The sequence below is a fragment of the Eptesicus fuscus genome, chromosome 9 (genome assembly GCF_027574615.1).
Source record: "Eptesicus fuscus isolate TK198812 chromosome 9, DD_ASM_mEF_20220401, whole genome shotgun sequence".
Lineage (NCBI taxonomy): Eukaryota > Metazoa > Chordata > Mammalia > Chiroptera > Vespertilionidae > Eptesicus > Eptesicus fuscus.
Window position 1 is genome coordinate 93819035 of NC_072481.1, and position 72089 is coordinate 93891123.

Below are 72089 nucleotides of genomic sequence, written 5' to 3' on the forward strand. Positions count from 1 at the left end.
CTCCATTTCTCCTCCCTTCTTTCTTTTCCTCCTCTCTCCCTTTTTCCACCACTCCCTTTTCCTTTTTCTCTTTCCTTACTTTCTTTCAATTTTCAGATCACTTCACAAGGTGAATTGAGCATTCTTTTCTTTTTTGGAAGTTTACATTTATTTTTATTGAACTTATTGGGTTACATCTTACCTAATAATACAAACATGTAAATTGACCGTACCTCCGCTACGCCACCAGCCAATCAGGAGTGATATGCAAATTAACCCAACAAAGATGGCGGTTAATTTGCATACTCAGCTGCCGAGTGACGGGGGCAGGATGCTTGCGTCATCGCCATGGTGATGACACAGGCATTCTGCCCCACCCCACCCCCGGTCTCTCAGGGCCTCTGGCAGGGTGGGAAGGAGGGGCTGGAGCAGAAAGAGGTAGCTCCGGGGCCTGAGTGGAAAGGGGCTGGGCCTGAGTGGAAAGGCAGTGCCGGCAACCAGGGAAAGGAAAGCCCATTCTAGCATGAATCTTCCTGCATCGGGCTTCTAGTTACTTAATAAAATTATATAAGTTTCAGGTGTACAATTCTATAATATATCATCTGTATATTGTATTGTGTATTTACCATGCAAAGCTTAGTCTCTTTCTGTTACCATTTATCCCCCATTTATCCTCTTCTACCAACCGCACCCTCTTTTCCCTTTGCTTATCACCGTACTGTTGTGTGTCTATGAGTTGTTGTTTTGTTTTTTTGCTTAATCCCTTTATCTATTTCACCCTGTCCCCCAGCTCCCACCCCCACCCCTCTGACAGCTGTCAGTCTATTCTCTGTATCTGTGAGTTTGTTTCTATTTTGTTTGTTTGTTTTGTTTGTTGCATTCCACATGTAAGTGAAATTATAGGGTATTTGTCTTTCTATGACTGGCCAATAGACATATGAAAAGATGCTCTAATCATCAAAAATATGCAAATTAAAACTACAATGAGCCCTGACCAGTGCAGTTCAGTTGCTTGAGTGTCTTCCCATGCACCTAAAGGTTGCTTGTTCAATTCCAGATCAGGGCACTTACCTGGGTTTCAGACTCAATCTGAGGTACAGGGTGTGTAGGAGGCAGCCAATCAATGTCTCAATCTCACATCGATGTTTCTATCTCTCTCTCTCTCCCTTTCTCTTTCTCTAAAATTAATAAAAACATATTTTTTAAAAACCACAATGAGATATCACCTCACACTTGTCAGAATGGCTATCATCAATAAAGACACAAATGACAGTGTTGGTGAGGATGTGGAGAAAGGAAACCCTCATGCACTGTTGGTGGGAATACAGATTGGTGCAGCCACTGTGGAAAACAGTATGGAGGTTCCTCAAAAAATTAAAAATGGAATCGCCTTATGACCCAGCAATTTCACTGCTGGGAATATATCCGAAGATACCCCAAACATTGATTCAAAAGAATATAAGGTGGAAAGGTGAAGGGATTATGAAAAATAAAACTCACAGACAACAGTATGGTGATTACCAGAAGGAAAGGGGATGGAGGTAGAAAAGAGTATAGTAAGGATAAATTGTGATGGAAGGAGAGTTGACATGGGATGGTGAACATGCAATACAATATACAGGTGATATAGAATTGTACACATGAAATCTACATAATTTTATTAACCAATGTCACTCCAATAAATTAAACAAAAAAAGTTAAAAGATTAAAAAAAAAATAGCCTTGCTGGTTTGGCTCAGTGGATAGAGCGTTGCCCTACAGACTGAAGGATTCTGGGTTTGATTCCGGTCAAGGGCATGTACCTCAGTTGCAGGCTTGATTCCTGGCCCCTGTCAGGGCGTGTGTGGGAGGCAACCAATCGATGTGTCTCTGTCACGTTGATATTTCTTTCTCTCCGTCTCTCCTCGTCCTTTCCACTCTGTCTAAAAAATCATTGATAGCCTTAGCCAGTTTGGCTCAGTGGATAGAGCATCGGGCTGCGGACCAAAGGGTCCCAGGTTTGATTCCAGTCAAGAGCACATACCTCGGTTGCAGGCTCTTCCCTGGCCCAGGACCGTGTGGAAGGCTCCTCCCTGGCCCGGGACCGTGTGGAAGGGAACCAATCAATATGTTTCTCTCACATCGATATTTCTCTCTGTCTTTCCCTCTCTCTAAAAATTAATGGAAAAAATCCTCAAGTGAGGATTAACAAGAATATATGCACCCCTATATTCATTGCAGCGCTATTTACAGTAGCTAAGATCTGGAAACAGCCCAAGTGCCTATCAGTAGATGAGTAAATTAAAAAGCTGTGGTATATTTACACAATGGAATTTTTTACTCATCCATTAAGAAATGAAATTTTACCTTTCCTGACAGCAAGGATGGACCTACAGGATATTATTCTAAGAGGAGCACTCTTTATAGAAAACCTGTAGTCTCACCGAATAACGCTACACAAAAAAGAGCAGGGCCCTCCCTCACATGGGCAAAGGCCTAACATTTCTCAAGAAGATCATGATGCAGGTGTGTGCTTACCACTCTGGGATAGTGGAGAGCACTTACTTCATGGGAGTGTGAGGCTGCACTGAGTTAGTACATGTATGATGCTTAGAGTAGTGGAACCACACATGGTGAATGTTCAATAAATATGAGCTTTTAGATAACACCCAATCAAAAAATGGGCAATGGATCTAAATAGATACTTTTCGAAAGAAGACATAAGGAAGGCCAAGAGACATATGAAAACATGCTCAAAGTCACTAATCATCTGAGAGATGCAAATCAAAATGACAATGCGGTACCATCTCACAATGCAGTACCTGTCAGAATGGCTATCATCAACAAATCAACTAACTAACGACACGTGCTGGTGAGGATGCAGAGAAAAAGGAACCCTCGTGCACTGCTGGTGGGAATGCAGACTGGTGCAGCCACTGTGGAGAACAGTATGGAGTTTCCTCAAAAAACTAAAAATGGAACTCCCATTTGACCCAGTGATCCCATTTCTAGGAATACATCCCAAGAAACTAGACACACCATCAGAAAGGATAGATACACCCGTATGTTCATAGCAGCACAATTTACCATAGCTAAGATTTGGAAACTGCCTAAGTGCCCATCAGCAGATGAGTGGATTAAAAAAATTGTGGTACATCTACACATGCTGTGGTTAAAAAAAAAAAAAAAAGGAATTCTTACCAATTGCAACAGCATAGTTGGAACTGGAAAGCATTATGCTAAGCAAAATAAGCCAGCCAGAGAAAGATAAATATCACATGATCTCACTCATTTATGGAAAATAATGAACAACATAAACTGATGAACAAAACCAGATCCAGAGACATAGAAGCATCTTTCAGACCATCAAAACTCAGAGGGAAGGTAGGGGAGGGTGGGGGTAAGGGGGAGAGATCAACCAACCAAAGGACTTGTATGCATGCATATGAGCCTAACCAATGAACATAGAAACAGAGGGGTGAAGGTATGAGTGGGGGATTTGGGGGGTAATGGGGAGATAAGGACACATATGTAATACCTTAATCAATAAAAATAAATAAATTATTTTTAAAATATGAGCTTTTATTATTACTATTATTATTATTATCATCATCATCATCATTTACTGAGGTTACAATGGGTTAGCCCTGAGTGAACTGCTTGGAAATGTTATCTGGGGTATATGTTTGAAACACTCTTCTTGGTGGCAAACATTTTTGAACCAAGAAGTGAACTGGCTGCTTTTATAGGTGGCTATTTTTGACATTTTTTAAAAGACCTCTCTCACAGTGGGTGGGCAGCTGTTTACAATTACCCATCTACGTGGTTCGCAGGTGAGCCAGGGTGGAGAAATCTGGCTTTTTTCTGTTTTCAAGTAAGTAACTTGCTGCCACATTGCACTTAGCAGGCGAACCACACCCAGTGGAAATGTGCTAAAACAGACAGGCCAGAGTCCCTGAGACACAGAAGTGACTCATGCTCAGAAAGGATCACCATGGTGATTCTTTAAACACACTGCCTTGTCTGGCAGAGGGGTGCGGGGGGCGGGGGTTCTCTGTGTTAGGGTCACCGAAGGAGGAACGCATGAAGCCAAAAGGGGTAAAGAATTACAAATTTATTAGGTCATCTAGACACCCAGATGGGCTGAGCCCCAAAATGGCGCCAGACCCCAAAGACAGGGAATGAGAGGTTTTTAAAGGACTCTAGGTGGGCTTTTTCTGGGAAGAGAATTCTCTGTGCAGGTGTGGATTCTGGGAAACTCCGGAGGGGAGAGATAATGGTCTTAGCAAGGGGAATGTGGTCTAAGCAAGTGCAATGTTCATTGTGAAGTGGCCTAAAGGTCAGTTCCCAGGGGAGGGGTATTAATTCAATTATATGATCAGAGCTAACACTCTGGAGGGCATTGCAATGAACTGGTTATTGGCCCGTTGTTGGGAATGTTGGTTTTCTCACTTGGGCTTCTTTATTCTTTCTTGGCATGGCCAGAAGACAAGTTGGTGCTGAACCAAAAGGCCTTCTCGGCTGGGTAGGGCAGAAAATCTCCTTTCTTGATTGCCACAAACTCAGACACAACTTGTGTCCAACTGCATGGGAGCAGCCATCAGCGAGAGTGTATATGGGGAGGAGGGGTATTTTGCTTAGTTTTAATCATGAGAAATTGAAGCCAAGCAAATTGTTAAATAAAAGATTTCTGGCAAATACATCTTCTTTTCATCATTTAAAAGCTGTCAAGCTTTAGAATATGGAAAAGGCAGTTTTATAAAACTGTTTGTTTGTAAAGAGCCTCCCACTAGTTAAATCCAGTAGCATTCATGCTGCCTGTGGCCTCCTGGCTGCATCTCTCCAGAGATCCCTGATTTTCCCCATCCAGCTGTGGGTATGTTCACACAAGTTCATGTTCATGTATGTGCTGTATGTACACATGTGTATATGGGAGGGGAGGGTGTTGGACTGTGTTGCATTGCATTGTATGTAGAGAGGATGTGTGTTGTGTGTGTATGCATTGCATGTATGTACAGGTATATAGTGTGTAGTAGGGTTGTGGGGTATGTCTTGTGATGTATTGGAGGTATATGGTGTGTGTTAGGTATGTGTGTATTTAGATATGTGGTGTGTAGTAGGTATGTGGTTGTGTCCATGTGTGTATACATGTGGTGTGTATGTGTGGTGTGTGTGTGTAATAAGGGACAGATGCTCCTGGCACAAACAGGAAAGATTTATACCGCAAACAAAAATCTGGTAGCTCATTTTATGCCATCTTCTATGATCAAAGGTTCATACTTACCACATGGCACAAAGAAAAGATAGCCATACAACCTATGTGCATACATCTGGGGAGAGTAAGAAAGTTTACAGATTGACTAAAAGTTGCCAACTAATTTTTCTGCATTTTATATTATGCTGGCTATGTCGGTGACTGTCAAATATTAAAATAGTACATCTTTTTTTTTTTTTACTATTTCTTTCTAATCTATCCATGTGTATTGCTTTGAAACAAAGGAGGAAAACTTTGAGAAGCAAGGAAAAGGAGGAAAGGAGATGGGATGGAAAGGGGGAAAAGAAGTATTTAAGGCAGAAGACTGGGAATGGGGCTAAGGAGACGCTTGTTGGCCAACACTGCCTACATGTGCCAAGGAGGGTCACACTCTCACCACCCGGAAACTCAGAACAATTGCCTTAGTGTACCTGAAGATAAATGAATTAATGGCATCAGCACTGTCGTCACCCCCTCACTAGCACGTTCTCACCTGTGGCATGTTGGCCAGCTGGGTTTGCAGGTTCAAAGCTGGTTTTGTGTGTCCATTCCCCGGTGAAATGTGTTGAAGTTCCCCCACATGCAAACTTTAACATAATTGCTGCATGTTCTCATGCTTAATGGGAGTAACATGATACTCATGTAAAAAGCCCCAGGTGGTCTGAACAGTGGTCTTGCAGATAAGATCTTTGGGGAGGGGAAGAAATTATGGGATGTAATCTGTTAGATACTACATCCAAATTCACAACCTTCCTTTAATCCCAATTTTCCTTGAAATGAACCCAAATCAAATTATTATTATTACCAAACAGTTGACTTAAATGACAGTAGCCAGCATTCAAGGGCTTTTGTAATTATGCTACTCTCTTCATAAAATGCTGTATTAAATAAAATTCCAACCTCCATTGCCATCTGTCCAGGGATTTGAAACACATTCCATAGATTCATTGACAGAATGTTGCACCAAGGAGGGACTTTAGTGATCATCTGGTACTAACACCTCATTTTTAGATGAAAAACTAAGGCCCAAATATATAAAATGACTTGCCCAAGGGACCTTAGCAGGTTTGCAGAAAACTACACTGGGAACTGAAAGCATGCTCTCTGCACTCAGCTTCCAAGTGCACTTTCCAGGATGAATGCACAGCGATGTAGAGCGAACGGGCTCAGGACAATCTTATCAAGGGAGAAGAACCTTATATACAGACTTCATTTAAAGAGGTGCTTTTATTTTTATTTTTTAATATATTTTTATTGATTCCAGAGAGGAAAGGAGAGGGAGAGAGAGATAGAAACATCAATGGTGAGAGAATCATCCATCAGCTGCCTCCTGCACGCCCCTTACTGGGGATCGAGCCCGCAACCCAGGCATGTGCCCTTGACCGGAATCGAACCCGACCCTTCAGTCTGCAAGCTGACACTCTATCTACTGAGCCAAACCAGCTAGGGCTAAGGAGGTGCTTTTAAAGAAACCCATTTGCAAATACCCATCCCTAGCCACCCAACTTCTTATGGCAGCTCCAGGAAAGAGATCGCATGTGATATGTCATGAGTAAAGATGTGCACAGATGTTAAACGGGGTCTGCCCAAACAGATCTCACTCATAATACGTTTCCTCTAAAAAAATTCTTGCAGAATAAAATAACTTTTCCACTCTCATTTGAGGGCATCTGTATCTAATTGATCTGAATTAGGAAAAGGGAAAATGTATAATTAAAGAGCATTCTTGAAATTAAGCATTTTTAAACTCCTATGAAACATGTGTATGCATTTGTCTTGCTCATAGAAAGAAATATGAGAGCAAAGTTTCCTTCTTTGGGGGAAGGAGAAATAGGCCAATATATTACAACTCAGAGTACAAGACAGTTTGGCAAATAACAGACTGGCCTGTCTGCTTTATTACTTTTGAGACTATGTGGAAACTATGTGGGTGGCAAAGGGTAACTTCCTTCTGTGCTGGCTAAAAAAAGTAGTGTAAGAGTTGAATGTCAGTATGCCTCAATGAGCAATGAACTATCAGAGAGACAACATTTAGATATTTTAATGTGGATCCCAGGCCAAAACAGAAAAAGGTAAAAGGCAGAGTTTGCAAGTATCTTAGTGATATATGATCAACATATCCATAGATATCTTTATTTTTTTCATTGCTCAAAAGTTTCCAATGAAAAATCATCCCAATGTTAAAAACTAGAATTTTCTACCTGTCCTCTTGGTTTATCTAACCCTACATATACTCAAGATCTTAGCTCAAATATGATTTCATCCAAGATGCCTTTCCTGCCCCATGATTTAACCTCGGTTCCCCCTATTGCAAGATCTCATGATGTTCAGGTGTATCTCCCCACACTTGCATAAAGCCATCTGCCCTACTAGACTGGAAGTTACCTAAGGGTAGGAAGCATGTGTTTCCCATTCACAATGGTCTCCAATACCTAGCAGAATACTTGGCACGTAGAAAACTCTCAGCACATATTTATTGAATGGAAAGATGGATACATACTCTCTCTAGTTTCAGAGCCTGTATTTAAAATACCTCTCTTCAAACTACAGAAGGAACCACCTATTTTCTCAAGCCCTCTTTTCTTTACCACTTTCCTCACTGCAGTAGTTTTCAATAGAAACACGGGAGTGTGGAAGATAAGGCAATCTGGTGCCACATGGGGAATTAGAGACATCTTGAATTCCAAATCTTGGAATAAACTGGACCTACAAATTCTAGCTCCACAAAACTTGGAGTCAAGAGCTATATCTGATCCATTTTTGGATCTCTAGTAGCTTTCCAATAAAAATTTATTAAATAATGTTCATTTTTCTCAGAGACCAAGAAAACAGCTTTATATAACATTAATGGGGAAATTAGATAAACCACAAATTAGCTTGTCTTAACCAATAAATGGTCCCCTCTAATTTTATATCAGTGCTAAACACCTAGCATCTGTAGTGTAAAGTCGTCTAAATTACTTCAGAAGCAATAGTCCATAATCTGTAAACACATTCCAAATCATCAAACGCCTCCCACAAATGAGCGCCTCATCTTAAAACAACACTCAGTTCTACACAGAGCAGTATGGAGACATTAGTGCCAAAAAGTATTACCTTAATTTAAATGAGCTCATAAAAGAACAGACTGATCATAGAAATGAGGGCCAGGCACACTGTTTCTGTAAAGGACCAGAGAGTGAGTATCTCAGGCTTTGCAGGGCTTTCAGTTTTTGTTGCATACACTCAGCTTGGTCAGTAGTATGAAAGCAGTCATAGACAATGCATAAATAAATGGGTGTGGCCGATTCCAGTGAAATTGTATTTACAAAAACAGACTGAAGGCTATAATGTGTCCATCCCTAAACTAAAGAATGAATTGATACAGGTGAAGCCCAGACAACATAACAGAGTGTTTCAGGGAAATTTTCCAGTAGTTTAAATAAAGAAATGATAGGAGAATAGATTCACTTTTCCAAAGATCATAAAATGGTTATACAGAATTAAAAATGGAAAAATAAACAACCTTAATTGTCAATACAATATTCACATTGAAAGGATTAATATGTAAATCATTATAAATATAAATTTATACTTATAATGTAAAATTATATAATGTACTCATGAAATTTATATGTAAAGTCCTGGCCCATGTGACTCAGTTGGTTGGGCATCCTCCTGTGCTCTGTAGGTTGCTGATTTGATTCCCAGTCAGGGCATATGCCTGGGTTGTGAATTTGATCTCTGGTAGGGGGCATACCAGAGGCAGCCGATTGATGTGTTGCTCTCATATCCATGCTTTTCTCTCTCTCCCTTCCTTTCTCTCTAAAAATCAATGTTAAAAATTTATAAGTGAGGGGAGTTTATGCACAGTTGTGTGATTGTATATATTTAAGTCTTACAACAATAAGTCATTTAAACTGGGGGATTCTGTGAGAAATTTCTTTTTTCTTTAAAATAATTTTTTTGGATATTTCTTAAGGTTGCAAACAACTGGCCTAGATGAAATTTTTGAGATTTTGATATTGAGGGTAAACTAGCTTCATAAGAAAGAGAAAGTGCAAACACTGAGTTGATTCATGCCAGTCTCTCTTCTGGGAACCAGGGAGAAAGGGATGAGTTCTTGCTTTTATAGTCTTAGCTTCTAGAGGAGGAATTCAATGATGAAATTTAATGTATAAACATTAAATGTCTTGATATAGGAGAACCAAGATGGCAGCGTAGGTAAATGCCAGTACTATTTGCCTCCCACAACCATGTCAAAATTACAACTAAAATACAAAACAACCATTATTCAGAACTGCCTGAAAGCTGGCTGAATGAAAGTCCTACAATTAGAGAAGTAAAGAAGAAAGTACACTGAGACAGGTAGGAATGGTAGAGGCGCGGAACAGGCTGGTTCAACACCCACATATTCCTTTTTTTTTTTTTTTTAATCGGGGGGGATATATCGGTTGCAGAGGACTCGCATAAGGAGCAAGGGGTCTCAGCCCCACACCAGACCCTTATCCCAAGGTTTCATTGCTGGGAAGAGAAGTCCCCATAACATTGGACTGTAAAAACTAGCTGGGATTGTGGCTGAGTGACACACAGACTATTGGAGCCCCAGGCAGTTCCTCTTAAAGGGCCAGCACATGAACTTACATTGACTCGATCACTTTGAGCTCCAGCACTGGGCTCCTTTGGGGGACCCAGGGACATACAGAGAGGAACTGCATTATCTGGCATCAGGGCAGGAACTCTACGATGGCTTTCTCCCAGATGGGGGTCTTCACAGGCATAATTGTTCCTGAGTTGGAACTCACCCATCACAGAGCTGACTGGCAGCCATATCTGAGTTTCCATCAGCCTGATTCACACTGTTTGCTCCACCCTGGTGATTCCGAGACTCCACCACATCCAATTTGCAGCACCACCAAAGCTGTTTGCAGCAGCTTTTTCATATGAATGGCCTGTCCCAGCTCAGGCTTCAGAATTTGCTAAAATACCTCAAAAAAAGCAGCAGCTGGCATCAGCATTCCTCAAACCTATCAATAAGAGGACCAAGACCTGGCAGTAGCATCAGCCTGCCTTGTTTCATAGCTTGGCCTCACCTGGGCACTTCTAAGCCCAATACAAGTCCAGCCATCTGCAAATCTCTCTGTAGCTCCTGCCAGGTGGCTGCAGGCAGTGGTTTGACTTTGCACCTCCAAAAAGGTTCCAAAGCCAGTGCACCTGGTGGACAGCTTCTATACCAGATTACAACTCTACACATCTACAAGTGACACACTCAAGAAGCAGACTCAGTGAGCATCAACTCCCCACTGAAGCAAGTCCTGCTCCATATGGGTGTCTCCTGCACAGCAGCTCTTCCACTGTAGTCGCAACTGGTCCTCACAACCAATTGGCCTGGAGTTCAATTCCTCCCAGTGGTGCCAACAATAATTAAAGCTAAACTACAAAAAGAATATGCAAACAGCCCACACAGTGGTGTACCTAAAGTGTCAAGTTCAGGTGACTGGGGAGGCTGAGCCACTGGACCCTACAGGACACCTACTACACAAGGTCACTCTACAAATTTCAGAAGACATAGCAGCTCTACATAATACATAGAAACAAATACAGGGAGGCAACCAAAATGCAGAAACAAAGAAACATGTCACAAATGAAAGAAATGGAAGAAAGCAAATTACTGGATACAGTGTTCAAAACAATGGTTATAAGGTTTCTCAAGGATTTTAATGAGAGCTTCAGACTTTGAAGGATCTTAGTGAGAATGTCAAAGACATGAAAATGGACCAGTCAGAAATTAAGTGCACACTAACTAAAATAAATAATTCAACAGTGGAGTAGAGGGTTCTGAGAATCAACTCAACAATTTAAACTATGAGGAAGCAAAAACCACTCAACCAGAAGAGCAAAAAGAAAAAAGAATCGAGATCCAACATGGCAGCTGACAGGACTGCTGGGAGGAAGAGAGTATAACAGAGTAAATAAGTGATAGGGGCATGTGTGGACATGTGTGGTATGTGTGTGGGTAATTGAGGGACAGATAGATATCTCAATAGTCCCAGGGGCTGGCAGAACTGGCTCTCCAAGGCAGGGAGCCCCTGCTACCGCCATGAGCACACCCCAGGCCAGCTCGGCTTTGGCACAGAACCCACACCATCTTGTAGAGGGGAGCAATGAAGGCCAGCAATGCTGCCACACCAATAAGCAGACAAACCTTGGACAGCACCCCCATATTTGTTCAGGGAGCCATTTGCCAGCCATAACTCACATGGAACCGCCACTGTGCTGCAGCAGTTAGCAGCAGCACGGTACCGCGACATGGGCCCCAGACATCTGCAGTGAGTGCGCACCAGACAGACCTCCCGAGCTGTGCCTCCGAGCTGGAGCCCAAACCCAGCATCCCAGAATCCCACACTTCAGGTCCCCACACTGTGAGTGCAAGCCACGGGTACCCCACTCCCCACTCCATCCTGATCCCGATACAGAATCGCAGCTGGGTGTATGCTACACCCCAACCCAGACAGAACCTTTGCCTGATGAGCACCCTGCCCCTGGTACAGACAGAGCACGCTACACCATCAGCACAGACAGACTCTTTGGTTGGTGCACACCCAAACCCCAGCACAGACAGTGCGCTCTGCCACCAGCACAGACAGAACCTTTGCTGGTGCGCACCCGGCCCCAGCACAGACAGAGCCACAGCCCAGTGTGTGCTACGCCCCTGAGAGACAGAGCCTTTAGTCTCTGAATGATTTGCACCCAGCATAGAGATAACTGTCACCCAGCATGTGCCCTACCCACAGACCAGGTCAGAGCTGCTGATGCAACCTGGTGTGCCCAGCCACAGGTCACAGGACTACACTGCAATTGCACTGCCAGAGGGACCTAGGGTACCATCCCGATGTAGGGCCTGGTGCCACACAGCAAATTGCATACCAGAGGGCTCTGGGCCCTCACAGAGAGTCACAGACCAGAGGAACTGTGCACCCAACCTTGCCAACCCTGAAAATGGATAACTGAGGGATCAAAATCGTGGGAGAAGGGGGTAAAATTCAGAGCAGAGACAATAAAGGTGTGAAACTCAAGAAAGGTGTCTCTTTCTGGCCCTGGGGCTAGTGAGTCCAGTACCATTGGACTGCTATGGGCTTCAACCCCTCGGAACCCAAGCAGGGAGCTCAGGGACAGAAAGAGACAGCAAAAATGGGGAGACAAAGAAGCAACCCCCCCAAAATAGAAAAGGAGGAATCACCAGAAAAGGAACTGAATGAAATGGAGGTATGAAATATGTCAGAAAAAGAATTCAGCGTAATGGTCATACAGTTCATAAACCAGATGGATGAGAAAATCAACAACTATGTAAGAATCAAGAGGAAATAAAAATGATATAGGTACAATAAAAAACATTGTAGAGTAGAAGAAGTGGAGGACCGAATTAGTGAGTTAGAAGATAGGGCAGATAAATACACCCAATCTGAATAGCAATTAGAGAAAAAAAAAATTACAAAGAGGGAGGAGAGCCTAAGGGAACTTTGGGGCAACATGTAATGAAGTAACATACGTATAGTAGGGGTGCCAGAACAAGAAGAGAAGCAAGGATTAAAAAACATATTTGAAGAAATAATGAAAGAAAACTTCCCTGATTTGGGGAAGAAAAAAGTCACACAAGCACAGAGAATCCCAAACAAGATGAACACAAAAAGACCCACACCAAGACATGTTGTAATTACAATGACAAAAATTAACAACAAAGATAGAATCTTAAAAGCTGCAAGAGAGAGACAGAGAGTTACTTAAAAGGGATCTCCCATTAGATTATCAAATGAATTCTCAACTGAAACACATCAGTCCAGAAGAGAATGAAATGAAGTACACAAAGTGATGCAAAGAAGGGTCTGAGTCCAAGAATACTCTATCCAGCAAGGCTATCATTGAAAATGGAAGGGGAAATCAGGAGCTTTGCAGATAAAAAAAAAAAAGGCTAAGGGAGTTTATCACTACCAAGCCAGCAATGCAAAAAATGCTAAAGGGAGTGTTGTAAAGAGAAGAAATAGAAAGGGAATAAGGACCATAGAAATAAAGACTAAAAATGGTTACAAACAAGTAACTATTAATAATAACCTTAAACATAAATGGACTAAATGCTCCTATCAAAAGACATAGAGTGGCTGAATGGACGAGAAAATATGACCCATATATATGCTGTCTACAAGAGACCCACCTCAAAACAAGGGATTCACACAGACTGAAAGTGAAATGATGGAAAAATATCTTCAAGGCAAATGGAAATGAAAAAAAAAAAAAAAAAGCTGGGGTAGCAAAACTTATATCTGACAAAATAGACCTCAGAGTGAAGGCCATAACAAGAAATAAGGAAGGCCACTTCATAATACTAAATGGATCAATACAACAAGAGGATATAACTCTGGTACACATATATGCACCCAATGCAGGAGCACCCAAATACAAAAAATTAAAATAAAAACCTTCTGGAAGATATCAAGGGAGACTTACAGCAATATAATCATAGTAGGGTAATTTAACACCCTACTGACATCACTGGATAAATCCTCTAGACAAAATATCAGCAAAGAAACAGCAATCCCAAACTACTCACTAGGTCAGATAGACTTAATCAACAACTTCAGAACATTTCACCCCAGAGGTACAGAATACACATTCTTCTCAAGTGCACATGGGACATTTGCAAAGATAGACCACATATTGGGACACAGGAAAAGTGTCTTCAAATTCAAGAAGATTGAAATTATACCAAGCATCTTCTCAGATAACATTGGCATAATATCAGAAGTCAACTACAATAAAAACAATAAATAAAATAAACACTTGGAGGCTAAATAGCATATTATTAAACAACTAAAGGCCCGGTGCATGAATTCGTGCACTGGTGGGGTCCAGCCAACCTGCCCCCAATTGGGGTGGGAGGGGCCGATTGGGACCAGGCCAGGTCGGGGGAGGGGTCATGGGAAGTTGGCCAGCTGGCCCTGCTCCCATTGGGGTGAGGGGAATGATCGGGGTCGAGGCTGGCTGAGGGGAATGGCCACAGGATGTTGGCCAGCCACACCCGCCCCCAATCAGGGCAGGGGGGCAATTGTGGGACAGGGCTGGCCAGGCGGGGAGTTATTAATGTCAAAGATCTTTGCAGGGTGTAAACATGTTTGCTGTTGGCTTTTGGATGAGTCAAAGCTTCCAAGGCACATTAGTGTCAGGGATACTTACAGCTTCTGTTTCTAAGCCTCTTTCTAAACAGGTAATGCAGTTTAGTTCCCTGCTGACAAACCCTCTAGAGAGAGGCCGTGGTATGATGTGGCTGCCCTCTTTGGTAGTAAGCAGTGGAGAGAGAATGCAGGAAGATGGTAGTTGTGCTACCTTTCCTGGACACCTGACTGACAGTCCAGACCGTGAGCAGTTTCCCTCCTGATCACTCATCATTCAGGTTCCTGGTCTATGAAGGCTGGAGAACATTTACTTATTTAGAATCACTGAAGATCTCAGTGATTGAGGTGGCGGGGGATGGGGGTTGATAGGGAGCAGAGCCAGCAGGGGGGAGGGGCCATGGGCAGTTGGCTGGCCACCTCCCCCCCGCAAAAAAAAAAAAAAAATCAGGCCAGTTGGCTGCCACAGTGCACATCATAGCCACCATTTGTTCTGGTTGTTCTGGTCATTCTGCTGTTAGGTCATTTGGCTTTTACATATATAGATGATTGGGTTACAAAAGATATCAAAGATGAAATTAAAAAACATCCAGGAAACAAATGACAATGAAAAAAACAACAATCCCAAATCTATGGGACACAGTGAAAGCAGTCCTCAGTGGGGAGTTCATAGCATTAACCCTTTTCACTCGCTTGCTTTTTTCTCAATTCCTTTATTCTACTCGGGATTTAATTTTTTAAATACCCTAGATTTTACAAAATGCGGCAATAGAATAAAAAACTGGAGTTTCTTTTCATACAAACTTACTTATTTGGATTTTTTTATATTTCAAATTATTGATAAATTCAATACAATTCAACATACGAGCTGCTACCGATGCTAACCATGTCGAGTCACACTCGACATCCGAGGGCAAAAGGTTAAAAGCCTACCTCAAAAAAATAAGAAACACTGGTAATAAATGATCTAACTCTACAAATTAAAGAATTAGAAAGAGAGCAATAAGAAAAGCCCAGAGTGAGCATAAGGAAGGAAATAATAAAGATCAGAGTGGAAATAAATGACTTAGAGACAAAAACAAATACAAAATATCAATGAAACCAAGAGTTGATTATATGAAAGGCTAAGCAAGATTGATAGGCAGGCTCACCAAAAAGTAAAGAGACAAATAAACAAAATCAGAAATGAGAGAAGCAAAATAACAACAGACCCCACAGAAATACAAAGGACTGTAAAAAAAAAAATACTATAAACAACTCTATTGCAACAAACTGGTCAACCTAGAAGAAATGAACATATTCCAAGAAAAACACGATTTTCCAAAACTCAATCACTAAGAATGAAAAAAATCTGAATAGGTCAATAACTATGGAGGATATTCAAGCAGTAATAAAAAATCTTTCAGCAAACAAAAGCTCAGGAACAAAAGGCTTCACAGGGGAATTTTACCAAACATTCAAAAAAATAAAACCTATCCTCCTCAGACTATTCCAAAAAATTTAAGAGGAAGGAACACTTCCAATCTCTTTCTAAGAAGCAAGCATTACGCTAATCACAAAACCAGACAACGACACTAAAAAGAAAGAGAATTACAGGCCAATATCTCTGATGAACATAGATGCTAAAATCCTCAACAAAATTCTAGCAAATCAAGTCTAGCATTACTATAGAAAGATCAAACACCTTGACCAAGTGGGATTCATTCTGGGAAACAAGGATGGTACAATATCCCCATATCAATAAAACGTGACATCACATAAACAAATTGAGAGATAAAAATCACATAGTCATTTCAATTGTTGCAGAAAAAGCATTTGACAAAATAGAGGGATCATACCTCAACATAACAAAAGTCTTATATAACAAGCCTACAGCCAACATCATACTCAATGGACAAAAACTAAAATCATTTCCCCTAAGAACAGGAACAAGAGAAGGATGCCCATTTTCCCCACCCTGTTCAACATAGTACTGGAAGTGTTAGCCACAACGATCAGAGAAGAAGAAATAAAAGGCATCCAAATTGGAAAAGAAGAAGTAAAATTGTCATTATTCACAGATGACATGATATTGTACATAGAAAACCCTAAAGACTCCATCAAAAAACAACTAGATTTAATAAATGAATTCGGCAATGTAGCAGGATACAAAATTAATGCCAATAAATCTATGGCATTGTTATACACCAATAATGAACTCACAGAAAGAGAAACAACAAAAACAATCCCATTTACCATTGCACCAAAAAAAATTAAGATACCTAGGAATAAACTTAACTAAGGAGGTAAAAGACCTATACTCGGAAAACTACAAGCCATTGAAAAAAGAGATAGAGGAAGACATAAACAGATGTAAGAATATACTATGTTCATGGATTGGTAGAATCAACATCATTAAAATGTCCATACTACCCAAAGCAATCTATAGATTCAATGCAATCCCCATTAAAATACCAACAACATATTTCACAGACCTAGAAAGAACTCTCCAAAACTTCATCTGGAATAAAAAAAAGCACCAAATAGCTGCAGCAATCCTGAGAAAGAAGAACAAAGTAGGTGGGATCTGAATACCAGATTTCAAGCTGTACTACAAAGCCACTGTTCTCAAAACAGCCTGGTACTAGCACAAGAACAGACATATAGACCAATGGAATAGAATAGAGAATCCAGAAATCAACCCAAACCACTATGCCCAATTAATATTCGACAAAGGAGGCATGAACATACAATGGAGTCAATACAGTCTCTTCAATAAATGGTGTCGGGAAAATTGGACAGATACATAAAAAAAAAATGAAACTAGAACACCAACTTACACTTTACACAAAAGTTAACTCAAAATGGATACAGGACTTAAACATAAGATGGGAAACCATAAAAATACTAGAGGAATCCACAGGCAGAGAAATCTCAGACATATGCTGAAGCAATTTCTTCACTGATACTGCTCCTAGGGCAATGGAAATAAAGAGAAAATAAACAAATGGGACTACATCAAAATAAAAAGCTTTTGCACAGCAAAAGAAACCACCAACAAAACAACAAGAAAGCCCACTGTATGGGAGAACATATTTGCCAATGTATCACTGATAATGGTTTAATCTCCAACATTTACAAGGAACTCATACAACACAACAAAAGGAAAATAAACGATCCAATAAAAAAAAATGGGCAATGGACCTAAATAGATACTTTTCAAAAGAAGACAGAAGGAAGGCCAAGAAACATATGAAAACATGCTCAAAGTCACTAATTATCCGAGAGATGCAAATCAAAACGACAATGCAGTACTATCTCACACCTGTCAGAATGGCAACCATCAACAAATCAACGAACAAGTGCTGGCGAGGATGCGGAGAAAAAGGAACCCTCGTGTACTGCTGATGGGAATGCAGACAGGTGCAGCCACTGTGGAGAACAGTATGGAGTTTCCTCAAAAAACTAAAAATGGAACTCCCATTTGACCCAGTAATCCCACTTCTAGGAATATACCCCAAGAAACTAGAAACACCAATCAGAAAGGATATATGCACCCCTATGTTCATAGCAGCACAATTCACTATAGCTAAGATTTGGAAACAGCCTAAATGCCCATCATCAAATGAGTGGATTAGAAAACTATGGTACATCTATACAATGGAATACTATGCTGCTATAAAAATAAGGAATTCTTACCATTTGCAGCAGCATGGAGGGAACTGGAAAGCATTAAGCTAAGTGAAATAAGCCCGGCAATGAAAGAAAAATACCATATGATCTCACTCATTTATGGAAAATAAAGAACATTATAACCTGTTGAACAAAATGATAGATACAGAGGCAGTGAAGCATTGAACAAACTGTCAAATTATAGCGGGAAGGCTGTTGAGTGTTGGGGAGTGGGGGGAAGAGATCAACTGAAGGACTTGTATGCATGCATATAAGCACAACCAATGGACACAAGACACTGTAGGGGTGGGATGAGGGCATGTGATAGGGGGTAGGGGAGGCTGGGGGTAGGTCCTTGGGGGGGGGGGATGAGATATATGTACTACTATGTGTAATACTTTAAACAATAAAATTAAATTTTAAAAAAAGACCACCAAAAAAGATGAACAGAGAACTAAGCAATGATGTGAATCATACATCTTCCTCTTTAATCGTGCTGTACCATGATGGGCATGGCTTCCTGAGTATTTTTTCCCACTGACCATCTTAAAAAAAAATAGAATCATTACAGCCCATCTGGTGTGGCTCACTGGTTGAGCATTGACCTATAGACCAGGAGGTTATGGTTCGATTTCCCATCAGGGCACATGCCCAGGTTGTGAGCTCAAACCCTAGCGTGAAGTGTGCAGGAGGCAGCTGATCAATAATTTTCTCTCATCATTGATGTTTCTATCTGTCTCTCCATCTCCTTTCCTCTCTGAAATCAATAAAAATACATTTTAAAAAGGAATCATTACACTCATGAATCTTACGTTATGTATATTTTACCACAATTTTAAAAGTCCCTGTGATTGCTTTATGACAAAGAGGCTGGGAAATCAGTAATGGAAGCAGAAAGACCAGTCAGAAGTTGACTGCAATAGGCTGGGCAAGAAATGTAAGGCACGGGAGAGGAGGTGGCACACCTGCAGATCAGGGGCCTGTTCAGGATGTCCTACCACCGCCCACTTAACGTCATTACTGTGTTCTCAAAAATCAACTGTTCTGTGCAAAAACACTGAGCCTATTTCCCACTATTTGTAAATAGATTTTAAAAGTTAAGCTACATTGCACAGCAACCCTTATAACCCCAACAGTTTTCCTAAAACATAGGTACAACTCAGTGACATCTGTCTATATATGTCTAGATATAAGTAATACATAATGTTAAGATATAAAATGCTTAAAGCATCCTTTTCTGATCTCCGAATACTTAGCATGATTGTTACATGTCATCTGTTAATTTGGTCTATAGACAGTCACAGGACCAGCTTGTATTCTTTAACAAACATTTTGTTTACAGTGTTCCATGGCAAATGCCAGTCTGCAATGAATTCTTTTGCTTAAAACATGCAGACAAAATTTACAATAAAAAAAATAAGGCTACTTCCTGCAATAAATGGCTTCACGTCATAGTCACAGGCTCTAGGAATGAGGATGTGGATATCTTGGGGGGTCATTATATTCTATCTCCTACAATGCTGTAGATGGCAGTGGGGAAGACTAGAAAGAACCTGAGTTTTTCACAATGATACTTAATGCCTACCTCTAGATTTCTTACTCTATCCTATCTAATAAAAGAGTAATATGGTAATCGACTGTCACTCCATGACACCCACAGCCAATCAGGAGGGAATATGCAAATTAGTGGGACAAAGATGGCAGTGGCCACGGAGCCAGCTGGAGCAGGCAGGAGGCTTGGGTCGCCCCTGGTGATGGAGGAAGCCAAGCTTCCCGTCCTTCTGGGCCGGCCGCCAAATGAGGGGCCTGTGGGCGGTGGCCATGGAGCAGGCCAGAGTGTGCGGGAGGCTTGGGTCGCCTGCCCTGGCCGGCCGCTGAAGGAGGGGCCTATGGGTGGCGGCCATGGAGCCAGCCTGAGCACGCAGGAGGCTTGGGTCACCCGGCCCAGCTGCCAAGGGAGGGGCCTGCAAATAGCCCTCAGCCCCTTACCCAAGCTGGCCACACCACCATTAGGGTGAGGGTCCCCGCTAGGGGGCATGGCCAGCCTGCAAACAGCCATCAGCCCCTCACCCAGGCTGGCCAGGCACCCCAGCAGGGACCCCCACCCTGAAGGGGGTGTGGCCAGCCTGAAAACGGCCCTCAGCCTCTCACCCAGGCTGGCCACGTCCCCCAGTGGGGACCCTCACCCCATGGGGGTGTGGCTGGCCTGCAAACTACCCCAGCCCCTCGCCCAGGCCAACACCATACCCAGTAGGGACCCCTACCCCAATGGGGGTGTGGATGGCCTGCAAACCACCACAGGCCCCTCGCCCAGGCTGCTCTGCCCCTCAAGGGAACCCCCACCCTGATCCGGAACACCCTTCAGGGCAAACCAGCCGGCCCCCATCCGTGTACTAAGCCTCTATCTATACTAATAAAAGGGTAATATGCTAATTAGACTGGGAGACCTTTCAGGAGACCTTCCGGACGTTCTTCTGAACAAAGCCAGGTGGCGAGGCTGCGGTAGAGGCAGTTAGGGGCCAAGAGGGGAGGGCAGTTGTGGGTGATCAGGCCAGGATGGGATGGTAGTTGTGGGTGATCAGGCCAGTGGCAGGGGGCGGTGGGGGTGATCAGGCCGGTGGGGGGGGGGGGAGTTGGGGATGAGAAGGCCAGCAGGGGGAGTCAGTTTGGGGTTATCAGGCTGGTGGGGGGGCAGTTGGGGGTGAGCAGGCTGGCAGGGGGGCAGTTGGGGGCAAGCAGGTTGGCGGGGAGTGCAGGTGGGAGCGAGCAGGCCAGCCGGGGGTCAGTTGGGGGTGAGCACACTGACGGGGGGGCAGTTGGGGGTGATCAGGCTGGTGGGGGGGGCAGTTGGGGGTAAGCATGCTGGCAGGCAGAGTGCTTAGGGGCAATCAGGCAGGCAGGCAGGTGAGTGGTTAGGAGCCAGCAGTCCCAGATTGCGAGAGGGATGTCCCAGATTGGAGAGGGTGCAGGCCAGGCTGAGGGACACACACACCCTCGTACACAAATTTCATGCACCAGGCCACTAGCGAGATAATAAATTTCCAATTTGTTTTAAGCAAAATGGTTTTTTTAAGTATTTATATTACTTTGTGGTTTACTTTGTGATATTAGCAACATCTTTATGCTGTCTGGTTTTATCACATTGATATTTCTCAACTAAATTTACACTTGTAAACACCAAAGTATAGACAAAAAAATGTAAATGAGTTACAGTAATGATCTCAGATAAACAGGGAGAAATCATGAGTCTATTACAATCTACCAGATTAATTTTTAAATTAATCTATATTACTTTAAGACATTTTTGAGAAGGAAAAAAGACTTGCCATATATATTTAAAGGGTTGTGGTAAAAATGCAGCCAGTCACACATGGGCTGATCCATATGAACTTCATATGAAAACATGTTATTCCAGCTTTTTCTAAGTTTGCTTTTTCTAAATATGCATCTAAACTAGATGTCTCATGAGTCCCTAATAAAACATTATGTTGCTTCTGAGCAGAAAAGAACTCTAGGGAATGATGCCAAATAGAAGAAAAGGGGCAAGGAAACCTCAGAGTCTGGTCTGCTTGAAAGGCGAGTGGGAGGGGGGGTGGGCGGTTAAAAATACACACAAGAAGAAAAATGATAATTTAAAAACTATAAAGCACCTTTTTTCTTTCATCTCTCCTCTTGTCTCTTTCTACATATCATTTAACACAGGTGTTGGCATAATAGGCCCTCAATAAACATAGCAAATACTGAATGGAATGAATGAATGAATAAACAAATGACTAGGAGGGCTCATCACTTGGGACCAGTCCTATGGACAGTAAAGAGAGCAGGAGGTATTACTCAGGAGTATACAGAGATCTCAGAAATTTACCTCCTCTTCCTCACCCAGCAGCAGCACACATCCTCCTCGTCCTTAAGCAGATCTAACTGGAGCATCAAGGTCTCATTGTGAAGTCATCTTTTAATGTAAGGCTCTCATTTTGAAATCATATGGACTTTATTGTGTTTTTACTTTGTATATTACACATCAACAGAAAATAAAAAAATATATTTATAGACCCAAGAGACTATTTTTATTTATTTACTAGAGGCTCGATGCACAAAATTTGTGCAAGAATAGGCCTTCCTTCCCCGGCTGCTGGCACCGGCTTCCCTCTGGCACCTGGGACCCAGGCTTCCCTCGCAGCCCTGGCTTCATCCAGAAGGTCGTCCAGAAGGATGTCCAGTCTAATTAGCATATTAGAATTTTATTATTATAGATTTTTAATATATTTTAATTGATTTCAGAGAAGAAGGGAAAGGGAGAGAGAGATAGAAACATCAATGATGACAGATAATCATTGATTGGCTGCTCCTGCACATCCTTACTGGGGAATGAGTCCACAAACCAGTCATATTCCCTGACCGGGAATCAAACTGTGACCTCCTGGTTCATAGATCGTTGCTCAACCACTGAGCAACACTGCCAGACAAGACTATTTTTAAATATAGTGGAAACAAAGTGGACCCATTAATATGTGAAAAACAGTGTGAAAAATGTTTTAGTGCTCATTCAGTTAGGAAACCCCCACTGTATTTAACTTTCATCCTAGTCCTGACTCAATTAGAAACATGTTTGGATAATGTAGACTGCTTAACCATTCAGGACCTCCATTTCTGGAACCAAACAAGGTTGGGTCAGGTGGTTCAGGTGGTTGTTACAGTATCTCTCAGCTCAAAAACTGGACATAATCATTTTAGTGAGCAGTAGTTGCAACTAATTTGTAAAGAAGTACAAATGCCAAGCAGTCCAACTAGAAGAAACCACTAAGAAACCCTGGGCTTTCTCTCAGATTCTTAAAATGTACTTAGAGTCCAAGGAGACAGCATTGCTAAAAATAAGTTGTGTTGCCTTAGGGACACAAACCAAAAATCTGTTTTTAACCAAAATATTTTATTTGTGTGCTCATATTAACATACTTTTAGTTATCTACCCTAATTTGCAATATTATAAAAGTTAAAGTCTAAATCTATAATTAATGATTTTGGCAGAGAGTTGTTGGGGTTTTTTCTGTTTGGTTTTCTTTGTTTGTTTGTTTGTTTGTTTTTCAGCTTGAAATTCTAAAATTCCACCTAGGAATACAGACTTACCTGACTTTGGCTAATTATGCTACTCTTCAAATTACACACGTTGGAAATGTTAAGTATGGTATTATAATTTTGTGCGGATTTATATATTTTAACTGATTTAAAAATCATAAAATGTATGCTTTCATGAAGTTTTCCCAAGTCAACTTCCCCCCACTTTTAAAAGCATTTGGCTTATTATGACAAACTAGAGGCCCGTTGCAGGATGATTCCTACAATAGGGCTTCCTGCAGCGGTCTCCACCACCCCGCCTGCTTCCCTCCCTTCTCCCCCGCCCCACCTGCTTCCCTCCCTTCTCCACCACCCTGCTTGCTTGCTTCTCCGCAGCTACTCTCCCTTCTGCAGCGCTTGGCTTCCTTCTATGTGGTCTTCAGTCTTCACTCTGTGCCTGGATATGCAAATTAACTGCCATCTTGGTCGGGTTAATTTGCATACTCATTCCTGATTGGCTGATGGGCGTGGCTGGTGGGCGTAGTGGAGGTATGATCAATTTGCATGTTTCTCTTTTATTAGATAGGATGGTGCTTATATGTATTCCTTTCATTTAGCTTTTATTCTTAAAATACTAATGCAGAAGTAATGTCAAATACAGCCATATTCCAGAGACTGTAGTAAAAACATTCAGCTAAATTTATTTTCAAAATCAAACATGTGGTTCCCAGAACATTTATTGGGAAGTAAATGTTTTCTGTAAAGCATACATACAAACATAAACATCAGTACCTTTATGATTAAATCAATGTAACTCCATTAAAATAATAGTGTTCTATGACTATGAAGAATAAATGTAAAGTGCAATGAATTGGGCCCTCACTTTAGCCAGCAATATTAAACTTACTTTCCATGAAGCATTTAATGAAAGCTGCCAACAAGTGGCTAAAATTTCATCCTATTTTTCTTAATTTTTCTCCATTATGGGTATATTTTTAAAATTAAGAGACAAAATGTTGGGACCACATAACACATTATATGAGGCCAACATAACCCTGATACCAAAACTTGACAAGGATAATACACAACAAGTAAACTATAGGCGAATACCTCTGATGAATACCAATGCAAAAATCCTAAACAAAATACTAACAAATCGAATACAACAATACAGTAAAAAAAAATAAGACATCATGGTTAAGTGGGGTTTATTCCAGGGGCACAAGGATGGTTCAACATACACAAATCGATCAATGTAATACACCACATTAACAAAAGAAAGGATAAAAATTATATGGTCTTATCATAGATGCAGAAAAAGCATTTGATAAGATACAACATCCATTTATGATTAAAACACTCAATAAAATATAAATAGAGGAGAAACCAAGATGGCGGCATAGGTTAAACACCTAACCTGCAGCCGGGCACAACAATTTCAAAAATACAACTAGAGGTCAGAACGGACATCGTCCAGAACCACAGGAGAGCTGGCGGACTGAAATGCCCAGAGCTGGGGGGAAGGAGAAGGCCACGGGGACAGTCGGGGAAGCCGTAAAAGCCTGAGGTATGGAGAAACGGGCGGAGACACGAGCACACGCGCCTGCGGGGAGGATGGAACCGGAGAGGAGGGGGCGGCTGATGACCTGGCCGGAGTTTACTGGCAGGAAGGAGATAAAGGCTCCGGAGTGCGCTGAGCACCGGCTCCGATTGCACTGAACCCCATTCCGGGCGAAACCCTGGGAAACTCACTCACTTTCACAACTCCGCCGCCCCCGCAGGCTGCCCGGCCTGGGACGCTGGGGACGCCGCCGCAGCGGCGGCGCCCGGAGCCCGGCGGCCTCCCAGCACCCGTCCCCGCCGCGCAGCCCCCGTGCGCCTGGTGCCGCGGGCCGCGCGCACCACACACCGGCACACCGGACGGAGGCCCGGGCGCCCTCTCCGTGCACCTCCCGGCGGCGCTAGACTTCAGTAGAGTTGACTGAATTCAAGGGATTAAGGAGTATAAATTGGGGGGACGCCGCGGCGGCGACGTCCGGAACACGGCGATGGCGGTGCCTGGAGCTCGGCGGCCGCCCAGCGCCCGTCCCAGGCGCGCGGCCCTCGCGCGCCTGGTTCCGCGGGACGCGTGCACCGCGCACCGGACGGAGGCCCGGGCGCCCTTTCCGTGCACCTCCCGGCGGCGCTAGACTTCAGTAAAGTTGTCTGAAATAAAGGGATTAAGAAGTACAAATTGAGAAGTTTGAAAAAGATGGCGGCGGAGGTTAAAGGCTGTTCTGTTGCCTCGCACCCAGCGAAATCGGAGGGGATGAGGTGTGGAGGTGCGTGGGTCTGGCTGGTGGCGGGGGAAAGGGGCTTTTGTTCCAAACCTAAGGGAGATTAGCTCTCCATCACCCTGAAACCCATCTTCTGGCGAACCCCGGGAGACCCAGATGCCTGCGGGGAGAGGCGGGACTCTTGCAGAGGTGCGCCCAGCAATCAGGGTTTGCTGCGCTGGAGTGCGGAACGAGGGGACTTAGATACATGGAAGGCAGAAGGACCAGACTCACAGCCATCGAGGCTCGCCGCACCATGGCCTGTTGGCGCCCTGAGACCCCGCCCCACCCTGGGACCCACCCCGCACGTCTTGAAGACCTGCCCCGCAAGTCTTGCAGGCACACCTGCGCCCCAAGCAACGGCTTATGCATGTGGGTGGACTGCCCTCTGGCAGCGGACCAGATGATCTGCTGTTCTAGTCGGACTGCTCCAGGGCCACTCAGACAGGAGGAAGAAACTACAGTTTTTGCTGTAATCCTTGCTGAGTGCCTAAGGCAGTAGCTGATTTACACCCCATTGGAGACCCAGAAACGAGGGCATCTAGTGGTCTGTGGGAGATGACACCAGATTTCAACCACGTGCATAAGGGACACATTCAACGGGAATATTCAGTGAGCGCCAAAGCTTTGCTGCACCAAGACCCGGCCCATAAACGTGTCTCCTGCACAGCAACTCTTCCTTTATAGACAAAGAGAGCCCCCGCAGTGACACCAACAACAATCAAGACTTAACTATACAAAGGAGGACCAAGATGGAGGCATAGGGCGGAAGCCTGATTGTTGCCTACCACAACAACTTTGAGACTACGACAAGAGAGCAGAGCAGACACCATCCAAGACCACCATAGGGCTGGCTGAGTAGATGCTCTACAACTAGAATAAAAGAGGGGGATGTGGGATGATGCTGATGCCGGTGACCCAAAGACCACACTTTAAGAACTACAGCTCAGGCGACACAAAAGAACTATGGCTCAGGCGATACAACAGCGGCCTGGAACGTGCTCGGCGCAGTTCCCCCGGCGGTCTCCGGCTGAGGGGACGGCTCCACTGGCAGCCAAGCACGGACAGACGAGCCCCTATGAGACATGGGGTGGGAGACTCCGCGCTTGCTGACCTCCGAGTCCGTCAAGAATCTCAATGCCCCGGAAGCGGCCAGGTGCGCATGCTCGGCGACCGGCCACCGATGCAGACCCAAGGGCCGACGCAGCGACGCCAGACCGGCCCACCGCCATGCACCGGGCGCACCGGAGCTTCGCCGAGCCGCCGCCCGACGAGTTCTGCAGCAGCCATACTGGAGCTCCGGAAGGATGGCCAGGGGAATTGCTGAGGGAGGATTGACCGGCAGGAATTGGGATCGGGAAGACGGGGCCCCGCTGAGACCCGGGTGCGGGCGGGGTTGCGCGCCTCTGGGCTCGGGTGTGGTCACACGCCTCTGGGTATAAGTGAGGCCTCACGTCCCTGGGTCTAGGTGAGGCCACATCCCCCTGGGTCCAGGTGAGGCCGGACTCCGGGTCCGGGTGAGGCCAAGTGCCCCTGGACCCGGATGACGCTGGATCCCGTGCCCGGGCGAGGCCAAGCGCCCCTGGGTCTGGGAGAGCCCACACACCCCTGGGTCCAGGCGAGACCATGTGTCCCTGGATCCGGGTGAGGCCGCGTGCACCTAGGCCCGGGTGAGCCCAAGTGGCCCTGGGTCTGGGAGAGGCCAAGCGTCCCTGGGTCCGGGTGAGACCATGTGTCCCTGGATCCGGGTGAGGCCTCGGGGACCTAGGCCCGGGTGAGGCCACGTGCCCCTGGGTCTGGGAGAGGCCAAGCGTCCCTGGGTCCGGGCGAGACCATGCGTCCCTGGATCCGGATGAGGCCTCGTGCACCTAGGCCCGGGTGAGCCCAAGTGGCCCTGGGTCTGGGAGAGGCCAAGCGTCCCTGGGTCCGGGTGAGACCATGTGTCCCTGGATCCGGGCGAGGCCTCGTGCACCTAGGCCCGGGTGAGCCCAAGTGGCCCTGGGTCTGGGAGAGGCCAAGCGTCCCTGGGTCCGGGTGAGACCATGTGTCCCTGGATCCGGGTGAGGCCTCGTGCACCTAGGCCCGGGTGAGCCCAAGTGGCCCTGGGTCTGGGAGAGGCCAAGCGTCCCTGGGTCCGGGTGAGACCATGTGTCCCTGGATCCGGGTGAGGCCTCGTGCACCTAGGCCCGGGTGAGCCCAAGTGGCCCTGGGTCTGGGAGAGGCCAAGCGTCCCTGGGTCCGGGTGAGACCATGTGTCCCTGGATCCGGGTGAGGCCTCGTGCACCTAGGCCCGGGTGAGCCCAAGTGGCCCTGGGTCTGGGAGAGGCCAAGCGTCCCTGGGTCCGGGTGAGACCATGTGTCCCTGGATCCGGGTGAGGCCTCGTGCACCTAGGCCCGGGTGAGCCCAAGTGGCCCTGGGTCTGGGAGAGGCCAAGCGTCCCTGGGTCCGGGTGAGACCATGTGTCCCTGGATCCGGGTGAGGCCTCGTGCACCTAGGCCCGGGTGAGCCCAAGTGGCCCTGGGTCTGGGAGAGGCCAAGCATCCCTGGGTCCGGGTGAGACCATGCGTCCCAGGATCCGGGTGAGGCCTCGTGCACCTAGGCCCGGGTGAGCCCAAGTGGCCCTGGGTCTGGGAGAGGCCAAGCGTCCCTGGGTCCGGGTGAGACCATGTGTCCCTGGATCCGGGTGAGGCCTCGTGCACCTAGGCCCGGGTGAGCCCAAGTGGCCCTGGGTCTGGGAGAGGCCAAGCGTCCCTGGGTCCGGGTGAGACCATGTGTCCCTGGATCCGGGTGAGGCCTCGTGCACCTAGGCCCGGGTGAGCCCAAGTGGCCCTGGGTCTGGGAGAGGCCAAGCGTCCCTGGGTCCGGGTGAGACCATGTGTCCCTGGATCCGGGTGAGGCCTCGTGCACCTAGGCCCGGGTGAGCCCAAGTGGCCCTGGGTCTGGGAGAGGCCAAGCGTCCCTGGGTCCGGGTGAGACCATGCGTCCCTGGATCCGGAAGAGGCCTCGTGCACCTAGGCCCGGGTGAGCCCAAGTGGCCCTGGGTCTGGGAGAGGCCAAGCGTCCCTGGGTCCGGGTGAGACCATGCGTCCCTGGATCCGGATGAGGCCTCGTGCACCTAGGCCCGGATGAGCCCAAGTGGCCCTGGGTCTGGGAGAGGCCAAGCGTCCCTGGTTCCGGGTGAGACCATGTGTCCCAGGATCTGGGTGAAGCCTCGTGCACCTAGGCCCGGGTGAGCCCAAGTGGCCCTGGGTCGGGGAGAGGCCAAGCGTCCCTGGGTCCGGGTGAGACCATGTGTCCCTGGATCCGGGTGAGGCCTCGTGCACCTAGGCCCGGGTGAGCCCAAGTGGCCCTGGGTCTGGGAGAGGCCAAGCATCCCTGGGTCCGGGTGAGACCATGTGTCCCTGGACCCGGGTGAGGCCTCGTGCACCTAGGCCCGGGTGAGCCCAAGTGGCCCTGGGTCGGGGAGAGGCCAAGCGTCCCTGGGTCCAGGTGAGACCATGTGTCCCTGGATCCGGGTGAGGCCTCGTGCACCTAGGCCCGGGTGAGCCCAAGTGGCCCTGGGTCTGGGAGTGGCCAAACGTTCCTGGGTCTGGGTGAGACCATGTGTCCCTGGATCCAGGTGAGGCCTTGTGCAACTAGGCCCGGGTGAGGCCACGTGCCCCTGGGTCTGGGAGAGGCCAAGCATCCCTGGGTACGGGTGAGGCCAGATCCTGGGTCCGGGTGAGGCCGTGCGCCCCTGGATCCATCCGGGTGAGGCTGTGTCCCAGGCCCGGGTGAGACCACGCGCCCCTTGGGTATGGGTGAGGCCACGTGCCCCTTAGTCCAGGTGACGCCGTGCCCCTGGGTTCGGCCGAGACCAAACCAGAGGGAGTCGGACCTCCATTACCACCATTTGTCCACCATCCAGAGCTGAGGGGTCAGTGCTGACATGTACACATAAGGAACTACTGGACATCGAAATTGGGTCTCAAAAGAACTGTTGGTCCAGGGGGAAGCTCGCTACAGATTGATTCATTTGCCTGTCAGCATAAATATTATTGCTCGTCTCACATTCAGTTCTTATTAGTATATATCTAGTGACATTTAATCTCATTCATCTAGAGGAAATGATGAACAACATAGACTGAGGAACAAGAACAGAACCAGAATCAGGGAGGCATCGATCGGACTGTCGGGCCTCAGAGGGAGGATAGGGGAGGGTAGGGGGAGGGTGGGGGGAGGGGGAGAGTTCAACCAAGGGACCTGTGTGCATGCATGTGGGCCTGTCCAACGGTTAGGTTCAACAGGGGATTGGGGCATGCGTGGGGAGAGGGGTGGGATGGGAATGGGGGGATGAGGACAAATATGTGACACCTTAATCAATAAAGAAATTAAAAAAAATATATATATAAATAGAAGACCTCGCCCTAACCAGTTGCTCAGTGGTTAGAGCATCGGCCCTCAGACTGAAGGGTCTTGGGTTCAATTCCCAGTACAGGGCATGTACCTAGTTGCAGGCTCAATCCCTGGCCCCAGTTGGGGCACGTGTGGTAGGCAACCAATCAATGTGTCTCTCTTACATTGATGATTTTCTCTCTCTGTCTCTTCCCCCTTCCTTTCACTCTCTCTAAAAATCAACGGAAAAAAATATCCTTGGGTGAGGATTAACAACAACAAAAGTACCTTGACATAACAAAGGCTATATATGACAAACCTCAGTCAATATATTCAATGGTGAAAAACTGAAAACTTTTCTTCTAATATCAGTAGCAAGACAAGAATGCCCACTCTCCTCACTCTTATCCAACATAGTTCTGGAAGTCCAAGACCCTGTAATCAGGCAAGGGAAAGAAATGCATGGAACAGAATTGACATCTCAGAGGAGACCTGAGTGAGGGAATGGGGGCTGGGGGTGAGGGCATGAATAGATTAACCAAAGAACATATATGTACATATACATAGCCCATGGACACAGATAATAATGTGGAGAAGGCCTAGGGTGGGGGGCTGGGTGGAAGAGGGCAATGGAGGACATCTGTAACACTGTCAACAATAAATAAAAATAAAATAAAATAAAATGGCATTGAAATTGGGAACGAAGAAATAAAAGTGTCATTTTTTGTAGGTGACATGATTCTGTATATAGAAAACCCTAAAGAGTCTACTAAAAAAAAAAAACTATTAGAAACAATAAATGAATACATCAAATTGTAGAATACAAAATCAATGTACAAAAATACATTGCTTTCCTATATACTAAAAATGAAACTTCAGATAAAGAAATGAAAAAAAAATTACTTTTGCAATTGCAACCAAAAGAATAAAATACCCAGGAAAAAAATTAACCAAGGATGTGAAGGACCTATATATACTGAAAACTAAAAAGCATTGTTAAAAGAGATTGAAAGATTGGAAGAATCAACATAGTTAAAATGGTCATATTACCCAAAGCAATGTACAGATTTCATGCAATCCCCATTAATATCCCAATGTCATTTTTTAAAGAAATAGAACAAAAATAAAATCACCAGATTTGTCTGGAACCACAAAAGATCCCTAATAGCCAAAGCAATCCTGAGAAAAAAGAACGAAGCTAGAGGTATCACACTACCTAACTTGAAACTATACTACAGAACTACAATAATCAAAACATTATGGTGTTAGCAGAAAAACAGACACATTGACCAAAGGAATAGAATTAAGATCCCAGAAATAAAACTACATGTGTATGAAAAAATAATTTTTTAAAGGAGACACACAATGGAGAAAAGAAAGTCTCTTCAATAAATGGTGCTGGCAAAATTGGAAAGCCACATGCAAAAGAATGAAACTAGGTGATAGTTTGTCCCCATGTGCAGAAATTAATTAAAATGGATTAAATACCTAAACATAAGATCTGAAGCAATAAATTACATAGAAGAAAACATAGGTACTAAACTTATGAACCTTGGTCATAGAGAATATTTTATGAATTTGACCCCAAAGACAAGGGAAATAAAGCAAAAATAAATGAATGGGACTATATCAAACTAAAAAGCTTCTGCACAGGAAAAGAAACTGCCAACAAAACAAAAAGGCAACCAAGAGAGTGGGAGAATATATTTGCAAACAACAGCTCTGACAAGGGGTTAATATTCAAAATATACAAAGAGTTCATGCAAATCAACACCAAACAAACAAACAATCCAATTGAAAAATGGGCAAAGGAGAGAAAATGGTGGCTGAATAGTCAGCCTGTCATGCACCTCGTCCCAGGGCCAGACTGGAAATACAACGAAATTGGAGACATTCACCTGGAATTAACAAATGAGACCCAGCTGAGGAGTTGACGTATAGCAAGGAAGGACAGAAAATACCTGGAGACAGGTAGGAAAGGCGGCGAGGTCTCAAGACGCGTGGCAGGCCGATGGGCCAAGAGGGAAAGGAGGAAGCTGCGTTATGGGAAAATCTGTTCTCTCAGGAAAACAGAAGCCCGGTCCAGGCTGACGTCCAGGTCCAGAGCCACGTCCCTTGGCGGCAGGTGTAACATCCAAGTGTGAAAAGGAAAAGTCACAGGGCTGCTCGCTGCCTGGGAGTCTGCACCTGAGACCCCAGCCATGAAAGAAGGCCCCCATGAAAGGTGGCCCCCATGAAAGGCGGTGCTGCAAAAGGAGAAAGCAACATGGTGCTGGCTGCGGGGAGAGAAAGCGGCAGTTTCATTGTTGTTTTTGTTTTGTTTTGTTTTTATTTTTAATCTCTAAACCCAGAACACAGGAGTTTTCCTTTGCAATCACTCACCTGAGGCTTTGGCACAGGGAGAGCATCATGGACTTGAGGTGCCTAAGGAGAGGCAGGGGAGGGAAGAGGCAAGGAAGACGTGGAAAATCAGTAGCCAGGACTCCTGCATTGGGACAGTCATGTGCTTCCAAACCTAAACAGCCATTTCTTCCCAGAGGAGCTAGCCCCTCCCAGTAGCCTCAGGGCAGGTTGAGCTTTAGTGAGGAAACAAAGGCAGAGGCCTAGTTTATGGGACTGAACAGACTCAAGGAGCCTTCAGTGACTGGATTAGAAGAGGGGTCATCCGCTCCAGGGTCCTAGCTGACCCCATTGGTCTTCATATATGGGTCTCTGTCCAGACAAGAACAGAGTAATATTTTGGGCCACTCACAGGGTAGTAGCTCTGGGATAGGAAAAAACATCCATCATATTCCCTGGAAACGAAACAGCAGCAACCCCACTTAAAGCCCTGTCAGAAACAGACTCCTGAGTGATAATGACTGACAGCTGGCAGACAGGCAAAGAGGGCAGATTAGCCCCTCTAGCTTGCAGCCAATGCCTGTGGAGACAGACAGAAGCATGGACTAGTGCAGTGGTCGGCAAACTGTGGCTCGCGAGCCACATGCGGCTCTTTGGCCCCTTGAGTGTGGCTCTTCCACAAAATACCACGTGCGGGCGTGCACGTACAGTGCGATTGAAACTTCGTGGCCCATGCGCAGAAGTTGGTTTTCGGCTCTCAGAAGAAATTTCAATCATTGTACTGTTGATATTTGGCTCTGTTGACTAATGAGTTTGCCGACCACTGGACTAGTGGATCGCTTGCAGCTTCAATCATGGTGCTCAAAGCCAAAAGACAGTGTCTGACAGTGGTTAGCACCTAAGTATCTAACAGGAAGCCCAGAATTTACAGAAAGAAAAGAAGAGTGGGGTCCTAAGCCAGCTCCCATGGGGCATTAAAATTCAGCTGAAGCAAACTACACTTCACTTTTTTTGCACCTTTTTCTTCCTCTCATCTCTCTTTTTCCTCCTGTTTTTCTTCTCCTTTCTCATTTTTAATTTTTCTTTTTACCTTCTTTTTTCCCTCCTTTTAAAAACTTGATCTTCTCTATCTGCTTTATTGATTTGTTATTATTCCATTCTCTGTTGGTTTGTTCATATATCTAAATTCCTCTTCCCTGCTCCTACTCACTTTCTCTTTTCTTTTTCTTCACTACTCATTTTTTTTCTCTCTCTTCTCTTATTCTTTTCTTCTTCTGCTAATTTTTTAACTTGTTTCACTTCCTAAATTTAGGCCTATCTGCTCTCTCCTCTATTCTCCTTTTCAAAAACTTTTTCTTGTCTTCTCATTTCTTTTCTCCCTCCTCTATTTTAAACCATGGTCCTTCCCCAATTCCTCTAATTCTTTAACCTTATTTTCTTTATTTAAGCTCTGCATCTACACATTCTGCACCCCTCCTTTTTCTGGATGTTTTTTGTTTTTTGTGCTTTTTGGTTTATTTGTTTGTTTGTTTGTTCTGTTGTATTTTCTCCCCATATTTTTTCTTTCTTTTCTTTCTATCATTCTTGCTCTATTTTCTCTTTTCTAATTCTCTTTTCTCAGATGGTCATTTTGTTGGGGCTATGGGGGTCTTGTGTACATTCTTGTTCTGCTCTTTCTGTGTCATGACTTGTCTTGTATCTTTGCTGTTCCATCAGCACCTCCTCAACAGCTGGCACAATGTGGTAGGTAGTGTGCCACGTAATTAGCCATCCTAAGAGAAGACTCTATCCACAAATGGGACTATAGCATTCAAGACCCAACTACAACAGGAGAACCCAAATATCTCAAGTAGGGGGCCTTCCTAGAACACCCAGCCCTGGAGACCTGAGAGACTGCATGTACCACTGAATCTCACAAAATATCTACTACATAAGACCAACCCAAAAAATCTGAGCATAGCAGTTTGATCTAATACATAGAAACAAATGCAAAGGAACAGCAAAAATGGAGAGACAAAGAACCCCAAATGAAAGAAAAGGAGAAGCCAACAAAAAAGGAACTAAATGAAATGAAGGGAAATAATTTGTCATAGAAATAATTCAGAGTAATGGTTATCAGGATGCTCAAAATCTGGATGAGAAATGCATGCAACTCAATGAGAATTATAAGGAGCTGAATGAGAAATACACCAACATAAGTAAGAATCAAGAGGAAATAAAGAATGGCAGAGCAGCAACAAAGAACACAATGGAAGGTTTCAACAGTAGACTAGAAGAAGCTGAGGACCAAATCAGCGAGTTAGAAGACAAGGTAAAAAAAACAAACACCCAAGCAGAGCAACAACTGGAAAACATTTTAAAAAGCAGGAGGAGAGTTTAAGGGAGCTTTGGGATAACATTAAATGAAACAACATCCTCATAATAGGGTTGCCAGAAGGAGAGGAAGCTGAGCAAGGTATAGAAAACCTGTTTGAAGAAATAACAACAAAAACTTCCCTGACTTAAGGAAGAAAAAAGTCACACAGGTCCAGGAAGCACAGAGAGTCCCAATCAAGATGAACCCAAAAATACTTACATAAAGACACATCATAATTAAATTGGCAAACATAAAAGACAAGGAAAGAATTTTAAGGCTGCAAGAGAGAGACAGAAAGTCACCTACTAGGGATCTCCCATTAGGTTATCAACTGATTTCTTAACAGAAACACATCAGACCAGAAAGGAATGGCATGAATTATACAAAGTGATGAAAAGCAAGGGACTAAATCCAAGAATACTCTATCCAGCAAGGCTATCATTCAACATTGAAAGTGCAATCAGGAGCTTCACAGACAAAACAAAACAAAACAAAACTAAAGGAGTTTATTACCACCAAATCAGCAATGCAAGAAATGCTAAAGGGACTGCTGTAAAAAGAAGAAATAGAAAGGGAGGAAGGAACAAAGGCACAAAGAATAAAAATGGCAACAAACAAATAAATATCAATAATAACCTTAAATGTAAATGGATTAAATGTTCCAATCAAAAGACATCAGCGTAGCTGAATGGATAAGAAAACATGACATATATATATATGTGTGTGTGTGTGTGTGTGTGTGGGCTGTTCATAAGAGACTCACCTCAGAACAAAGACTGAAAGTGAAGGGATGGAAAAAAATTTTAGGCAAATGTAAATGAAAAAAAAAAGCTGGGGTAGCAATACTTGTATCTGACAAAGTAGGCCTCAAAGTGAAGGCCATAACAAGAGATAAGGAAGGCCAATTCATAATGCTAATGGGATAGATACAACAAGAGGATATAACTGGTAAACATATATGCACCCAGTACAGGAGCACCAAAATACATTTAAAAAAAAACTTCTGGAAGATATCAAGGGGGAGACTGACAGCAATACAATCATAGTAGGAGACTTTAATACCCCACTGACATCACTGGAAAAATCTTCTAGACAAAAAATCAACAAAGAAACAATAATCCTAAAAGACACACTAGATCAGATGGAACTAATTGACATCTTCAGAACATTTCACCTCTAAGCTAAGGAATATACATTCTTCTCAAGTACACATGGGGCATTTTCAAAGATAGACCACATGACAGGACACAAGCTAAGTCTCTACAAATTCAAGAAGATTGAAATCATATCAAGCATGTTCTCAACCCACAATGGCATGAAATTAGAAATCAGCTACAATAAAAATGCTCAAAAATAATCAAACACATGGAGGCTAAGTAGGATGCTATTAAACAATGTATGGGTTGTGAATGTCCCACATCCTGCGTGGTTCAGGGTTTGGGCTCTGGAAGAGGGGCTGCACACAAATGAAAGAGATGAGACAAGAAACAATAATTTGGAAATATTGGGGGACCAGGTGGGAGCCCAGCTCAAGAGGAAGGACACTACCGGGGCTCCAGACTCACCATCCTTTTATTCAATTTGGGATACACCTATAGCCCTTAGGCAGGCAATTTCCAGTAACAGGCAGACTGTCTTATCAGTAAGGATTTACATGACTGTCTGGTGGGGAAGTTGCTTCAGCTACCGTTGTCTGGACTAAACAGTGGGTGTACAGCCCTGACCTTTGCCAGAGCTCAAGGGTCGCCAGCCTTCCTGGATCCCTGTCCACACCTCTCTGCTAGTGAAGACAATGGGCAGCTTCCCACAATGGGTTACCAAAGAGATCAAAGAAGAAACAAAAAAAAAAACACATGGAAACAAATGAAAAAACAATCCAAAATCTATGGGACAGGGCAAGCAGTCCTGAGAGGGAATTTCATAGCACTACAGGCCTACCTCAAAAAAAAAAACAAGGGGAGAAACCAAGATGGCGGCATAGGTGAAACACCTAACCTGCAGCTGGGCACAACAATTTCAAAGGCACAACTAGAGGTCAGAACGGACATCGTCCAGAACCACAGGAGAGCTGGCGGACTGAAATGCCCACAGCTGGGGGGAAGGAGAAGGCCACGGGGACAATCGGGGGAGCCGTAAAAGCCTGAGGTATGGAGAAACTGGCGGAGACACGAGCACGCGCGCCTGCGGGGAGGATGGAGCCGGAGAGGAAGGGGCGGCTGACGGCCTGGCCAGCGTTCACTGGCAGGAAGGAGATAAAGGCTCCGGAGTGCGCTAAGCGCCGGCTCCGACTGCACTGAGCGCCAGTTCCGGGCGAAACCCTGGGAAGCCAGGCGCAGGCTGGGGGAATGAATCTGGGCTGTGGGGCGCAGGCACAGAGGAGCGGGGGAAGGCAGAGCTCCAGAGGCGCGCACGGGAAGGGGCGCAAAGGACGGACTGTTGCCTGCGCCACTGAACTGCCCTAGCGGGAAGGAGACATAAGCTCAGGACCGTGCTGAACCCCAGTTCCGACTGCACTGAACCCCAGTTCCGGGCGAAACCCTGGGAAGCCAGGCACACGCTGGGGGAATGAATTTGGGCTGTGGTGGCGGAGGCACAGAGAAGCGGCGGCTCCAGACGCGCGCACTGGAAGGTGCGCAGAAGACGGACTTTTGCCTGCGCCACTGGGTGGCCCTGCTGGGAAGGAGACAGGGACGCCAGACTGCGCTGAGACCCAGTTCCAACTGCACTGAAACCCAGTTCCAGGCGAGAATCTGGGAGTCCAGATTCATTAGGGGAGGGACTGGACTGTTTGGCAGTGGGCGAAACTCCAGGGCGCGTTTCTCTCAGAGGTGTTTGCAAGGAATACAGAGGGACACAGACACAGGAGCCTCATAGGGCGGGGCTGACAGGAAGCCAAGGTTGTAGGCTCCACCCTGTAGCTCCGCCCCAGCCAAGCTGAGCAGAAGCTTTTTCCCACTGAGTGCCTCAGGTAGTGGCTGACCCACACTGCATTGGAGACCCAGAAACGAGGGCATCTAGTGGTTGGTGGGAGATGACACCAGATTTCAATCACTTGCATAAGGGAGGCATTCTAGAGGCAGACTCAGTGAGGCATTGCTGCATCAAGACCCGGCCCACAAACATGTCTCCTGCACAGCAACTCTTCCTATATGGACAAAGAGGGTCCTCACGGCCAATTGGCCTGGAGGACAATTCCTCCCAGTGACACCAACAACAATCAAGACTTAACTGTACAAAGGAGGACCAAGATGGAGACATAGGGCGGCAGCCTGATCGTTGCCTACCACAACAATATTGAGACTACGACGGGAGAGCAGAGCAGACACCAGCCAGAAAGACCGGGGGGCTGGCTGAGCAGATGCTCTACAACTAGAATAAAAGAGAGGGGTACGCAGGATGATGCTGATGCCGGTGACCCAAAGTCCACACTTTAAGAACTATGGCTCAGGCGACACAATGGTGGCCAGGAACGTGCTCGGCGCAGTTCCCCTGGCGGTCTCCGGCTGAGGGGACAGCTCCACTCGCTGCCGAGCACGGACAGACGAGCCCCTGGGAGACATGGGGTGGGAGACTCCGTGCTTGCTGACCTCCGAGTCCTTCAAGAATCTCAATGCCCCGAAGTGGCCAGGTGCGCACGCTCAGCGACTGGCCACCGTTGCAGACCCAAGGGCCGACGCAGCGACACCGGACCAGCCCACCGCCGGGCACCGGGCACACCGGAGCCTTGCCGAGCCCGCCGCCCAACGAGTTCTGCGGCAGCCGCCCTGGAGCTCTGAGAAAATGACCGAAGGAATTGCTGAGAGGGAATTGACCAACAGGAATTGGGATCAAGAAGACGAAACCCCGCTGAGACCCGAGTCCAGGCGAGCCTGCGAGCCTCTGGGCTCAGATGTGGTCACACGCCTCTGGGTCTAGGTGAGGCCTCACGCCCCTGGGTTTGGGTGAGGCCACGCGCCCCTGGGTCCAGGTGAAGCTGGATTCCGGGTTCGGGTGAGGCCATGTGCCCCTGGGTCCGGGCGAATCTGAACCCTGGGTCCGGGTGAGGCCGTGGGCCCCTGGATCCGGGTAAGGCTGGGTCCCGAGTACGGGTGAGGCCGTGAGCCCCTGGATCCGGGTGAGACCACGCGACCAGGGGGCTGAGAGAGGTAACGCGCCCCTGGGTCTGGGTGGCTTCGTGCACCTAGGTCCAGGTGAGGCCACGTGCCCCTGGGTCTGAGAGAGGCCACGCACCCCTAGGTCCGGGCGAGACCATGTGTCCCTGGATCCGGGTGGGGCCTCGTGCACCTAGGCCCGGGTGGGGCCGCGTGCCCCTGGGTCTGGGGGAGGCCAGGCGTCCCTGGGTCCGGGTGAGACCGTGTGTCCCTGGATCCCGGTGAGGCCTCGTGCGCCTAGGCCCGGGTGAGGCCACGTGCCCCTGGGTCTGGGGGAGGCCAGGCGTCCCTGGGTCCGGGTGAGACCGTGTGTCCCTGGATCCGGGTGAGACCTCGTGCACCTAGGCATGGGTGAGGTCACGTGCCCCGGGGTCTGAGAGGCCAAGCGTCCCTGGGTCCGGGTGAGACCATGTGTCCCTGGATCCGGGTGAGGCCGCGTGCACCTAGACCCGGGTGAGCCCAAGTGGCCCTGGGTCTGGGAGAGGCCAAGCGTCCCTGGGTCCGGGTGCGACCATGTGTCCCTGGAGCCGGATGAAGCCTCGTGCACCTAGGCCCGGGTGAGGCCACGTGGCCCTGGGTCTGGGAGAGGCCAAGCGTCCCTGGGTCCGGGTGAGACCATGTGTCCCTGGATCCGGGTGAGGCCTCGTGCACCTAGGCCCGGGTGAGCCCAAGTGGCCCTGGGTCTGGAAGAGGCCAAGCGTCCCTGGGTCCGGGTGAGACCATGTGTCCCTGGATCCGGGTGAGGCCGCGTGCACCTAGGCGCGGGTGAGGCCACGTGCCCTTGGGTCTGGGAGAGGCCAAGCATCCCTGGGTCCGGGTGAGACCATGCGTCCCTGGATCCGGATGAGGCCTCGTGCACCTAGGCCCGGGTGAGCCCAAGTGGCCCTGGGTCTGGGAGAGGCCAAGCGTCCCTGGGTCCGGGTGAGACCATGTGTCCCAGGATCCGGGTGAGGCCTCGTGCACCTAGGCCCGGGTGAGCCCAAGTGGCCCTGGGTCTGGGAGAGGCCAAGCGTCCCTGGATCCGGGTGAGACCATGTGTCCCTGGATCCGGGTGAGGCCTCGTGCACCTAGGCCCGGGTGAGCCCAAGTGGCCCTGGGTCTGGGAGAGGCCAAGCGTCCCTGGGTCCGGGTGAGACCATGTGTCCCAGGATCCGGGTGAGGCCTCGTGCACCTAGGCCCGGGTGAGCCCAAGTGGCCCTGGGTCTGGGAGAGGCCAAGCGTCCCTCGGTCCGGGTGAGACCATGTGTCCCTGGATCCGGGTGAGGCCTCGTGCACCTAGGCCCGGGTGAGCCCAAGTGGCCCTGGGTCTGGGAGAGGCCAAGCATCCCTGGGTCCGGGTGAGACCATGTGTCCCTGGATCCGGGTGAGGCCTCGTGCACCTAGGCCCGGGTGAGCCCAAGTGGCCCTGGGTCTGGGAGAGGCCAAGCGTCCCTGGATCCGGGTGAGACCATGTGTCCCTGGATCCGGGTGAGGCCTCGTGCACCTAGGCCCGGGTGAGCCCAAGTGGCCCTGGGTCTGGGAGAGGCCAAGCGTCCCTGGGTCCGGGTGAGACCATGTGTCCCAGGATCCGGGTGAGGCCTCGTGCACCTAGGCCCGGGTGAGCCCAAGTGGCCCTGGGTCTGGGAGAGGCCAAGCGTCCCTTGGTCCGGGTGAGACCATGTGTCCCTGGATCCGGGTGAGGCCTCGTGCACCTAGGCCCGGGTGAGCCCAAGTGGCCCTGGGTCTGGGAGAGGCCAAGCGTCCCTGGGTCCGGGTGAGACCATGTGTCCCTGGATCCGGGTGAGGCCGCGTGCACCTAGGCCTGGGTGAGCCCAAGTGGCCCTGGGTCTGGGAGAGGCCAAGCGTCCCTGGGTCCGGGTGCGACCATGTGTCCCTTGATCCGGGTGAGGCCTCGTGCACCTAGGCCCGGGTGAGCCCAAGTGGCCCTGGGTCTGGGAGAGGCCAAGCATCCCTGGGTCCGGGTGAGACCATGTGTCCCTGGATCCGGGTGAGGCCGCGTGCACCTAGGCCCGGGTGAGCCCAAGTGGCCCTGGGTCTGGGAGAGGCCAAGCGTCCCTGGGTCCGGGTGCGACCATGTGACCCTGGATCCGGATGAGGCCTCGTGCACCTAGGCCCGGGTGAGCCCAAGTGGCCCTGGGTCTGGGAGAGGCCAAGCGTCCCTCGGTCCGGGTGAGACCATGTGTCCCTGGATCCGGGTGAGGCCTCGTGCACCTAGGCCCGGGTGAGCCCAAGTGGCCCTGGGTCTGGGAGAGGCCAAGCATCCCTGGGTCCGGGTGAGACCATGTGTCCCTGGATCCGGGTGAGGCCGCGTGCACCTAGGCCCGGGTGAGCCCAAGTGGCCCTGGGTCTGGGAGAGGACAAGCATCCCTGGGTCCGGGTGCGACCATGTGTCCCTGGATCCGGATGAGGCCTCGTGCACCTAGGCCCGGGTGAGCCCAAGTGGCCCTGGGTCTGGAAGAGGCCAAGCGTCCCTGGGTCCGGGTGCGACCATGTGTCCCTGGATCCGGGTGAGGCCTCGTACACCTAGGCCCGGGTGAGCCCAAGTGGCCCTGGGTCTGGGATAGGCCAAGCGTCCCTGGGTCCGGGTGCGACCATGTGTCCCTGGATCCGGGTGAGGCCTCGTGCACCTAGGCCCGGGTGAGCCCAAGTGGCCCTGGGTCTGGGAGAGGCCAAGCATCCCTGGGTCCGGGTGAGACCATGTGTCCCTGGATCCGGGTGAGGCCGCGTGCACCTAGGCCCGGGTGAGCCCAAGTGGCCCTGGGTCTGGGAGAGGCCAAGCGTCCCTGGGTCCGGGTGCGACCATGTGTCCCTGGATCCGGATGAGGCCTCGTGCACCTAGGCCCGGGTGAGCCCAAGTGGCCCTGGGTCTGGGAGAGGCCAAGCGTCCCTCGGTCCGGGTGAGACCATGTGTCCCTGGATCCGGGTGAGGCCTCGTGCACCTAGGCCCGGGTGAGCCCAAGTGGCCCTGGGTCTGGGAGAGGCCAAGCATCCCTGGGTCCGGGTGAGACCATGTGTCCCTGGATCCGGGTGAGGCCGCGTGCACCTAGGCCCGGGTGAGCCCAAGTGGCCCTGGGTCTGGGAGAGGCCAAGCGTCCCTGGGTCCGGGTGCGACCATGTGTCCCTGGATCCGGATGAGGCCTCGTGCACCTAGGCCCGGGTGAGGCCACGTGCCCCTGGGTCTGGGAGAGGCCAAGCGTCCCTGGGTACGGGTGAAGCCAGATCCTGGGTCCGGGTGAGGCCGTGCGCCCCTGGATCCATCCGGGTGAGGCTGGGTCCCAGGCCCGGGTGAGACCACGCGCCCCTTGGGTAGGGGTGAGGCCACGTGCCCCTTAGTCTGGGTGACGCCGTGCCCCTGGGTTCGGCCGAGACCAAACCAGAGGGAGTCGGACCTCCATTACCACCATTTGTCCACCATCCAGAGCTGAGGGGTCAGTGCTGACATGTACACATAAGGAACTACTGAACATTGAAATTGGGTCTCAAAAGAACTGTTGGTCCAGGGGGAAGCTCGCTACAGATTGATTCATTTGCCTGTCAGCATAACTATTATTGCTCGTCTCACATTCAGTTCTTATTAGTATATATCTAGTGACATATGATCTCGCTCATCTAGGGGAAATGATGAACAACATAGACTGAGGAACAAGAACAGAACCAGAAGCAAGGAGGCATCGATCGGACTATCGGGCCTCAGAGGGAGGATAGGGGAGGGTAGGGGGAGGGTGGGGGGAGGGTGGGGGGAGGGGGAGAGTTCAACCAAAGGACCTGTATGCATGCATATAAGCCTATCCAACGGTTAAGTTCAACAGGGGATTGGGGCATGCGTGGGGAGAGGGGTGGGATGGGAATGGGGGGATGAGGACAAATATGTGACACCTTAATCAATAAAGAAATTTAAATAATTAAAAAAAAAACAAGGAAAACTTGTAATAAGTTATCTAACCCTACAACTTAAAGAATAAGAAAGAGCAACAAGAAAAGCCCAGAGTAGGTAGAAGGAAGGCAATAATAAAGATCAGAGTGGAAACAAATGCCAGCTGGTTCTTTGAAAGGATAAACAAGATTGATGAACTTCTAGCCAGGCTCACCAAGAAGCAAAATAGAGGACCCAAATAAACAAAATCAGAAACAAAAGAGGTAAAGAAACAACCTACCCCACAAAAATACAAAGGATCATAAAAGAAATACTATGAAAAACTATATGCCAACAAACTGAACAACCTTGATGAAATGGACATACTCCTAGAAAAATACAATCTTCCAAAACTCAATCAGAAATAATCAGAAAACCTGAGTAGGCTGATAACAACTGATGAAATTGAAGCAGGAATACAAAAACTTCCAACAACAAAAAGTCCCGGTCTGGAATGCTTCACAGAGAAGTTTTACCAAACATTCAAAGAAGATCTAAAACTCACCCTCCTCAAACTATTCCAAAAAATTCAAGAGGAAGGAACATTTCCAAGCTCTTTCTATAAGGTCAATATTATCCTAATCCCAAAGCCAGATAAAGACACTACAAAGAAAGGTAATTACAGGCCAATATCCCTGAAGAATACAGATTCTAAAATCCTCAACAAAATATTAGCAAATAAGATCCAGCAATATATTCAAAAGATCATACACCATGACTAAGTGGGATTTATTCCAGGAATGCAAGGCTGATATAGTATCCGCAAATTAATAAATGTGATACATCACATAAAGAGATTGCAAGACAAAAATCACATGATCATATCAATTGATGCAGAAAAAGCATTTGGCAAAATCCAACACCTTTTTTTAATAAAAATACTCAGCAAAGTGGAATAGAGGGGTCATACCTCAACATAATAAAAGCCTTACATAACAAACCTACAACCAACATTATAATCAAAGGGCAAAAACTAAAATCATTTCCCCTAAGAACAGGAACAAGACAGGGATGCCCACTTTCATCCCTCCTGTTTGACATATTATTAGAAGTGCTAGCCATAGTGATCAGACAAGAAGAAGAAATAAAAGGCATCCAAATTGGAGAGGAGGAAGTAAAACTCTCATCATTCACAGACGACATAATATTGTACCTAGAAAACCCTGAAGACTCCATCAAAAAACTACTAGATTTAATAAATGAATTGGGCAACATAGCAGGATACAAAATTACCACCCATAAATCTATGGCATTTTTATACACCAATAATAAACTCTCAGAAAGAGAAACTAAAAAAACAATGCCATTTACCATTGTAACAAAAAAATTAAGATATTTAGGAATAAACCTAACCAAGGAGGTAAAATATCTGTACTCAGAAAACTACAGGACATTGAACAGAGAGACTGAGAAAGATTTAAATAAGTGGAAGAATAACCTGTGTTGATGGATTGGTAGAATCAACATCATTAAAATGTCTATTCTACCCAAAGCAATCTACAGATTCAATGCAATCCACATTAAAATACTAAGAGCAGCCCTAACTGGTTTGGCTCAGTGGATAGAGCATCAGCCTGCGGACTGAAGGATCCCAGGTTCGATTCCAGTCAAGGGCATGTACCTTGGTTGTGGGCACATCCCCAGTAGGGGGTATGCAGGAGGCATCTGATTGATGTTTCTCTCTCATCGATGTTTCTAACTCTCTATCCCTCTCCCTTCCTCTCTGTAAAAAATCAATAAAATATATTTATATTTAAAATTAAAATAAAATACTAAGAGCATATTACACAGACCTAGAACAAACTATCCAAAAATGTATATAGAATTTAAAAAAAAAAGACCCCAAATAGTCACAGCAGTCTTGAGAAAGGAGACCAAAGTTGGAGGGATCACAATACCAAATATCAAGTTATACTACAAAGCCACTGTACTCAAAATAGGCTGGTACTGGCATAAGAACAAGTGTATATATCAATGGAAAAGAACAGAGAACCCAGAAATCGACCCAAACCATTATGCTCAATTAATATTTGGCAAAGGAGGCAAGAGCATACAATGGAGTCAAGACAGTCTCTTCAATAAATGATTTTGGGAAAATTGGACAGATACATGCAAAAAAAAATGAAACTAGACCACCAACTTACACCATACACAAAAATAAAATAAAAGACTTCAATGTAAGACATTAAATCATAAAAATCTTATAAGAAATCATAGGCAGCAAAATCTCAGACATCTCTAGTAGCAATATGTTTACAGATACAGCTCCTAGGGCAATGGAAACTAAGGAGAAAATAAACAAATGGGACTACATCAAAATAAAAAGCTTCTGCACAGCAAAAGAAACCAACAACAAAATAACAAGAGAGCCCACTTCATGGAAGAACATATTTGCCAATGATACATCCAATAAGGGGTTAATCTCCAATTTTATAGGGAACTCATGCAAATTAACAAAAGGAGCACAAACAATCCAATTTAAAAATGGGCAAAGGATCTAAATAGATACTTCTCCAAAGTGGGCATACAGAAGGCCAAGAGGCATATGAAAAAAATGCTCAAAATCACTAATCATCTGAGAGATGCAAATCAAAACAACAATGAGGTACCACCTCACACCTGTCAGAATGGCTATCCTATAAATCAACAGACAAGTGCTGGCGAGGACGTGGAGAAAAGGGAACCCTCTTACACTGCTGGTGGGAATGCAGACTAGTGAAGCCTCTGTGAAAAATATTATTGAGTTTCCTCAAAAAATTAAAAATGGAACTCCCATTTGACCCAGTAATCCCACTTCTAGGAATATATCTCAAGAAATCAGAAACACCAGAAATAATATATGCACCCCTATGTTCATAGCAGCACAATTTACAATAGCTACAATTTGGAAACAACCTAAGTGCCCATTAGCAGATGAGTGGATTAAAAACCTGTGGTACATCTACACACAGCTGTAAAATACTACACAGCTGTAAAAAGGAAAGAACTCTTACTATTCGCTATAGCATGGATGGACCTGGAGAGCATTATGCTATGTGAAATAAGCCAGTCAGAGAAAGACAAATATCACATGATCTCAGTCATATGTGGAATCTATTGAGCAATATAAATTGATGAACAAAAATAGATCCAAAGACATAGAAGCACCGAACAGACTATCAAACATCAGAGGGAAGGCAGGGGAGTGTGGGCAGGTGGGAAGAGATCAACCAATGAACTTTTATGCATATATGCATAACCCAGGAACACAGACAATAGGATGAAGGCCTGGGGTAGAGGGTAGGAGCAGGCTGGGAGAGGTCAAGGGGGTGGAAAGGGGACATATATAATACTTGCAACAATAAAGATTTTTTTACAAGGGGGCATAGGTGTGGCTCCATGGTTGAGCATTGGCCCATGAACCAGAGGTCACGGTTGGATTATTGGTCAGGGCACATGCCCAGGTTTTGGGCTCGATCCTCAGGAGGGGGCTTGCAGTTGATCGATGTTTCTCTCTCATTGCTATTTCTACCTCTCCCTCCCTTTCTTTCAAATATAAAAAACAACAACATATTTTTTAAAAATGGACAGAGGACCTGAACAGACTCCTCTCCCAAGAAAACATAAAAATGGCCAACAGATATTTAAAAAGATGTTCAACTTCACTAGAAATCATTGAAATGCAAATAAAAACTATAATGAGATACCATCTCACCCCTGTTAGAGTGGCCATTATCCACAAGACTAGGAAAAACAAGTGTTGAAGAGGTTGTGGAGAAAAAAGAACCCTCATTTACTGCTGGTGGAAATGTAAAATGGTACAGCCACTATTGAAAACAGTATGGAGGCTCCTCATAAAATAAAGAATAGGGTTACCATATGACCCAGCAATCCCTCTCCTGGGTATCTACCTGAAAAACTCATAACATTTATTCGCAAAGATATATGCACCCCTATGTTCATTGTGGCATTATTCATGGTGGCCAAGACATGGGGACAACCAAAGTGTCCTTTGAGGGAGGACTGGATAAAGATATGGTACATATACATAATGGAATACTACTCAGCCACAAGAAAAGATAAAATGCTGCCATTTGCAACAACATGGATGGACTTTGAGAATATTATGCTAAGCAAAATAAATCAAACAGGAAAAGTCAAGAACCATATGATTTCACTCATATGAGGGATATAAAACTGAAACTCATAGACACAGACAACAGTTTGGTGGTTATCAGAGGGAAGGAGGCTTGGGAGTAGTAAAGGGTAAAGGGGGTCAAATATATGGTGTCAGAAGATTATTTGACTTTGGGTGTTGGGAACACAATGCAATATACAGATCATGTATCTTAGAAATGTCATATAGGTATCCTTGAAACCTATATGACCCTATGGACAAGTGGCACCCCCATAACTTTAATTTTTTTAAAAAGTTTGGACCAGGAGTATTTACAAAAAAAAATTATTAGCACCACAATGATTTATTACTCCCATAACTTTCACAAGTATATTGGAAATTATTTGTAGCTATATGTGATCCCAATACATATCCAGTCATATTTTTTAAAGGGTCACGCATACAGGCACATTTCTGTGTATGTCATTGGCAAAGAGAAGAACAGACACTGGATTTTTAAATACTGGAACTTTGCACCATCCTGAGAGGTGATTTATTTTTAAGGCATAGTTACTATATAAAGACAATGTTGACCCAAATAGCCTTCCTCAATTATGCCAGCAGGTGGTGGTATTGGCTATACCAGAACAGCCTAAACCTGACTGGCACTTCTGATTGTTTCAGCAGTAATTCACAAGAAATACAAATGAGTTCATCTTATCTGTGTTTTGAAACTTTCAAAGATATTACTCCATCCTAGCAGAGACTACTGTGAACTCCCTTGGAAAACCCTGATGATCCATCTATTTCTCTTGGCTCCATGTATAGTCTTTGATTTCCAACTCTTACTTATCCAGTGGATATATACTTTATCTGTCTCCTTGTTAGAAAAGCACCACTGTCTACGTTGCCCAGGAAAGAGCTTTGGAACTACATGGGTATTTTCTTACAAACATACAAAGCAAGATATGTATGAAAGAAAAACAAGTCCACATTGGGAGTTAGAAACATTAAAATACTCAGGCTGTCTTTGTTTGAATTTTCTCAGTCTTTTTTATTACCAAAGTTTTCAGGTTTGCTGTACATTCTCCTTCCAGTAGGCATTGTTGAAAGGCTAGATTGAGTTCTTTATCCCTATAAAGTAGAGAAGGGTTGGAAAACTTTTCTTAAAGGGTCAGATGGTAAATATTTTAGGCTGTGAGAGAGCCAAGAGGCAAAACTAAGGATATTATGTGGGTACTTACATAACCATTTCTTAAAATGTAAAAACCATTCTTGACTCAAGAGTAGTACAGTAATGAGTAGCAGGCCAGAGTCAGCCTGTAGGCTGTAGTTTGCCAACAAGTTGCTAGAGAATAAACTCCATCATGGGATGTATGACACTTAGGAAAAATGCATAAGGACTCTCAGAAAAAATAGACTCTAGCCTGTACATTATGTTAAAATTTATCTATTAAAATGATTTTTATGTTTAAAGCTTATCTGTTGATTTTTTTGAATCTAGATCAATACTCCTTTGAAATACCTCTTTTTTAGACCCCTAGAAGCATAACCACCCTCAAGAGAGCACATAATCTTATTAAATATCTTGTAATTCAATCCCTGACTTGCTTTCTCTCTCCATCATGTAATCTTCTTTATGTTCTTTCCTTAATTCCAGATGTATAAAAAAAATTGTAACTGTCCTGGGAAGCATTTTTCTCAGTCTTTTGAGGTCTGCTTCTAGGCATGTTTGTCTCAAATAAACTCTTATAAAAATTTTTCTACAGGTTTAGATGGCCTTACTTTAAACTATATAGTAGAATTTATTATCAAAGTACATGCCCTTGACTGGAATCAAACCTGTGACTCTTCAGTCTAAAGGCCAAAGCTCTAATCACAGAGCAAAACTGGCCAGGGCTGATATTATATAAATTACCAATAGGAAATAAAAATCCTGGACCTAGGATGAGAAAATTTGGACCCAAAGACACTGGTAATGCTGACTAGTGGTGGGCTGGGTGTGGTGAGGGTGAGGCAGGATAGTAAGAAGCCAGGGAAATTCCTTGACAAGTGGAATAAGAGAAACTGACACAAAATAATTAAACAAGACCAAACAATTTGAGCAACTTATAGCAGCTAGTAAATCACAAGGTTTTATCCCCCCTAACCAAGGACACTTAGGAGTAAATGGTTAACACATTCCAGACCACCCCAGGGCAGACTGGCCTAGTCCCAGTCCCTCTTCAATGATATTCTTTGGAAAAAAACTAACCATAAAATAATGCCTGACCTCTCTATACACACATTTTAATGAATCAATGTATTGAAGTACACACCTGGAAAGCTAATGAATGTTCTGTTAAGACCCTCCCCTGAGACCTGTCCTAGGATCCTGCCAGCCAAAGAAGGATGAAAGCCTCAAGACAAAGGACCCACAGTGCACTCTCACTAGAGCAGGCCTATGCCTTGTAGCTCTGCTATTTCTCTCTTAAACTCTAAGGGATCCCACGAGACTTACAATCAGAGGAGCAGTGGACAGTGGCAGCTCATCCCAGGCAAACCCCCTGAACCTGTGTCCAAAGCCCCCTTTTTCTCTGACTTCCCAGTGAACTAACAGCAGCCCCACTTTGGCTCACTTCTTTCCTACATCCTTTCTAGGGAGCCAAAGAAGCCCAGCCTAGGCTGTCTCCTGTTGCTTTTTCCACCTTGAGCCCTTCCTTTGTTTCACTGTCCCCAGCTTTAATAAACATACTCTCAAAATTCACCTGGACTCTTGTGAAATCTTTTTTGCATGAACTCAAGAACCCACACGTTTCCAGCTGGCCTGAGGCAGACCTGCTCCAGGCCCAGACCCTGTTAGTAACAACGGGAGTGAGGAACAGTGTGCTGGTGAGAAAACAGCCAGAAACATCGACACAACTTACAAACCACAGCATATGCTTCTCAGTAAAGACCTTAGTTAGAATGTCTTTAAAACCCAGTGTTAATGAGTTTTCACTTAAATTTTTAAAAACTTCCCATTTAAATAAAAATTTATATTTTTAAAAAATCATTAGCACTGTAGGCTTTTAATGGAAAGATTCCCTTTTTTTTTCAGACTTTGAACTGTACAGTGAGCTCCCCCAAGGTCAGGGCAAAGGAGCATTAGGAAGTGGGCTCCATGAAGATTTGAGGGACTAATGAACTAATCTGTAGAACTAAGAATGAAATATATATTTCGCTTCATGATTTCTTTTTCTTCCCTTTCACCAGGATCATAGGATATTCCGCAAAGTAGTTAGCTAGTAGGAAAGGAATGACATAAAATAACAAACTCACTCAATAACTATTTTATCTTTGACTTGGCGATACAGTCAGAAATATTCTCAGAAGCTTGATTTTTAGAAATGAAGAATAAAACTTGAATGAGTATGCCTGTGTGCTGGACCCTGACTTAGAGCTTGGAAGGACTTTCAATATAGTCAAATCCAATCCTCCTTTTTTACAGATGAATAAACTAGAGAACTGATGAGGTTTACCCTGAGTCACTGCGAGCCCTCTAGTGTCTGTTCTTAGGACACTAATCCTATTGGACCAGGGTTCCACCCTTATGACCTCATTAAACCTGAATTACCCCCATTAAGGCCCTTTCTACAAATATAGTCTTATTGGAGGTTGGGCCTTCAACATATAGATTTTGGAGGAACATTCATTTCAAAACATTCCCTAGGTGAGGGAAGCACTCCTTCAGAAACATGAAGGCCAGGATGGCAGCAGCTGTAGGGGAGACAACACTGAGATCAGATCAATGGTGTTGAACAACAATCATCAACTTTTTGCTGTATACCAAGACCTGTGCTAGCACCAAAAATTTAAAAATAGATAAGCTACGTGCCCTGCCCTCAAAGAGCTTTCTGACAAATGAGAAATCAGACAGCAAACAGATAGATTCGATGTAATACAAGAAATAATCAGACTGATGAATGTTTGAGGTGCAGTGGGAGTCCAGGGGAGGGCCTTTTACTTATGAGGACCGATAAGCAAGCCTTAAAGGTGAGATTGGCAGAGGGGAGGAAGTGGCATTCCAGGTGCAGAGATGACATACTGTGTGAGTGTACAAGGTGCTGGCCCCATGAAAATGTATGTCAGGACCCAAAGGATGTCAGGAGGCCAGGTTGGGTGAGAAAGGTGGGGGTCTATCGTGAACTTTTCCCTGTTGGCATTTTGGAGGCTTTCCATGGGGGAGATATTAGTTGGGTTCATGTGACAATTACATCATTGTGGTGGCTTAGTGGAGGACAGACTTGTAAGGAACATGCTCAGACAAGGCTCAAACAAATGATAAAGCTCCTCTTTGGAACTGCAACTGTTGTCCTAGGAATAAAGAGAAGGATGTGAAAATATTTGGTCTACAAAATGGGTAAGACTTGGTGACTGATGATGTGAGGTGGAACGTGAAGGAGACTAAGAGGACTGCAGAGTATCCCTGAGTGACTGGGTGGAGGAGGGTGGTGCTGGGAGCTGGGGTGGGGGAGCAGACACAGAGAATACAAAGCAAGAGCAAGTGCAGAGACAGGATTAGCACACAGAAAACACAGCTTGCCTAGAGAAGACTAACTCACAAATATGAACAGTAAGTACAACAGGGAGGAAGGAGAAAAGTGCACCTGGGAAAACTTCCAAGCCTCCAAAAGCTGTGAATGCAGCCTGCAAAGTACCTTGGCCCTATGTGTAGGGTGGGCTGGATACTGCCTGCCCCATCCTGTTTTGCCTGCACAGTGTTGCTTTGTTGTTTTGATGAATCAGTTTCCAACATTGACATACCAACTTTTTCTATGCAAAGTCTGGATTCTGGTATCTCAGGGACAACGTGTGGAAGGCACAGTACTGGGCCTGCCTTCTCCTCAAGCAACAGTCAGCTGGGCTGAGAAGTCAGTGCTGGGCCTTCCAGATGAGGCAGGCCCACCATCTGTCTGAGTGTCTGCAGTAAGTGATAAGAGTTGGCCATGTTGTCCCACAGCATCACAAAGGAGAAAACCAACCTTGCTGTAATCAACCCTAGTGAGACATTCCCACAATTATCAGCTAATAAAAATATAAACCTCTCTCTCAAAATGCCAGGTTAGGACATTTTCTCAACTGACTACTAGGCTCTCATGTTTCTTTGTTTTACACTAAATGTAATGATACCAAATATTGACAAATATTTTTATTGGGATGTTGTATACATATTATATTAGCTACTACTGACAATATTATATCTATTATTTTTCTCCTAACAGTTCAAAGTGTTCCATTAAGTCATAAAGCAAATTTTCCCCAAACCTGCATGACTTCTGGGCCTTATCTGGAGTCTACGTCAAATGTGATACAGGGGCATAGTTATGGTCAGAGCCAATACAACTTCATCATAATAAATGAGTCCTCTGTGATGTCAAAAATACTCCCTCCACTTGCAGAGTAAGCCTCTCCATTAAAATTGCAGGGGTTCTATCACAGTGCAGAAAGGACTGCTTTTCAGTTGAGGGCAGGAGGATTACAGCTAAGAGCTTGGAGATAGGGAAAACTGTGGGTTATTGGAAATGGCTACCACCTGATAGTCTGTTTACTCTGAGGAAAGATTGACCAAAGGTATCTGGTAGTAAAAGAAACTACCAGAAACTGATAAAGATAACCGTCTATATTTACAGATAATTCACCTTGAGTGTTTAAAGATATGGCAGGCTACTGAGCCCTTTTTCTCATTTTCCCTCTTTGGAGTACCCTCATTTATCTAAATTGGGGAATTTTTCTTTGTCTTTATGTGTGTGTGTGTGTGTGTGTGTGTGTGAGAGAGAGAGAGAGAGAGAGAGAGAGACAGAGAGAGAGACAGAGAGAGAGACAGAGAGAGAGACAGAGAGACAGAGAGACAGAGAGAGAGACAGAGAGAAACAGAGATAGGATTTTTTTCCAAGATCTACAGGTGTCCTTGTCAGTGGGTGGTTGGTTGGGGTAGTGGACCCACTCACCCTCCAGTGCCTGTACAGCTTCCTCAAGACTGCTGTTCACTAGCTGTGTGATTTGCCAGGCAAGTTTGCTTTGGATCCTGTCTCATGTTTTATCTAAAGCCCCTTCAGAATGTTCTGGCAGATGCTGTAGTCCAGCTAAAGGGCTAGTTCCCATTCCAATTTCTGTTTGCAGATTAGATTTTCAATTTCAGGCTCAACTCTGTTGACAAAGTGAGATGAGCACTCTGCGGTACCGTCAGCATCTTATTTAACCCCCGAATGTTGTCCAAAGGAATTTTTCAATCTATACAAAAATTCTCCTATAGTTTCATCTTTTAGTTTGTTTGCATAATTAAATTATGGTCCAATAGTTTTGTACTGGAAATGTTTCAGGTATGACTTTTAAGAGACTCTAACATACATATTTGGCCTTTTCTTAACCCTCAAGTTTATTGAGGAAAGAGGAATCCTGTAAGTCCATTTTTTTTCCAGGTCAGTCTATCAGCTTTTATCACCCATGATTCAGTGTCTGAGATCCTGATCAACATGTGTACAACTTGACATAAGTCAGGTAATCCTAGATCACATACCCCCAAAAGCATTATTCAATCTTCTGCAAATATTTGTTGGTCTTATTGAGTTTAGGAAAATCTTTTATTATAGTTCTTAATTCAGCTCAGTTTTAAGGTTCAAATTCTAACTCATAGGAGGGATGGATATTTAGAGGCAACTGTCACTTTGGATGTTGGGAGAGTTACTTGGAAAAGGTAGGGAGTCTGGACAAGAGGAAAATGAGGGAGGACTTGTTTGAGACACAAAAGGAGGAAGTCAGAAGGGAAATCAGGGAAGGAATAGCTGATATCAAAATGAATAGTTTGTTCTTGCTTCATTTTGCCTAATTACTCATTAGCTTTGGTCAAAGAATCTTTAATGAATCCATTTTTTACTCAGAATTTTGTTTGGAGGTTTCTGCATACCAACCAAAAATGCTGCCCATTGAGCCTAAGAAATATTATTCCCTTGTCTTCTTCTCAAAGAAATCATGATGTTCAAAGCAAATGTTCCCCAGAGTGGCCAGTGAAGGTCCAAATCACCTGTGGTGAAGTTATACCATTTAGAAAGATAGGCACAAGAATGAACATTATAAAGAGTATGTATAAGAAACAGGATTTTCTCTAGGTAGAGGAGAAGATTTAGACTTAAGATGACCACATAAGAGCTGGCAACAGTCAGTAGGAACATTTTTGTGCACCCCATGTCTTAGACCCCTGCCTGACAGTTGGCTGCCTCCAAATACAGACCCCACATTCTATGCCCCCAGAAGGCAGAAAACAGGGAGAGAACTCTCTCTGAATCAAAGCTAAGTTCTCAGGACACAAAATCAAGACAGGAGAACCTTATTCAGTTTTATTGGTGACCCACAACAAAGTTGTCCCAGGGTTATGCTGATCTGATGAGAACTGCAAACACACTGCCTGGGAGGTCAGCTCCCACAGTAGGCTTATAGGGCACATGTTTTGTTCTACCTTGTGATTCTCCTTATGACAACACAACAACACAAAACATTATCACAAAAGAAAGGAAAAAGGGATGAAACAGAATGACCTGACTATACCAAGGATGCCCCAAAATTGGGAACCAATAACAGAACCTGAGGTTAAACAGCCAAAGAACTTAATGCAGAGAGAGTGAAGTTGAAACCCAGTGCTAATTACCATGCTGTCACTGTGAGCTACAAGGGCAGGGCCCTACACCTGGCTGAACACTGGGCCCATGGCACAGCCAGTGCAGCCATGTCTCAGAGGGACCATCACTGTAACTGTGGAAATAAACAAAGACCAACCTGATAAGACAAACAAAGCCTATTAATTCAGAACTTGCTATAGGAAAGGAGTCATCCTCCACTGCTTGTGTTTGGCAGAGACTCAAAGACAGCCAGAGGAGAGGAAAAACTTTATAGTGGAATAAAGGGAAGTCTTCAGGTGTGCCCTGATCAGCAGCTGTGGGCCTGGAGAAGCTGGAGTTAGGCTAACGACAAGGGGAGCATCCCATGGGATTGATTATAGGTGCAAATTTGAATTTCTCTGATTGGTCCTCAATTGGAAGCAGGGGCAAAAGTTAGGGAAGCTGTCAGTTATTCATCAAGTCCTGGCCATTTTTGGTCAATTGCAACAGAGGGTATTGCTAGGCTTCCTGGGCTGGTTGCAGCGTTTGTGGGCCAGAGCTCTACTTTCACATAGACAATGGTTGGGCCATAGTCCGCTGGCATGTTCAGTCTCTCAGCACAGAGCCTTCAACCAGCAAGCAATTCTGCTCCTGGAAATGTGTCCTATGAGGATGAACTATGTACAAAGGTAGCCACAGCAACACTGTTTTGATAGAAAGAAGCAAAGATTAAAAACAACCAAAATATCTTCATAAGGGCACAGGATAAATAAGTGAGGGTACATCCCTATAATCATTATAGTATAATGGAATATTAAATAAATGCCCCCTTATTTGTGTTCCTAAAGTCCATCATATAGCACTCCTCTCAAGCTATCCATTTACATGTCAGACTTTTCTAATGCATTCTTAAGCACTCAAGGCAAATTTAATTTTGTTCAGCTTTGTGTCTTCTCAATAAGTATTTGTCCATTGAGAGTGAAATCCCAGGAGCTGTTCTTCTCCAACCAGAGCATAGGCAGTCTTAAAAGCAGTGCATAGTTTCAATGTCTCTAACAGAAAAACACAGCAAAGCATAGCATTGCTTTTGAGGAAAACATTGATTCTGCCATGGATTTGGATGTAGAATACATTCACAGAAACAATGTGGCTGTTTAAGTTAAATGAATAAGGTTCCTGTGTCATCACTTAAAAGAAGAGGTCAGCAGAGTTTTTCTCTAATGGGCCAGATAGTAAATAGTTTACCTTTTGAGAGCAATACTGTATCTGTCACCTATTCTTCTTTGTTTGTTGTTGTTTATTTTTAACAACCTTTCAGAAATGTAAAACCTTTCTTATTTCTAGGGCTATATAAAAACAAGTCCTAAACTGGATTTGGGGCTTACAGAACCCTGTCTAAAAGCTGAAGTTTATTGACTTCTTTCTATTCTTAAAAGAGGGTTTTGGAGAAACATCTAAGTATGAATATCTAAATATCATTGGAAGGTTATAAAATGAACTTTTTCAGGCAAAGAAACAATACCAAAAAAAGAGATTAAAGTGACAACTGTCAATGAAAGAACATCCAAACTTAAAGAAAAATTTTATAAGAGTTTATTTCAGCCAAATTTTGAGGACATGCCCAGAAGCAAGATCTCAACAAACTGGAAATGTGCTCTGGAGAATAGCAGCTTTAAGTTTATTTTATACATTAGATTCAAAGGAGGAGATGTAAGGAGGATTACATGAAATCCCTTGGTGGTAGATTAACAGGGTGAGAGAAAGCAAAGCTGGGAAATCTCTAGGACTGGATAAAAAGAAAAATGGAGAACCATGCTTTTTTTTTTTTACATTGGTGGGAACAGGGAACAGAGTAGTTAGCAATTAACATTTATAGCACATAGCGATGGTATTCAGGGAACAAGATAGCAATGAGGGGTCCTGTGGTTCTGTGCTCTGGTGCCTGCAGTTGGTCCTTTGAGGGGTCTTAAAAAAGAAAATTTTCTCTGAAATTTTAAAAGTATATCATCCTTGATGCATAAGAGCCATGAACAGGGCTCACTTAAAGTAAGATTGACCTGTGCTAAGGAAGCTGTAGGCCTAGAATGTGACTCTCCCCCTTCCTTGCCCCCACCCCCTGCTATCACCTGCCTATTAGAAATTTGTAACCTGACCATCCTGTGTGGTTACAGCCCCTTTTTCTTTCACACTATACTGAAACTTTAGAATCTGAATCACCTGGAGGACTTATTACAACCAGATTGCTGTGCGGGCCAGAATCCCTCGTGATGCTGGTGTTTCTTGTCTAGGACCACATTCTGAGAACCACGGCTGAGCAGATGGAATTACCAAGTGAAAGCCTCTGAGGTGCTTACTTTCTGCAATCATTCACTTGCTGCATCTCCTTGGAGTTACCAGTGTACTAGGTACTTCTCAGATGCCCCACTGAACCTCCACAGTCTTACCCAACTCTGAGAACAAAAAGTAGAGAACGATGACAAATAGAAGCAAACCCTGAGGAGCAGCCCTGTAACAAGACTACAGCAAGACTCCAGGAGTGTGGTCCCTTTTCAACTGAGAATCTTTTGTACCCTGTTCTCCCCCTGCACTGCCCCAAGCCCTGGTGCTAAAGGCTGCTGACCTGCGATGAACTAGAATGGGATATGGGGACAGCCTATGTGTACTGTGTGACTAGTTCAGCCAGTCTTCAAGGGTCCTAGGCTCCAGGATTGAGTTTTGATCATTTGTTTTATTTATTTTGTTATACTCGTATTGTACAATTGTTATGCAATCTACCAAAAGGACAATAGCCTAATCCTGTGGTCGGCAAACTGTGGCTTGTGAGCCACATGTGGCTCTTTGGCCCCTTGAGTGTGGCTCTTCCACAAAATACCACGGTCTGGGTGAATCTATTTTGAAGAAGTGGCGTTAGAAGAAGTTTAAGTTTAAAAAACTTGGCTCTCAAAAGAAATTTCAATCGTTGTACTGTTGATATTTGGCTCTGTTGACTAATGAGTTTGCCGACCACTGGCCTAATCCATTCTCTAAGGCCAGTCATAGCCAAGTTGTACAAAAAACATGGTACAATCTGTTACAAGAGGAGTTGAGGTGTCCTATACAAGTCACACTGCTGTCACATGATGTATTTAAAGCTGTATGTATTCCCACAGGAGAATCTCTTGTCTTTGCAATGGCCACACAGTTCTGTTATTGGTGGAAGTGAGATATCCCTTTCCCCACTGGGTGCTTGGGGTGAGGTCCTTATATCTCGAGACTTGCACAGGAGGATGTGTGATTTTTATTTGCATGGAATTACATCCTTGAGTTTTCAAAGTCCCATTTCCCTTAATTCAGTCCTGGAAAAAGTACATCTGGGGATTCAGCAGAGCTAGAAGCAAAGCCAGTGTCCAAAATTTCCGTTCCATATTGCAGCCAAGTTCAGTTTAGCATTAAGTTAGTTGCAGTCCATTAGTACATTGTGTGTGCCATCCACATGGCTGTGGGCCACGTGGGTGAATGCAGGAGTGTGAAAGGCCCACAGGCCAGGAGTCAAGCACAAGCAAGCAAGAGCAACAAGAGAAGGAACTCCTTTGTTTAGGAGATTAAATATCTCAAATCTCCCCGTGCTTGCAGTGGGCATGACTATTCTGGATAATGACCTGTTCCCAGGTGTGACTGACAAACAAGTACCTTCCCCATGTCACCTGGACTTTACTGGGCATGCATCTATATTTCCCCTGTCTAGTCCCTTCCTCCAGTGATCTGTGGGAAATGGACAGGTGGCTTCCTGGGGAGTGTTAAGCTGAAGCTTCCTGGCAAAGCTGTACAGTGGCATGCCTTTGCTCCTTTCCTGTTATTCATAACTAGGTTAAATTACAACAGTAGCAGTTCCTGTGAATGAGGCCTCCTTAGTTCAATGTGTCTTCTCTTTGGAGAACAGAGATGCTGAGATTTTTGAACAGGTCTGATATAGATTGCTTTTACTCAACAAGAGCGAAAACTTTTTTAGCATTTTCAACAGAGTTGTATGAAATAAACCTTATTAGTGCCAAAAAATGCACCACACATATACACTCTCTTATCTGGTCTGACAATCTTGAAACAGTCATAGTTTAAATCTAAAATCTGAGAGTTGGGCTTCCTGAGCGGATTTGACACCATCTCCTTGTGCCTGCTTGATCTTCCTTTCCCGAGGACTCACAGCATCTTCCTCCTGCAACATTACATGCTGCCCTAGTTCCTCCAGACCATGGCCTTGGTAGTGGTTGCTGCTAACTGCCCCTCTGTGGGACCCGAAAGCTCCTTCCTCTCCATGGCCCATCAAGCCATGTGGCCAATCACTGGCAAATAGACTCCCCAGGCTGGCAGGGGTTCCTCCCATGGTACCCCGGGGGGAGCAGCTGCATAAGGTGTCAGACCCCAGTGAGCACTGCACCAACTTGTCCACTCATAGACTCACCTGCATGCCCAACTCCTTGGTGTTAGCCTTGAAGAGCCACAGGCTTAAGCTGGGATTAATCTAGGAGAGAATGGCCTTAATCCACCCCCTCTCCTTATGGCTCTAGATTATAGTCAATGGCATTTCCGGCACCAGGAGCTCCCACCTGGCTAGGAAAGTAAGGTCCTGTGGATAATAGTAGCAAGTGGTCAGACTTTCTACTTGTATAGCACTAGTTATGTACCAGGTATTGTACTAAGTGTTTAATGTATATTAACTGGGCTTAGTAGGAGATAAATATTTTTTAATTAATGAATAAAAAACAGCATAAATCATGGTTATAAGCCCCCTCCTCCAAGGTTCTTGTAGTTTACCCATTGTCCTTAAAAATACCAACAACACAGGAAAATCCAGTCAATCCACCAAACTAGGCCCTAGGGATCCAAAGATGTATCAGATTTGACTGTAACCCAACCTGGAGGATATAACATCTGGCCTTGGTCCTTGATAGGTGAATAAGAGTTACACAGAAAAAGAAAGTTGTCCTTATTCATTCATTCTCTTTCAACAAATAATTATTATGTGTTGGGCACTGTCCTTGGTGCTAGAAACACATAAAGAAACAAGATTGCGTTTCTACCTTCTTGAAGCTTGAGTAATGGGAAAGAGACATTAAACATGTGATTAGAGATGTGATGAGTATCTTTTTTCAAAATATATTTTTATTGTTGATAGCATTACAGATATCTTCCATTCCCCCCCTTACTTCCCTTTCCTAGCCCCTATCCACCCACCTCCAGGTCTTCACTACTCTATTGCCCATGTCCATGGGCTATGTATATTCTATATAATAAAAGGGTAATATGCAAAAGGACTGAACAACAGAATGACTGGTCACTATGATGCACACTGACCACCAGGGGACTGCCCCCAGCCTGCAGGCCAACCTCTCCATCCCTTCCCCCCTTCTGGCAGGCTCCGATGGCCCGATGGTGAATGGGGAACCGGGGGTGGGTGGCGGTGGGGGGCAGGGCCGGTGGCCAGCAGCCAGGGAAGATGGCCCTGATTTCAGGCCAGGCCTAGGGACCATACCTGCACATGAATTTCATGCGCTGAGCCTCTAGTCTATATATATAAAGATCCAGGGTCGTAACATCCATAACAACCAGAGGCTCGACCATTCGCCAGGCTGTGCACGCAGCAGGCAAGGGGACTGAACTGCTGACCTCTCGGAGAGAGAGGGAGATGGGGCTGATCAGCAGTGGCAGAGGCTGCTGGCAAGGCTGAGAGAGAGAAGCAGGGTGATTAGACCCTTCTTCTCTCTCCCTCACCAGCAGCCAAGCCTCTCTCTCTCTCCCAGAGGTCAGCAATTCAGCTGCACGCCAGCAGCCTGGAGCAACTGCTGATCAGCCCCACCTCTATGATCACACCCAGAGATAGGCCCGGAGATGCTGACTGGAATAGAAACCGACCAATCAGAACTAAATCTGGGTGAATTGTGAGGAGTCAATGGCTGCCTAGGAGGTGGGGCTTTTGATGCTGACTGGCATAGAAACCAACCAATCAGAACTAAATCTGGGTGAACTGCCAAGGCAGAACCTAAGGTGGGGGCTGAGAAGGGGTTTTAAGGGCAACAGCTGATTGGTGTAAGATGTAAGAAAGTGATTCAATTTTTTAATGACCAGTTTGGCAGTATAGTGCATATGGCTGGCTATCAGTCCAGATATAGGGATTATGTGTTTTTGTCTGCCAAGAGCATCTTCTCCTGCTGAAAAAGGCTCCCCCCTCCCCCATTTAAGCAATCTTATCCTATATAATCTATCTATACTAATAAAAGGGTAATATGCTAATTAGACCAGGTCGACCAGCCATCTTCCAGACATCTGACTTCCTTCCAGACAAAGCCATGGTGGTGGGGGCCAAGGCAGAGGCAGTTAGGGGCAATCAGGCCAGCAGGGGAGGGCAGATGGGGATGAGATCAGGCCAGAAGGGGAAGGCAGTTGGGGGCAATCAGGCCTGCAGGGGAGGCCTGTTGGGGGTGAGATTAGGCCTGTTGGGGGTGATATCAGGCCTGCAGGGGAGGGAAGTTGGGGGCAAGATCAGGCCAGCAGAGGAGGGCAGTTGGGGGCGAGATCAGGCCAGCAGGGGAGGGCAGTTAGGGGTTATCAGGCAGGTGGCGGGGGGCAAGGCAGGGGCGATCAGGCCAGCAGGGGGACAAGGTAGAGGTGATCAGGCTGGCAGGCAGAGGGGTTAGGGGCAGGCAGGCAGGCAAGTGATTAGGAGCCAGTCATCCTGGATTGCAAGAGGGATGTCCAACTGCCAGTTTAGGCCCCCTAAACCGGCAGTTGGACATCCCTTGAGGGGTCCAAGATTGGAAAAGGTGCAGGCCAGGCTGAGGAACCCTCTCCATGCATGAATTTTGTGCACTGGGCCTCTAGTCCTACCTTATAATAGAGAAACATGCAAATTGACCGCACCTCCACTATGCCCATGATTGGGCCTGCAAGAGGCTGGGGGCGGGACTCCGAGTGGCCTATCTGGCCGTTGAAAAGATCAAGATGGCAGCGCCCAATCCTCTTAGTTCCGGGGGTCCCGGGGCGATCGCCACCCTGGGGGGGCATGGCCGGGCCCAGCCAGACGCTCCCCGGGGGTCCCTGGGGTGATCGCCAACCTGGGAGGGAGTGGCTGGGCCCAGCCAGATGCTCCCCGGGGATCCCGGAGTGATCACCACCCTGGGGGGCGTGGCCGGGCCCAGCCAGACGCTCCCCGGGGGCCCCTGGGGCGATCGCCACCCTGGGGGGCGTGGCCAGGCCCAGCCAGACACTCCCTGGGGGTCCCGGGGCGATTGCCACCCTGGGGGGGCGTGGCCGGGCCAAGCCAGCCGCTCCCGGGGGTCCCTGGGGAAATAGGCACCCCGGGGAGGTGAGGCGGGACTTGCCCAGCCGCTCCCAGGGTCCCTGGGAACATTGCGGGCATGTGGTTGCTGAGACCCAGACCAGGCCTCTGGCCACAGATTCATAGCTTTGCGGAGACCTAGGGCAGGGATCTGCCTCATCTGCAGAGAGACAGAGGTTCTGCAGTGCCCCCAAGAAGTGGGTGGGCCCAGCCAGGGATCAAGGGGCATGGAAGGACTCCTGGCAGAGGGGCAAGGACCCTCACCCCTGAGGCGGGGGTTGAGGGGTGGAGCCACCTCAGTGGAGGGGTGCTGCATTGCAGGGTACTGGACTGACTGATGTGATTCAGAGAAGCTCCCAGTGCTAATGGGCCTCGATCAGGTGGCCTTCACACTTCAGAGGCAGTGACTCCTGCTCCTGCCTTGACCCAAAAGCAAGCTCGGGATACCCTTCCCCATAGCAGAGCATGCGTAGGCAGTGAGTGGGAAGCCTTCCACCTGCTTCAGAGAAGGGTGGGCAGTAAAGAATGGGGGGAGAGGAAAGAATGTGGAGCATCCGCAATGAGGAGGTGCTTGAGATAGAGGCTTGGAAGACTGACTAGAAAGTTTGTTCTGTTTGCTGGGCCGCTGCCCCTTAGGAAGCGCAAAGAGCATGGCTCTGAAGGCTTCCTGTGTGCTGAGTCAAATTCCACAGCCAACTGGAATTGGCCTCAGTTTCCTGGTCTGTAAAATGGATTAAGCATGTCCCAGTGCCTTCACTGAGATTTGAGGGCCAATTGAGATACTATTTAAAGAAAATGAGGGAAGAAGTGAGAAAGAAAAGGAAGGACAAGAAACACAAAAGAAAGACTGAAAGGAACCTGTAAACCCATTGTCACTTAAATAGGGAATATAGTCAATAGTGTTGTAATGATGGTATGATGCCAGGTGGGTACTAGAAATATCGGGGAACACTTTGTAAAGTATATGATTGTCTAACCACTATTCTGTAACTAATATAAAACCTGAAACCAATACAAAATAATGTTGAATGTAAAGAAATGAAAATTGGAGTGAAATTTTTATAAATTTCAAAGTTTAAATAAAAGCTGTAAAGGAAGGAAGGGGAGAATAAAAAGTGTTTTTCATTTTGCCACTTCATTAAAAAGACAGTTGTCTTTATATGGTGCTTTTATACTTTTCTAAGTCATTATCTCATTTTAATTTCTGGGCAACTTAAAGACAAGATAAGTATCCCCTCCACTATTCAAAGAAAGTAAATCTTGGTGTCTGGTCCTAATGATTCAATCGTCAAGCCCTTATTGTAAAGCAGGGTTAGTAAAATTTTCTGTGCAGGGTCATATCTATACTAATAAAAGCCTTGGGGTGATCAGGCCAGCAGGGGAGGGTATTTGGGGCCAATCAGGCCCACAGAGGAGCAGTTAGGGGGCAATCAGGCCAGCAAGGAAGCAGTTAGGGGGCAATCAAGCAGGTAGGTGAGCGGTTAGGAGCCAGCGGCCCCGGATTGTGAGAGGGATGTTCAACTGCAGGATTAGGCCTGATTCCACAGGAATCGGGCCTAAACCTGCAGTTGTACATCCCCCGAGGGGTCCCATATTAGAGAGGGTGCAAGCTGGGCTGAGGGACACCCTCCCCAGTGCACGAATTTCGTGCACCAGGCCTCTAATCTAATCTAATAATAGACAAATATGCAAATTGACCGCACCTTCGCTACACCTAAGCCACGCCCACCAGTCAAGCCACGCCCATCAACCAATCAGGACGAGTATGCAAATTACCCCAACAAAGATGGCGGCTAATTTGCATATCAAGACAGCGTCCAAAGAAGCCAAGAGCTGCAGAAGGGAGTAAAGCTTTGAAGAAGCAAGCAAGCCAGGGGGGAGGAGAAGGGCGGGGCAGAGGCAGGGCCGGGGGCGAAGGGAAACGCAGGCGGGTTGGAGGAGAAGGCGGGGCGGGTGACAAGGGCGGGGCGGAGGCAGGGCCGGGGCTGGGGCCGAAGGGAAACGTGGGCGGGCTGGATGGCGGCCCACATAGCACCAAAGATGGCGGCCCACATAGCTACAAAGATGGCGGCCCACATAGCACCAGGGTGGGACGCTAGCGTCGTCACCATGGTGACGACGCTAGCGTCCCACTCACAGGCCGCCGAGGGAGGAAGAGCTGCAGACAGATCGCTGGGCTGCTGGGCTGGGGGCACGCTCAGAGCCTCCGCCTGTGCAGCTTGGAACATGCCCCCGGCCCAGCAGACAGAAGCCCAGCTGACAGAAAGCAGGCAGTGGGCCGGGGGTGAGCTCTGAGCTGCCGCAGTGTGACTTGGGACACGCCAGACAGACGCTGGGTCGGGGGCTGCTCAGAGCTGGCGCTGAGCGGCTTGGGACACGCCCCCCGGCCCAGTAGACAGAAGCCCAGCTACAGAACCGGGCCGTTGGGCCGGGGGCTGCTCAGAGCTGGCCCTGCGTGGCTTGGGACATGCCCCCGACCCAGTAGATGGAAGCCCAGCTGACAGAACTGGGCCGTTGGGCCAGGGGCTGCTCAGAGCCAGGGCTGCTTGGCGGCCCACCTAGCACCAGGGTGGGACGCTAGCGTCATCACCATGGTGACGACGCTAGCGTCCCACTCACAGGCCACAGAGGGAGGAAGAGCTGCAGACAGAACGCTGGGCTGCTGGGCTGGGGGCATGCTCAGAGCCGCCACCCGCGCAGCTTGGAACACCCCCTGGCCCAGCAGACAGAAGCCCAGCTGACAGAACCGGGCCGCTGGGCCAGGGGCTGCTCAGAGCCGGCACTGCGCGACTTGGGACACGCCCCCGGCCCAGCAGACAGAAGCCCAGCTGACAGAAAGTGGGCGGTGGGCCGGGGTTGAGCTCTGAGCCACCGCAGCACGACTTGGGACACGCCAAGCGGACAGACGCTGGGCCGGGGGCTGCTCAGAGCCGGGGCTGCTCAGAGCCGGGGCTGCTCAGAGCCACCGCTGCGTGGCTTGGGACACGCCCCCGGCCCAGCAGATAGAAGCCCAGCTGACAGAAAGCGGGCGGTGGGCTGGGGGTGAGCTCTGAGCCGCCGCAGCGCAACTTGGGACACGCCAAGCGGACAGACACTGGGCCGGGGAGCGATGCTGCGCAGCTTGGGACACGCCTCTGGCCCAGCAGACAGAAGCGCAGCTGACAGAAAGCAGGGCCGCTGGGCTGGGGGGGGCGCAGCTTGGGGCATGCCCCCAGCCCAGTGGACGGAAGCCCTGCAGACACAATGAAGGGGGTCCTCTGTGCATGAGCTGCAGAAGAAACACCTTTTCTGAAGGCTCATTGGCTAAGCTCCCTGTAAGCTGCCTCTCACAGTGTTCTTGGTAACTTGAGTAATAAGAACCTAAGAAGGTGTTCTAAGGTTTTTCCACCTCACTCCTGGAGGAAAAACAAAGGTCCGCTGCTGGAGGACTAAGAAATGTCATAACATGCCCTAGCCAGTTTGGCTCAGTGCATAGAGGCTTGGTCTGCCGACCACAGGGTCCAGGTTTGATTCTGATCAAGGGCATGTACCTAGGTTGCAGGCTCCTCCCTAGCCAGGGCCCAGGTCAGGGCTCATGCAGGAGGCAACCAATCAAAGTGTCCCTCTCACATTGATGTTTCTCTCTGTCTTTCCCTCTCTCTTCCAAGCTCGGTAAAAATCAATGGAAACATATCCTCAGGTGAGGATAAAAAAGAAAGAAAAGAAATGTCATGTCCTATGAAAGACACATCTTAAAAGTGCCTAAAGAAAGCTGTCATTTTTTCAAGGTGAAGGGACTGGAGTCCGTGTTGGTGAAAACATCTTGGCGGCTGTGACAGTGGCAGCAGCAGCGGGGTGATGGGGCTGGTGCCTTCCCCTGATCAACCCAGTCACCTCCCGCAGGGGAAGGCCAGACTGAGGCTTAGGCCCGCTCCCCATCAGTAGGACATCTCCTGAGGGCTCCCAGTCTGTCAGAGGGGGCAGGCTTGGCTGAAGGACTCCTTCCCCCCCCCCCCGCCAGTGCACGAATTTCCTGCACTGGGCCTCTAGTATATATATAAAAGCCTAAGCGACAGTTACAACCAAACAACTATGATGTGCACTGACCATCAGGGGGCAGATGTTCAATATAGAAGCTTCCCCCTAGTGGTCAGTGCTCTCCCACAGCCAACCTCCCTCAGCCAGCCAACCTCCCTCAGTCCCTCCCCCCAGCCAGCAGGCCCTGATTGCCTAATTGGAGCCAAGCCCCAGGCGGGGACGGAGAACTTGGGGTGGGTGGTGGTGGACTCAGCCCCTTTCCCAGGGGGGCCAAGGGCTGGCTCCCTCCTCGGGGCTGGCAGCCAACCTGCTGCACCTTGTCCCTCCCCACAGCCAGCAGGCCACAATCAGTCCACCACCCACCAGCCACAGTGATGGCAGCGAGGGAAGGAGGAAGGGGCGAGGTGGGAACCATGTGGTGGCTGTGTCGGCATCAGGTGCCCGTTCCTTCTGCGTCTAGCCTGGTGACCGTCACCTCCTCTCCTGACCCCATTGGGGTCCAAAGGCCCCAATGGCCCAGCCCTGATTGCCATCCAGGCCTTAGGGACCCCACCCGTGCATGAATTTTGTGCACCAGGCCTCTAGTATAATAATAAATGGAAATAGAAAAACTGAATTTTAAAAATTTGTTGGATATATTTAACAAAAGATTCAAATCCATTGCAGAGTAAATTAGTATATTGAAAGATAGGTCAAAATAAAGTATTTAGAATGTAACATAGAGAAACAAAAAAGTGAAAAATATGGAAAAAGTGTTAGAACTGAGCTCTAAGATGTCTAATTGGAGTTCCAAAGAAGCAAAGTGAGAATAAAAGAGAGGAATAACAGAATTTTCTAGAACTAATGAAAGACCACTAATTTACAAATTCAAGAAGCCTGCTAAGTAAAAAGAATTATCATCTAGCTTCAAATAAATCACAAGGAGAAAATAAATCCTAACAAAAATTGTGAAATATAGAGAACATTTTAAAAGCAGCTACATTCAAAATACTTAGTGAAAGCAAACTTCCCAATAGCAACCATGGAAATAAAAAAATAATGTGCTAAAAGAAAATAAATGCCAATCTTGTATTTTCTAAATGTTAATGAATATACTTCAAGCAAAAGAAAATAACCTAATGAAAGATCTGATGTGCAAATAAGAATAAAGAGCAAAGACAGTTATTAATATCTGGTTAGCCTAATCAGTGGTCGGCGAGCCGCAGTTTGCTGCTCTGTTGACTAATGAGTCTGCCGACCACTGCGTAAGGCATTACCCTTACCCAGAAGTTTTGACTTCAGGTTAAAGACATTAGTACATTATTAAAATGTTTTTTAAGTGTTTTTCCCTAAATAAACCATAACCAAATAATGACAATGGATAGTGAGACTGAAAAACAAGATAAAGTTAATACTTGCAACAATAATATATAAGTCAGGAAGAAGGCAAATAGAATGATAAAAATATTCCAAAAGAAGGCAAGAGAGGAAAAAGAAACATTAAATAGATGGAACGAATAAAAAGCATAAAATATGAAAGTAGATTAGAGCCCAAGTATAAAATAATTTTACATGAATGCAACTTTAAAATATTTATTTTAAAAAACTTCCAAAACATAGGATATTTTGAGGAACCACCATATTGTTTCCCACAGAAGCTGAGTCAATTTACATTCTCAATAACAGTGCACCTTTTCTCCACATCCTTGCCAACACTTACTCTCTTGTTTTCATGATGATAACCATTCTAATAGGTGTGAATGGGATATTTTTCTTTATTGCTTTTTAAATGTTTACTTATTAGTGTATAGCAGCGATTTTCAACCAGTGTGCAGTGGCACACTGGTGTGCTGCAAGAATTTTTTTTAAACATGCAATACCTGACTATTTAGTCAGGGGCACTGACATCTTTTCCCTTAGATTGTCAAATAAAAAAAATAACCAACACCAACACAACAAGTCCAGTGTGAAAGAATCAAAATTTTATTCTATTTTTCTTGTCAAATTGACAAAAAATACAATATATTTTTTGGTGTGCTGCAGAATTTTTGTAATTAGTTTATGTTGTGCCCTGAGATGTAAAAGGTTGAAAATCACTAGTGATAGAAATACAACAGATTTCTGTATATTGATTTTATATCCTGGACCTTTACCATAATTGTTGGTTAGTTCCAACAGCTTTATGGTTGAGTCTTTGGGATTTTCTATGTATACAATTGTATTATTTGCAAATAGCAACAATTTAACTACTTTCTTTCCAATTTGAATGTTTTTTGTTTCATTGTCTTACCTACTTGTTCAAGCTAAGACTTCCAGTATTACATTGAATAAGAGTGATGAGGGTGGGCATCCTTTTCTTGTTCCTGATATTAGAGAAAATGCTTTCAGTTTCTCACTATTGAGTATATTGTTAGCTGTGGGATTGTTGTATATGTCTGTTATTATGTTGAGGTATGTTCCTTCTATACCTATGATGGTTTTTATCATGAAAAGATGTTGTATTTTTCAAATGTTTTTACTGCATCTATTACAATAATTATATGATTTTTAACTTTTCATTGTATTAGTGTGATGTATTATATATATTGATTTGTGTATGTTGAGCCATCCTTGTTCCCAGGGATAAATTCCACTTGGTCATGGTGTATAATTCTTTTAATCTGTTCTTGAATTTGGTTTGCTAATATTTTGTTTATAATTCTCTGTATCTATATTTATCAGGGATATATCAGGGACTATCAAATTATTTTATTGTAGGGTCCTTATCTACCTTTGATACCAAGATAATGCTGGCCTCATAGAATGAATATGGGGAAGTATTTTCTCCTCTTCAGTTTTTTGGAAGAGTTTGAGAAGGATTAGCATTAATTCTTTCTTAAATGTTTGGTAAAATTTACCGGTGAAGCTATCTGGTCCTGGTGTTTTCTGTGTTGGGAGGCTTTTGATTACTAATTCAATCTCTTTACTTGTCATTGGTCTTTTCAAATTTTTTATTTCTTCCGGATTCAATGTTGGTAGTTTGTGTTGCTAGGAATTTATCCATTTATTCACAGTTATCTAATGTGTTGGGATATAATTGTCATAGTAGTCTCTATGATCCTATGTATTTCTGTAGTATCTTTCTTTTCTAATTGTATTTATGTGAGTCTTCTCTTCCCCCCCCCCCCACTTGGTTATTCTAGCTAAAGACTTGTCTATTTTTTAAAATCTTTTTAAAGATCCAACTCTTAGTTTTATAGATCCTTTCTATCGTTTTTCTTGTTCCTGTATCATTTATTTCCACTCTAATCTTTATTATTTTCATTTTCTTTTAACTTTGTGCTTAATTTGTTCTTCCTTTTTTACTTCTTTTAGGTGTAAAGTTAGTTTTATTTGAGATGTTTCTAATTTCCTACTGTATGCATTTATTATTATAAACCTTCTTTTCAGAACTGCCTTTACAGCATCCCATAGAATTTGCTATGTTGTGTTTCCATTTTCATTTGTTTTGAGATCATTTTTCTTTTGAATTCTTCTTTGATTCTTTGGTTGATCAGAAATGTGTTTTTTAGTTTCCACATATTTGTAGATGTTCCAGCTTTGCGTTTGTTTTTGATTTCTAGTTTTATACTAATGTGGCCAGAAAAGATAGTTGTTATGATTTCAGTTTTCTCAAATTTGCTAAGACTTGTTTTGGGTCCTATCATGTATTCTGTGCTGGAGAATATTCCATGTGTTCCTAAGAAGAATGAAGATTCTGCTGCTGATACATGGAATGTTCTATATATGTCTATTAAGACTAAAGTATGCTTCAATTCAAATGTTTCCTTGTTGATTTTCTGTCTGGAGGATCTATCCATTGTTGATAATGGGGTATTAAAGTTTTCTACTATCATTATATTGTTATCTATCCCTCCCTTCAGATCTGTAATTATTTACTTAATATGTTTTTAGGTGCTTCAATATTGGTTGTATAATGTATTTATCATTGTTATAGCTTATTGTTATTGAAACGTGGAAATTAAACTAAAACACATTAGGTTTCTCCTCTGGGCAGGATGCAAAGGTAATTTCTTTCCAGGGTCCTTGTCCAAGTGGATTTGAAGAATGAAGCCAGAGACAAAAGCTGGTATAGGAAAAGGTGGAAATTTATTGGGAAACAAGCACAGACTCCCACGTGGGGGAGGGGGTTCCAAAGTCCCACTAAGTCCCTCTTTCCTAAGGTTTATAAAGGCTGCAGTTCTTTGTGTCCTGATATTCCCTCTGATTGGTCACTATAGTAGCTTCAGAGCTCAAACCCCACATGGGGTCTCCCTCTTTTTTTCCCCCTCTTGTGGTAGAATTCTCTATTCTCTGCGAAAATCTGTTTTTCTTTTTCTCCCTTTTGTTTTTCTACTCCTTGTGGCTTTCCCCTTATCTTCTGTGAATGAGTGTCTTCCTCTCCCTTTATTCTGTGAATCAGTGTCTTTCTCTACCTTTAGTCTGTGAATGTATACCTTTTGGCAGCTCCCAGCTCCCCACTTTGCAGTCCTCCCCCATGGACCTTCTTTATTTCTAGAACTCCCTAATCCTGCCTATTTTACCCCTAAAAACTCCTTTCAATATGTTGACTTCCTTATCATTATATCATGAACTTCTTTGTCTCCTGTGACCCTATTTGGCTTAAAGTCATAATTTACTGGTCCTAGACTGAAAAACAGTCCTTTCTGCCCTGCGATTTTAACAGAGACATACTCTGCAATGGAATTGCAATGTTAAATGTGCAGAAGGACTATTTACATCTTTTTATGCTGTGTATTTAACAAATTATAGTAGCTATAGTAATTTTTAATAGTTTTATTTAGACTTTATACTATAAGTGGTTAATGCATCATTCTAACATAGAGTTACATTTTGCCTATTTTTCATCTTTACCAAAGTATTTGTATTTTCATATGTTTTCATATCTCTAATTATTGTCTTTTCATTTCAGCTTATAGAACTATTTAAGCATTCTTGCAAGGCACTTCTAGTGATGGTAAAGTCCCTCAGCTTTTGTTTGTCTAGAAAGGCTTTCATTTCTCTTTCATAGGTGAAGGATACTTTGCCAGGTAAAGTATTCTTGGTTGGCAAGGTTGTTATTGTTTTTTTAATTACAATTGACATACATTATTATATTGGTTTAGGTGTACAGTGATTAGACATTACATAACTTACTAAGTGATCATCCTGATAAATCTCATACCCATCTGACCATATATAGTTATTCCAATACTAGATGCCCGGTGCACGAATTTGTTCACCGGTGGGGTCCCTCGGCCTGGCCTGCACCCTCTTGCAATCTAGGACCCCTCAGGGGATGTCAGAGACCCAGTGCACAGATTCAGCCCAATCCCCACAGGCCAGGCAGACGGACCCCACGGATTTGTGCACTGGGCCTCTAATCCTACCTAATAATAGACAAATATGCAAATTGACCATACCTCCGACACACCCACAAGCCATGCCCACAAGTCACGCCCACCATCCAATCAGAGCAAGCATGCAAATTAACCAAAACCAAGATGGCTACAGCCACAGAGAGCAAGGTTTCCTAGGTAACAGAGGAAGCCAAGCTTTCCGCCTGCCCTTGCCAGGCCTAAGCCTCCACTCAAGCTACAAAGTTTCAATTATAGAAGGTAAACAAATTCAAACAAATAGCGGCAGAATGGAGCTTGAGAGAGTAGGCCAGGGTTGCCACCGGCAACAGGGGAAGCAAAGCTTTCCGAAAACCCTGGCTGGGCCTACCCCCTTAAGGCAACAAAGTTTCAATTATAACCCCAACAGAAATGGCTGCCGGCCTCGGAGGGAGCCCCAGGCTTGGCTCCGCTCCAGACTACAAAGTTTCAATTGTAGAAGGAAAATAAATTCCAGATACCAGGGCCTCTGCTTGGGTTGCCAGGGGCATGGCCGGCCTGCAAACCACCACAGACTCCTCGCTCAGGCTGCCCCACACCCCAAGGGAACCCCCACCTGATCCGGGATGCCCTTCAGGGCAAACCAGCTGGCACCCACCCCTGTACCAGGCCTCTATCCTATCTAATAGAAGAGTAATATGCAGATTGATCATCACTGCAACACACAATATAGCTGCCCCATGTAGTCAAAGATCCTGCCCCCATGTGGACACAAGATGATCACCACAAGATGGCCAGCAGGAGGGGGCAGTTGGGAGGCACCCTGCCTGCAAGGGAAGGCAGTTGAGAGGGACCAAGCCTGAAAGGGAGGGCGGTTGGAGGTGATCAACCCTGCAGGAGCGGGCAGTTAGGGGTGACCAGGCTGGCAGAGGAGGGAAGTTGGGAGCAAAAAGGCTGGCAGCAGAGTGGTTAGGGGTGATCAGGCTGGCAGGCAGAAGCGGTTAGGGGCAATCAGGAAGGCAGGCAGGCAAGCAGTTGGGAGCCAGCAGTCCTGGATTGTGAGAGGGATGTCCCACTGCCCGTTTAGGCCCGATCCCACAGTCGGACATCCCTCAAGGGGTTCCATATTGGAGAGGGTACAGGCTGGGCTGAGAGACAACCCCCCTCCGTGCACGAATTTCGTGCACCAGACCTCTAGTATGCATATAAG